We start from the raw sequence: 72,089 nt of genomic DNA on the forward strand, positions 1-72,089 counted from the left end.
TTGACCAAGTCAATAATCACATGACTAAGATCCACACCCGGTTGTCAAAAAAGAGACACGTGCTGTTTTCTTGTCTGCAGACAAGAAATGTGTGACTTAACACACCTACGGCATCATGTACGACATCATAGCCACTGCTGAAGGCTAATCTCCAACCACTGGGATCAGATTTCCAGCAGTATTGACAGTTCAAGAATCAATCTGGGCAAGCTTCCTGTACTGAACCTGATGTAGCTCTTATACTACGCCTGTGACTCTGAGCTGTACAACTCGCCAGTTTCCCTGTTCTGTGTGCCTGCTTCGGAGAGGGTGATAAAAAAACATATTTTATGGGTCACTGATGTCGCTGCGCTGATACTAATCTTTTCTTGCACAAAACTACAAGGCCGCCCATATTTTTACTGCAGTTTTGCATCTCCTCCCTCGTTTTCCTTCTACAAATAACAACTACAGCAGAACAAAAAGTATCAAACGAGTTGTTAATAAATATATAATTGTGTGGTCAAATAGTGTGTTTTCGCGCTGCATGAAACCTCCCGGTTTCTGCACCAAATAGAAGGCGCTGGAGGCAGTCTCTTGAGAGAAGGTCTCATTTTCAGCCTCCTGCCGTGCAATATTCAGTCCTGTCTGAAATAATATGGGACTCATTTCAGGGCTTAGGAATTCTCAAATATGCTGACAATAACTGACAGCATAGTTTCAAACAAAACACAGTTTTTCACGTGGAAGGTTTTAGTGGCAGGCTACATTCAGGGTGCAGAGATCCTGAATCCAAGATCAGGGGTGTCACATAACTCCACAGCTGGTTTATGGCTATGCTGTGATGCCATAGATTGCACCCAGTGCCCAGTAATACCATACTGAGATGCAATCTTATTCCAAACATCATTAAGTAAGTACCTTCTGAGTTAATACCGAAATGTATTGCCATGTTTTAGTGAATAAGATATCAATAGCATCTTTGTGTGGAGTATTCCAATTTTTTTTATTTGCTTTTACTTCTAAATACACTTTTTTTTTTACATCACCTCAGATTTGAAAATAATAAATAATTGTGATGAGTTGGGAGGTTGATATCAAATCTTAGTGATAACTTTTCAATTCGTATAATCAGTCTGAATGCATCTCAAGTTCAGCCGACGCTGATTTTTTTTTAAAACAAAATATATATATGTATATATATATATATATATATCAAGGATGCATCATCAATTGCATAGAGAAACAGAGAGACAAAGAATGTTACTACGAGAGGCTTTGGTGAAAGGATTCAAGGACTTAACAATTCCACATCCTCTCAGCCCATCCTTCATCTCTAATAATCAAGCTTGGCCACAGAATATCCCTCTAGATGGGCAAAAAGAATGTTGCCTGTCCTCCTCTCACTCATCTTAAAGATTGCCAGTCTTGTGTCTTCCCCTTGAAGTCCTCTGTCACTTTTATGACTTCAAATGCTAGGCAGAGGCTTTTTTAACAGACTGCCATGTCTTTAAAGGCAGATCATTTTCTGGGCTACATTAGCATGAGATAAAGGGCAGCCCGTCTAATGCAAAGGAAGTCTGGAGAAGCCTAGACCACCGACGCTGTGAACTTCTTTGTTGCTCGTATACAAAAGGGCACCAATACAGGCTTACCAGTTGTGGTAAACTGGAGGATATGGGACAATAAATCATGCAGCTTGCATGGAAATAGCTGTTTAATCTAAAGACAACTCAACTGCCAATGTGTGAGCTCACTGTGATAATTATATTACAGCAAAATTCCAGGAACTTCCAATAAATTCCCTGGTTTTCCAGAAACAATGGTTGGAAGATTCCAGATTTCCTGCTTATTCCCTCCTGATTCCGAGAACCTCCAACTAGGATTACGTAAAAAAATGGGAATTTATTGAGATTGCTCAGAATTTTGCAACCCTAATTATAGTAAACAATATCTTATATTAAATGGCAAATACCAATGAATTTACTAGCTCACAAATGTTTGAATGGGTAAAAAAGAGGGCTATGTTTAAATCCTAGAGTCAATGTCCGGGCCGCCGCTGAAATCGAATTAGCATAATAAAAATAAAAAATCAACATCAGTCAGTTTAAGGTAGCGATATCTGTTTTTTTGCATGGGCTGCATCTCAATCCACCGCATCCGCCAATGTTGCTCTTCTGCATCTGCGGTGAAAGGTGGCAGAGCTAGAGCGGTGTTTGTCAGACCATGAGACATCCTGAAAATCGGTCTTCTCACAAAAAAATCTATAGTGTCCAAATGGTTTGGCGTACAAACTATTATGAGACTCTCACAAACACGATGATGGTCTCTGTTCTGCTCTACGACCCCCACAAGCGTCACAGGACTCGTCTGAAGTTGGTAAAGCCGATCTGCCAACGTCTGTCTGTAGAGTGCCAACAGATTGGGCTACACACTAATGTGAACCCTCTGTGGAAAGGTGAGTCTCTCACAAATACGTACTGTATATGTCGGTTGTTTTGCTCTAGGATGCCCACAAGCCTCACAAGACTAGTCTTTTTTCTGAAAGTATATATGGAGACATGGAGATATATGGAGATAGGTTAGGGCTATAGGTTAGTGCTATAGTGATATAGGACAGACACTTCAGAATACACTTCCTTTAGATTTGATTATTTTTACTACCTGTTTATCCATATATGAAGCATTTCTATGAGCTAATTATAGAAGTAAGGCCAAATTCAATGTTTCATCAAATAATTTTCGTATATATTTTCTTGATACCTTAAAGTGTCCTAAAATTCCAAATCAAATAGCAAAATGATCCTTGGTATGACCATCTTAAAACAATTCCATAAGTTAGCTTAATAGAAGCCACGCTCCCCCGGCTTAGACTCTTCCAACCAATTGTTGAAATTATATTTGAGAAATAATATTATTTTCAGCACACAATGCCCTTTCAAGAAAAGCAGAATACATTTCACATGTACCTGTGCAGCATTATCTAATGAGATGGTTCCCTCACAATGCCATTCAATATATGGCGAGAGAAACCCTTCAGCGTGTGCAGTCTTTCTCTATTCTCTGTAGTTAGGTGTTATAACAATATAGCATGGGAAGGTGCTGGGCGAGCGTGTCGCAGCAGGCTGCTCCAGAGAGTCGGCGGCTGCAGGAGGCGGCTTCTCTCCCTCCCTCACAGTGCAGGAGGCCACCCAGCCACACACAATTACACCTAGAGCCAGGCATCAGCCTAACCCCCACTCTGCCATGGGCCAGGCCTCAGTTGGATCTCAGCATGCATGCTCAATGATCTGTTATTAATTAATCAATCAAAACTAATCAAGGTAAACCTTTCTTTTTAAACAGGTCAGAATACACTGTTCCACATGGGGGGTTTGAACTCATAAAATACAGCACTATGCTCACAGAAAAGGCTTTTCTGAAGACAATTGTGGATTCAAAGAAGGCTTTTGATACCATAAAAATAAGCCTGCTAATAAGGCTGCCGTGCTCATACTTTATATAACATTTATGCTATTTCAACACACACACACACACACACACACACACACACACACACACACACACACAAGAGCTATGTGAATAACAAAGGGTCAGGTGCAAAATTTGATAGATTATAATGTGAATATGGCCTAAACAGCAGACAGAAATATAACAGAAATATATGTCTGAATTTAAATATGAATGTGTGGACAAATAACATGCTAGGTTGAGACATAAGAAGCTTTGGCTTGCCTATAAACTATCATGCATAACTTCATCTATCTAAATTAGACATTGCAGAATTAGTTTATGTTAGTATAACTCTTTTTGGAATGTAGTACCCTGGTTAGTGTCCAGTTATGTAGCAATCCACTGTACATCAAATGTTCAAAAAACAATAAACAATAAAATACATGCCGGTATGCTTACATTGTTGCTTGCAATGCTGGGTAGAACTACCCTCGATCCTTGAACGTTTTCTGAAACTTCAATTTGGGCCTTCAAAAGTAAATCCACCGAACATTAAAAAAAAAACATGGACATAATAACCCAGTATTCTAATTGAGTAGCCAATGCTGCTTCGGTTTTTCGATTATAAATCAATTTGCAGATCATTAAAGTAATTATTACAACACGGGAAAATGTCCAGAATCATCAGGAGCGAACAGTGGGATATCATGTTGGAAGACCTGACTGTACAGATATGTCCACTGAGCGGCGCTGTGGCCCGCTTTTTGAAGGTAGACATGCGCGAGATGGAAGGCGGAAGCAGTTATCCTTCCTTCGGGAAGTGCACGGAACCGTTATGCGTTAGACAGTTGACAATGATGGGGGAGTGAACTACAGCTATTTAAAAGGAAACTGCAGGTAGGTGAAACCCTCAGACTATGCTTATCGCGAGTATGCAAATTAAGCATACAAGTCTTCATAATCTAGAAATGCATGGTTAATCATTCTCAGCGCATGGCGTCAGGGTGAGTTGTTGGCTATACTCATCTTGGAAAGTCACACCTTCCCCCGAAATAGTCAAACACTCAGTCAACGCACAGATAAACAAAACACATTACAAAATATATTTTTCAAATAGTGTCTAATTCATTTGTCCTCCTTTGTCTGTTCTGGGGTGGCCTTGTTTGTAAAAGCATGTGCACATGGAAGCTCTTGCATTGCAGGAAATGCCACGTAATGTTGACGTGTGATCAGATTCACTCAATTAATTTACAGCTTTTATATTTTATACAGTGTATTCAGTATCATCAATGTAGTTTCCATACAAATGTATTGTAATATAGTCTGTATTGATAGACTCTCACTGGACAATGGGATATGGGTTCAACAAAGCAAATGAAAAATAACAATAATATTCCAGAATCTATTTTAGGCTACTTGGGTCTATCTTTATTTCTGTAATTCTTGCTTCCTCTCTCTCTCTCACACATAGCCTTCCGTCTCTTTAATAATGGTAAATTAGACCTACCTGTAAATCAGTTAACAAATTTGACTCATCAGACAACTTGTAAAACAACAACAGTCCTTTCTACAAAGTACATAGCTGGTGAAGGAGTAGCATTGGATCATACAATCTGCCCCAGCCAGGTTAAAAACAGGTCAAGATTTCATACTCTGTAGTAGGGCTGGAAATTGCCAGGGACCTCACGATATGATATCACAATATTTAGGTGCCGATAAGATATGTATAGCGTTCTGTGTGTGTATATATATATATATATATATATATAATTTTATTGAACCTTTATTTAACTAGGCAAGTCAGTTAAGAACAAATTCTTATTTACAATGACGGCCTACCCCGGCCAAACCCAGACAGTGCTGGGCCAATTGTGCGCTGCCCTATGGGACTCCCAATCACGGCCGGAATGTAATACATCCTGGATTCGAACCAGGGACCATAGTGATGCCTTTTGCACTGCGATGCAGGGCCTTAGACCACTGCGCCACTTGTTATGGTTTGATACTGTGAATCTATTGTGATTCGATGTTCCAAATATATTGCTCGCCATATGTCTGCTGCAGAGGGACAAGAGAGAGCCTTGAGAAAATGAGTTTTCATCAGTCATGGGAAAACAAATGGTCTCCCTAAATAAAAAGAAGATGGAGTACAAGCTATTAAGGAAAATACTGGAGCTTTGGTGCAGGTACAGCCAACTAGCGTAAAAATGATATTGCGTTATTGTGGATACGATATATCGTCTAAAATAATATCCCGATATGCAACTGTATGGACCCCCTCCCATTATTACTCTGAAGAAGGTTCCAGACCGAAACGCCTTTGAACTTGAGGCACGTCATCCAGTACACTAATAAGATAGGCCCTACCAAGATTTGAGAGCTGAAAGAAAGCAAAAAGCAGGTTTAAAGCCCAAGCCCGTCGGGATGTATCCTGGGGTGGGACCCCAACAGATGGGAAGTACTGTAAGAGACGAGTCCAAGGTCAATCTGAGATTCAGTGATAAAGCTGTGGGCACCGCTCGTAGCAGTGTTTTTAAAGTTGACTTAAGAAAACAGATTGTATGGTCAGACAAAACTCAAGACCATATTGCAGCATTTGTTCATGCTTCTTTTGTGTAGATTGCTACAGGCAGTATTGCTGCCAGACACCAAATGGTAAAAAAAAAATTGTGATCATTATGTTTGTCTGGGAACGGGCCGGACGGGGGTGCTGATATCTAATGGACAGTTTTTCCTTTGTCCCTTTTTTATTGCTAACCTTGATTTTCATGTTTCACAGCTGATGCATTCAACAGCGGGCGACGTGGAGGGAAGGTTAAAGCTGTCTGAACATGTGCTACCATACTACAGTTAATTAATTGGTCAAGTCAATAAATGAACTTTATCTTTACATCTATTAGTGCACTTAACTGTGGAGTAGCTAATGTGTGTGCTTATCTAGAGCATAAATAGAGTGCATATTTGGCCATTAGTTAACACTTCATAGAGTCTGTTTTGATAGGGTGTTGTTAAGACTTGTGGGACTCCTCTCGGTCCTGTTTCAGTCATTTATTCCTGGATGCTGTAAAAACACTTGCTGTGGTTTGGTAGATTAACAGAAAGCCCCCTAATGGAGTAATTACACAGAGCCAAACATCTATTTTTCACCTGTGCTCTGCCATTACTCTCCGTCCCCCATCCACTCCATTGGAAGTCACTTACTCTCCTTACAATGAGTTATCATTGACTGCCATTTAGGCGTTCTGGAGCAATTTGTCTTACTGAGGCCGTGGGCTGGCCTCATTGCAGTGAACAATCATTCTCTTTCCAATATATAAAACATTCATGGGGAAAAAAGGAGAGAAAACACTGCACAAACAGATAGTGGAGAGTGGCTAATAGATACTCTGAAAGAGACATACAAGAAAATAATGGAGTAGATTAAAGAGGAAGGTACATGCCTGGACGTTGCAGTACAAATATGGAGACTCTGCCATAGGGCTGGGGTTCCAGAAGTCAGATTATATCTGTCAAATGTGGGTGCTACGATTATTAGTGCTTGAATTTACTGTAAATAAAAATTTGAGACTAGATACTTTTCAAATCATTAACTGTTATTTGTAAAACACTTATCAGAATGATTGAACTCTAAACACTAATTTAATCTCATGTAAATATCGTTTGACTGGAATTTGACATAAGTAACATAAGTAACCTTTTTGATGAGACCATAGTGAGGTGTGATAAGATATGGACAAATTACATTAGGTATCATTAATCCTGACTTCTTTTAAAATGGGCACTTGAGAGATATAGTCTCTTCTTTTCTCCTTGGCACTTAATTGATCAAATAAAGATATTGATTGGCTCAAGGATCCTCTCCTCTGGAGAAGACCCTGTGGAACCATGGCCCTGAGAGCACTGGAGATGTGTTCCTTTCTCACTTTGAATCAACCAGATAAGACATGTGTCAACCGTGCTGTACAGTACTAGTCACAATAGTACTAGGGGTGTTATACATAGCCTACCCACTATCTCTCACCTACCGGAGGTATGAATGGATTTTGCCTTACTTTTAAAACACAGCCCATTAAAGTGACATGCTGTTGATAGTTTATTTTTAATTGTCTATCACTCTAGTTTAGTAATGGAGCATTATTGCTAAAATCATAGACAGAAATTGTACTTTTTGTGGATTGCAAAATATATTGTATAAGTTATTAAATATATATTTTTTTAGTAAGTGTATTGTGACTTGTCTTTATTCAACATTCATTATTTGATATTAATGCATTATTTATTCAGAGCTCAACAAGACATTATCTTTCAGGGTTTTTATACAATAGGATAGGTTATGTGACAGTGTGTAGAATGTGGTTCTGATTGTATTTGGAGACCAGAACATTCAAAGACACATAAAAGGCATGCCAGTGTAAAGTGCATTTGGGTGGAGTTCAGGGTTGGTTTGCAGCATACTGTAATGGACTGTCTTTGTTGTGGAGGGGAGTCTCAAATCAACCCAGACCATCAATTGTACCTTGGACATGAAAGTTAAGAATTATTTTCTGCTTAAGAAATCAATAAACCCAAGACTTCCCATCATGTTACTTAGCTTCTTGACACATTTGAACTAACTATAACTAACAATCAGCCTCAACATACAACACTATGTTCTGTGAACATTTCCCAAAACATTATAGCCACAATTGCATAGGCCTGTCTGACTTGTGCATCCCATTCAAACTGTCTGCATTCCCCTGAATGGTTAATAGTGTGCTTAACTCAGTGTTTGTTAGATTACTCAACTTACTGCATAGCACAATGACAAATAACCATTATTTTTCTTGCACTGATAATCAGGACAATTTAAACATGTCTTACCAGCACAAGTGAAACCATTAATCCTGTGTGATTCTGCTGATAAGTGGTGACTGGGAAGTAATGGCCATGTCGCCCAGAAAAAGAAAAATATATGAACAATTAAAACAAGATGGCCATTATCTGGCAATTCCCTACTCCCTTTTTCATTAACGGTGTTGTAAGTGAGAAGTTCCTTTGTTACTGAACTGAATATTGAGTCATGGCTTTTTGGTGGATTTTAACATGGTGCAGATTAGTCATGTAATAAAGGAGCCTAGTGATTATTTACTTGATGAATACAAAAGCTATTCTGAATAAAAGTCTGTTCTCATGACATTTGCTGATGTTTTAAGGTTCTGGGTACAATATGTTGACTTTTCCAGGCACCTCTGACTTTTGCTGAGTTATTTGAAAGCTACTTTAACAAGCTACAGTGTATGATGGTTCTTATTCTGTAGTATGTGTGCGTTCTTTCAAGCAGTAGGATTATATTGTGTCTGGAGATAAGTCCATTCACGTTTCATGTTTTGCTTTGCCCTAGAAAAGCAATGTGACATGTTTGGGCTGGAGGGTTATAATCTGGTCCCCTGACCGTAGTGAACACACCCTCATTTCTGTGGCTTGACGAAGAGATTGGTGTGTATTATGGTAGAGATTGGTGTGTATTATGGTAGAGATTGGTGTTTATTATGGTAGAGATTGGTGTGTATTATGGTAGAGATTGGTGTGTATTATGGTAGAGATTGGTGTTTATTATGGTAGAGATTGGTGTGTATTATGGTAGAGATTGGTGTGTATTATGGTAGAGATTGGTGTGTATTATGGTAGAGATTGGTGTGTATTATGGTAGAGATTGGTGTGTATTATGGTAGAGATTGGTGTTTATTATGGTAGAGATTGGTGTGTATTATGGTAGAGATTGGTGTGTATTATGGTAGAGATTGGTGTGTATTATGGTAGAGATTGAATTATGGAAGTTTTGACAGTTTTACCCACATTTTTTGTGGGCAAAATGTGTCACAAGCTTTTTAGTTGATGTTTCTAAATGCAAAGCACATTATATGAATTTCCTCCTACATATAGCAATAGGAAAGGGGCATCACAATTATAAATTAAATTTATGCAGTCTTTCAAAACATCTGATATTATTTCACTCTGCTAAATGGAATTTAACACTAACCCAGTGTAGTCAAAATATCAAAAGCAATTGCAATTTGTTTTTAATAAATGTCATTTTCTTATTTGCTTATTTTCAGTTCATATTTTGGCACATGCTAATATGTGATAGAAAGAGCAGGAATGAATTTTCTTACCCTTAATGTATAGCATCTGAAAGGACACTTGTCATGTCTTCGAAATGAGAGAACAGTGAGAGGTTTCATTTCGAGATGGTCAAAACAAAAACTTTCACATGGGCCTCATCTCATTAGAATATTATTTCCAAAGAACCTCAAACAATCCAATTGAGATGAATTCCACATGTAGTTCATATTAACCGTTCCATATTAAACCTGGAACTTTGCATTCTACATGCCAAACAGACAGTATGTTGGCAGAACCACCGTGCCTGGCATGTGATATTCTGCATTATTTTGGCCGTAACTCTGTTTAGATCAAAGGGATTCGGGGGGGACTGAGTTTCAAATCCCCCAAAGCCTGTTTTGGCTACTCTTTATTTAGCTCATTGGCATTCTGACCCCATGCTTCTTAGACTTTGAACCCTCAAAGTTTGGAAAATCTGAAGCGCTTCTTTAAACACATCATCAGTGGGCCAGATTAAAGAATATCACTAAGCATCTTAAGGTTTTAGTGCAGTGTGGCGGCATGGTTTGGGCCTCTGGGGCCATTTACCACCATATACTGTATTAACAATGGCTGAGAAAACAGACCGAGGGGGGTGGAGAACTTCTCTCATGCTAAATTGAGTTTGGGTCACATTAAGTAGAGTTAGATGTTTCAATGTTTTAACTAAACACATCTTGATTTTAAGTTCATTTATAGGTCTTAAATTCATTGTAAACATGTACTGGCTTACTCTAACACACATTTGTATTAGAAAAAGAGGCATACATTCAATCAAATGGTAATGAAATTGCTTTTAATTGGCCACGGCCCTCTATTAGGTATTAGTCAATGCATTCACACATCTTAACACTTTGCCATATGTGTGGTCCGTCTGCTTTAGCCACATGGGTATTGTACCTTTTCAATCCAGAATGAAGTAAATGTTTTACCTAAACAGATATGCATGAACTTGTAGAAGTGTATGTTAAACAAAAGTAGTTTCTAATAAGTGTGAATCCCTACTTTGTTATTTTGGTCGTGCAAAAATGCACAGGATTGAATGCTGTCTGTTTGTTCCCCATCAGACTCTAACACCCCTTCAATCTCATCAGTCCTCATGATTAAGATTTGGCACCTTAGACCACATTGTCTTCATTTGGAAATATTTCAGCTGCATTTCTGGCACTCTGAAGGGAGATGAAGATAAAGGAGAAGAAGGGAAAAACACACCCTGTTGTGTGAATCCTAGAGAAGGCCTTGAAACCTGCCATTCATCCCTTTCACTTCATCAGCTGAGTCTAATTGCCAGAGAGGACAGGAGACCCCAGGCCCGATTGTTCCTTATCCTCTTTGGAGCCTTCGCAGGCATGAAAAGTGAAAGGGCCGCTTTTGATCTTTTTTCAGTTTTTTTCTTCTCTGTTCTGTCATCTCCTGCTATCCTTTCCCTCAGAGTGACACACTCTTTTCACACTGTGCCCCCTTCTCCATCCACACAAAATAATTATCAAGCTCTGCTTCATCAAATAATGGTAGAGATAGGAGGTCACGACGGGGAGGGCCAGAGGTCTGGAGGGGTGGCCTTAGGACTAGGTGGAGCTCCCAGCTCATCTTAGAGGCATGCTCCTTAGCTTGGGGTACCTTTATGTATCTTGACCCCGCTTTTCCTTTGCCAGTCCTAATGAGACCCACTCACGCGGCCGCTGCAATACTGGTCCTGTGCTGGCCGGGTTGGAAGGCCAAAGTACAATGAGACACAGGGCTATGCTGATACAAGGGTGCATCTGTGCTGTCTTATTAAGCCTTGGAAAGGAGCTCATGTTTCTCAATGTCCCATAGGAGCTGTGACCAGATCTATTGACACCTATTTGTCCTTTGCGGTCAACACCTTTCAGAGGAGCAGCCTACACTCACAAATTCTTATTAGGAGTAATTCTGGGCAGCTTATTTGGAGAGGCAAGTGCTTAACTTGGTTTAGGTGGCCATGTGAGAAATGGAAAAATTCTGATGACAAAGAATGTCTAAGGCCATTCCAGTCAGAAGAAAACTGCCCTTCAATATGGAATACACTCCAAGGATACCCTCTCTGTGGGTACTTACAAGCACCAACCACTTTTTGAGCCTCATTACTCCCTTGTTGAGATATAGAGAGCCTGGGTATTGTTAATCATTATACAATGGGTGGTTCTTATCCTGAATGCTGATTGGTTAAAACTGCATTCTAGCCAGTGTCTATTCCACAAGTTCCCACCGGCTAAATCTATGACGTTAAAATATCTATTTACTCTGTTCCATCTGACTGCACAATCCGGTGCCTCATCAGTCCAGCCAGACAACTAATAAACCTGATCTCCACTATACAAAGCATGTATGCATTATTTCACATTTATTTTAGACTAACATTTCGTTATCAACAGCGGAGATTTGTATAGACTTTGCCGTCTGTCTCCCCGACATTTGCAACATTGTTTCAATATTCAAATTCTATCTCCTGCTGTCCCATAGTAATAAAGGTGTCTGGACGAGACAGACAGAGACAAAAATCATGAATCAGTTGGCATCATTTTTATGGATATATACAAAAATATATATATATTCTATTAAAACAAAACACAGTTAATTTGCCATCTTTCCAGCTTTAGTTTGAAGTGATTATGTACTGTAGCTGTGTTGTTGGCTAGCTCCTCTGAACAACAGTGTCCTGACGAGTGAGCACATTTTCTATGCCAGGCGAAATGGCGCCTCATTAGCTCATTGTTATGGATGTCACTAGAAAAAAGCTTAAACAAATGCAGCTACTTTGCTGTTATTCTGGCTGCACTTTTTGATGTGACTGTAAGTTAGCCGTGGTTGGCTAGCTAGCAAGCAAGGGATAAGAACGTCGCCAGCCAGTATGGCAATGGAACATCTAGAACGAACGACTGGATACATAGATACAGTACAAAAAGACTGAACGATTGGTTCGCGTCCCTAGAAACTCTAGATTTGTGTTGGGACTATATCTTGTGGAAGGTTGAAATAGTATGAATAAATTTATCAAAATAATGATTTTAATGAAAATATGTCAATCATTATTTGAATAAGTTGGTAACCTGTTGTATCAAAGTGATAATACCCTCGAAGTCGTTGTTTGGAGGATATATTGGCACAGTTTCGTCTCGGGCCTAACAACACCTGTGCCAATATATCCTCCAAACACTGGCTTCTCGGGCATTAGCACTTACATATTTTGAACTTGAAGTTCTACAAACAGGCTAACTTGTGTTGAATAGTTGTAGAGAGAATGCAGAAGTCAGCTAATTGTGATGTAGTCTATTAATATGTTATATACCCTGAAACTAGCTTATATATTTTACATAGCAGATTGCGTTGCAGTTTATTATATGGAACCGACACTATTTAGTATAAAAAAGCGCAGACGGTCTATAATTTCTATAGTTTATTATAATGATCACAGTCTATACATTTATATCTTTGCGATTCATGTAAGTCATACTCTATGATAAATACAGTGACTTGGCCATGTCCTCTACCTTACTAACAAAATGGACAATGGGGGAATAGTTTAAATAGACTGAACCAAAAATGACAAACAAATACACAAGTAGGCAAACAAAAACCTTTAAGCAATCATGTAAAGCACTTCTAACACCTGAACAGTGAGAGAAAACAAAGCAGGGCTCCTGTCAGAGCATCGATCTACTCCTGAAGGCACACAGAAACACAGAGCTCTGATTGCTCCCTGCCTCTCCCGCTCCCTGACTGCTTCTCTCCCGTGCCTGCCTCCAACTCTTCTCTGGCTCCTCTCTGAGAATGTGCTTATTGATCTGGCCCACTTCTATAGAGTTAACTCACTGATATATCCTGACCAAGGGCTTTCTTGGGACTGAAATCGTTTGGAATGCTGGTAAGAAACTGCATTTAAAAAGACAATATTCAAAAGAATACAGCCTGTAACACAAACTTCCCCCTTGTGCCTAGTGAGAGACACTTTGACAGTTATGGAGAAAAATATCAGTCAGAATATGTAACGAAGTGTAATACAGTATACAGTAGGTCTGGAAGATGAGTTATGCCATCAGTGGCAGCTAATGGGGATCCTACTCAAATTCAAATATGGCTACTGGCTACTAGTAGCTAGTGGTGTTGCAGACAGTATTGTTATTTCAATATCAATATTGCCAACATTTACTAAAGGTCTCCTTCTAGTTTTCCTTTTCAAATGTTGTGCTCTTCAACATTTGTCAGCACATTTATGGTAGAATCATTGAGTCTGAAATCACTGTGTGGGGTTCTGGTGTTTACTTGTCTGTATGGCGTATGTGTAATCAGGTTCATAGTGAGTGGTTGGTTATATGTCGATTTGTGTGTATTTTAGCAAGTGTGTTCTGTTGTCATGTTTGTAGCGTTCCATGTGGGAGGGTCTGTTGAGAAGTAAGCCATCTGTAGTGTTTTGCCGGTCGACATGTTGTAAAGCGAGATTTGAGAGTGTGGGGAGACTTGACTTGTCAAATCTTGGCACATAATGAGACAGAAGGGAGTGAAGGCAGGAAAGTGTCCAGAGATAAACAATTAGATGAGTCCCAGTGGTAAAGGGCATGGGCAATGGGAGGATGCTCCCAAAAACAAAATCAATATGGCTTCCAGTAAGGACACACTGGGGTAAAGTGATGAAGGGGTTAACACTTATTTCTCAGATCAAGACACACAGAAGAACAAAGTCGCAGCTTGCTCAAAATCAATAGGGCTACTGGTGTGAGCATGGATTGAAGAAAGCTGTCTGTCATCCTATACACATTTTAATACTGTATTTAATACACAACAGTCACAGTATTACATTGTAGATCTAATAAGAGACAAAGACATAACACGCATACCAACAGAAAGCCGTGGTATATATCAGCAGGGATAATGAACTGAATTAGGCCAGCCAGTCTCACAGCAACAGCCAATTTTGAAATGAATTGAAAGGATCTTTAAGTAGGCGGCATTTGGGAATGGTGGATTCACACACCCTGATACAAACATAATAGAGCCTGGTCCACAGACAGCGTGGGCTGTCCCAAAGCGTCCTATCCCCTCTCAGGCCCTGCCCAGACTCGCAGGTCTTATCTCACATCTCACCACTGTTCCCAGCAGGCCTCACAGGGGTAGTGCTGCCAGGGCAGGAGGGTCGGACTGGAGGTGGGGCATCCCGCTATGTGCTTGTACTGGCATTAAAGGAGACAACAAAAAAGAGATGGTGAGGGGCTGAAAAAACAAGTTGTTCTGCGACTGCTGCTGTTAGGCTGGTCTGGTCTCCTCAGAGACTTGGAGGCGCTGACCAGAAAGGTGTGAGTGAGCTCTGGCCGGCCCGTCGCCTCGTCTCCACGGAGACAGGGACATGGCACCCCTATGGGCTTGTCTCCGTTGTGGCCTGGAGCAGGCGTGAGCGTTTGGGAAGCAGCCTGACCATTCCCTTGGCACCAGGGGGACCAGGAGCCACTGCTCAAATGACCTTCAACAACCTGCCAGCCTGTCATCTTTGCCTGGGGAATTAGGATATTTATTTATTTTTTTAACAACTGGGGATGTCTATAGAGACACTATTGACTGTGCCAGTGTATATTTATTTTGGAGAACAAAGGGGATCTATATTGTGGTATAGAAGGCACTATGTACAAAGGGATATAAGATCGGAGGGTGCCTTCAGAAAATATTCACACCCCTTAATATTTTCCACATTTTGTTGCATTTTGGCCTGAATTTAAAATGGATTCAATTGAGATTTTGTGTCACTTGCCTACACACAGTACCCTATAATGTCAAAGTGGAAAATGTTTTTAGAAATGTTTACAAATTAATTCAAAATGAAACGCTGAAATGTCTTGAGTCAATAAGTATTCAACCCCTTTGTTATGGCAAGGCTAAATGAGTTCAGGAGTAAAAATTTGCTTAACAAGTCACATAAATTGCATGGATTTTTGAGTGACTACTTCATCTCTGTACCTTACACATACAATTATCTGTAAGGTCCCTCTGTCGAGCAGTGCATTTCAAACACAGATTCAACCACAAAGACCAGGGAGGTTTTACAATTCATATCAAAGAAGGGCACCTATTGGTAGATGGGTAAAAAAAAACAGACATGAATATCCCTTTGAGCATGGTAAAGTTATTAATTGCACTTTGGATGATGTGTCAATACACCCAGTGACTACAAAGATACATGCATCCTTCCTAACTCAGTTGTCGGAGAGGAAGGAAACCACTCAGGGATTTCACCATGAGGCCAATGGTGACTTTAAAACATTTACTTAATGGCTGTGATAAGAGAACTGAGGATGGATCACCAACATTGTAGTTACTCTACAATACTAACCTAAATGACCAAGTGAAAAGATGGAACCCTGTAAAGAATAGATTAGTTATGTTTTTAGCAACAAAACCGACATGTGCGCAACTATGGGGCAAAACAGACTGGGATGGCTTAGGTTGTTGACCACATGTAAGCTGTATTTCATCTCCAATGTTTATTGAAAACATAAATACATTTCCACAATTAGCACTTGTTTCTCAAAGACATCATTACAGTTGTTGGTGAACTAGCTAGCATTTTTTTTGCCAGTTGACATGAAATCAGTCAAAACACCTCAAAACAAGACATGGTATCAAGAACAAGATGAAATTAGTCACTTTTGATTCCTCACATGGCCGTTCTCTTGTCATTCTTGGTAGCAATCTGGCCATACAGAATCACGATACGTTGATTTCTCACCATCGTTTTGGTTAAGTTGTCAGCTAACATATCTATAAGAAATATTCCAAAACATGCATCCTGTTTGCAATAAGGCACTAAAGTAAAACTGCAAAAAATGTGGCAAAGAAATGTACTTTATGTCCTGAATAGAAAGTGTTGCATTTGGGGTAAATCCGACACATCACCGAGTACCATTCTTGATATTTTCAAGCATGATGGTGGCTGCATCATGTTATGTGTATGCTTGTTATCGGCAAGGGAGGTTTTTTTTAGGATAAGAACAAACTAAATAGAGCTAAGCACAGGCAAAATCCTAGAGGAAAACCTGGTTGTCTACTTTCCAACAGACACTGGGAGACACATCTACTTTTCAGCAGGACAATAACCTAAAACACAAGGCCAAATATACACTGGAGTTGTTTACTAAGATGTCATTGAATGTTCGTGAGTGGGCTAGTTACAGTTTTGATTTAAATTGGCTTGTTGATCATTGCAAGACTTGCAATGATCCACAACCAACTTGACAGAGATTGAAGGATTTGAAAGATAATAATGTGAGTGTTGTACAGTCAAGGTGTGCAAAGCTCTTAGTGACCTACCCAAAAATACTCACAGCTGTAATCGCTGCCAAAGGTGATTCTAACATGCGATGACTCAGGGGTGGGAATACTTATGTAAATTAGATATCTGTATTCCATTTTCAATAAAATTGCAAACATTTCTAAAAACATGCTTTTACTTTGTCATTTTGGGGTATTGTGTGTAGATGGGTGAGAATAAAATATATTTCATCTGTTTTGAATGTAGGCTGCAACACAACAAAATGTGGAATAAGTCAAAAGATATGGATACTTTGTGTAGGCAAAAAATGATAGTCCCACTAAGCGCAACGCAGAAGGGATGGCATATTGCAGCATAATGCTGTGGTAGCCATTCTGATTAAGTGTACCTTAAATTCTAAAATAAATCACTGACAGTGTCACCTGCAAAGCACCATCACACCACCTCCATGCTTCACGGTGTGAACCACAAATGCGGAGATCATCTGTTCACCTACTCTGCGTCTCACAAAGACGAGGCGGTTGGAACTAGAAATCTCAAATTTGGACTCATCAAACCAAAGGATAGATTGCTTGTGTTTCTTGGCCCAAGCAAGTCTCTTATTGGTGTCCTTTAGTAGTGGTTTCTTTGCAGCAATTTGACCATGAAGGCCTGATTTCCCACAGTCTCCTCTGAACAGTTGATGTTGAAATGTCTGTTACTTGAACTCTGTGAAGCATTTTTTTGGGCTGCAATTTCTGAGGCTGGTAACTCTAATGAACTTATACTCTGCAGCAGAGGTAACTCTGGGTCTTCCTTCCCTGTGGCGTTCCTCATGAGAGCCAGTTTCATCATAGCGCTTGATGGTTTTTGCAGCATCAACATTGTCATAAGTACTTTGTCCAAACGTTTGACTGGTACTATATGCTAATTTGCTGGACTAAGGCGATCTACTTTCGGATTTTGGATTTGATTGCTCTATCAAAAATGAAACAGCTGGCAGAAGAGAAAAAGAAAAAACAAAATTAACATAATTAGACAGCAATAATAGCTATCATCCCAATTCCTGTATTCTACTCTGCCTTTACTTCTAAGAGCAGAACAATGGAGTGAAATTACTGTTTGGACAGGCCCCCAGGCAGCATTCTAGTTCGTAACATTAGATTTAAAAGAGAGAAATCAAAAAAATGTAATCAGTAGCACCTGCCATGATTACAGGCTATGTCAAATGAAAACATTTAACAATAAACATTACTTCAGACCCAACCACTGAAGCAGTCTAGATTGTACAATGTGCTGCAAGTAAGCATAGTAAGTACAGCCTTGTGTTCACCATCCCCTACTAACCTATCCTCAGGGTGAGTGCTTGTGGTTATCACAGATGCACTGAGAGTAGGCATAGTAAGTACAGCCTTGTGTTCACCATCCCCTACTAACCTATCCTCAGGGTGAGTGCTTGTGGTTATCACAGATGCACTGAGAGTAGACATATTCTCAGAGCAGTTACCCAAAACAGCAATCATCGGTTATGGGTCCAGTCTGTAAACCAGGATGTACGTACTGAGTCATACAGTACATGTCTCACCATCTGCATTATCTGCCCTTAATATTGCAAATACTGTGGCGTGGTGCTTCTAAAGATAACTTTTTATTTTTTGTGCTAGGGAGACTTTTTCTTGTGCCTCTACTGTCTTGATTCCCTCAGTTGCGTGGGGATAGTAAAAAATATAATGTAAATTGTCTTCCTCGTATGGGATTGGCTATTGGATGACAACATGACTATCACACAGGACAATGTTGATGCTGTAATAGTCATTGTAGATATTGCATAAAAGGAAAATGATTGTAATATTGGCAGTTCATGGATTATTGTAAATAGTACACTGAAAACAAACAGCAAGTAAATTGCATATCAACTAATTCTGATCTCTTTTAGATTTGAGGTAATCAACATGATTATATCAGGTAAGTCATGGATCCATTCAGTTTGTCGTTTTGGAAAATGCAAATGGGATATGTCTGTGATAATAACAAAACAGAATCTTTCGTCTCAGTTTGATATTGCACAGTGCCATCAAACCCATTCCCAGGAGACACTTTGGTGACACAATCTGACAAAACAACACAAGCAATTGTGTTGAAAAATCTGTGCCTTTTTTCTTTGAGCCAAAAAGAAAGAGGGTTTTGAATAGTGTGGCGGTGGTTCTTTATGCAGAGCTGAGACGTGACGCCTTCCAGACGGTGAGAGATGGCAAGCCCTAATAATACAGAGCTGTACAATGGTTCTGACAGGCGAGCAATAAAGCAATCAGGGTCCCAGGCATTCCAAATCTCTTTAACGCCCACCCTCTAACAGTCTGAGAGAAGGGCTGCTGACCTGTCGGCTGTCAATCATGGAGGATACCTGCTAGAGCCTGATCAGGGAGAGCTGAGGGCACAAGTCCATCAGATCTGTTTTCACACTACACACACTAACATTGGAAGCATAACCAAGAAGAAAAAAAGCCATACCGCCTCTCTTAATTAAGAGTGTAGAGAAAAGAGACTTGTTTGGTTTAAATGGGTAGGAGAGGGTCTTCGATGTAGGAGGGATAGAGTGTGGAATCCCAGTGAGACAGAGAATAACCTTTTCCCTTGATTTAGGAATTTAGGCATCGATCTGTCACACTGTTTTGTACAAGCAAGAGCTCTCACTGGTGCATTTCAGCTGGGGAAAAAAGAAAAGCATTAAAGCTAGTTCATTAGCTGTCTGTAGCTCATTCCAGCAAATGATAATACTGTGGTCAGTTAATGGTTTTCTAGTGTTTCCTACAGAGCCTCCCTGTCTGCTGAAAACCTTACACTTGTTTTTTTTTCATGTGGGGAGTCCGGTCTTCTCCTGCCTGGTTCAGACAGATGGCTTCAGCCAGTGGTCATGTCTGTGAGAAGTCTGGCTACATGGGCTCACTCTAGAGTCCTCTCACTGCAACACCACAGCAAGCCTTAAAGATGTTGATCCCACATCCTGCTGTACTGTAGACTGGAAATTATTTATCGTTTTTTGGTAACTTATATTACTGTCTTTTTTATACTTAAAATATACTCAAGTATAGATGCTGATGGGGTTACTTTTAAAGATATACATTTGTTATACATACAGACAGTGAGAATGGTGCTAAAATAATATCCACAATAACTCAATGTACTGAAATCAAGTATTGAAAGTTTTGAAATCAAGCAATACTCAAAATCCTAGTTGTCCTTAAAGGAAAATTCCACTCAAAAAGTCCATTGTCGATGTAGTACAAAAATGTTTTGCATGTCAGCATTCAAGTTTTCAAGATATATAACTTTCAAAATACAGAAATACAGTCGCTCTGATGCATTTTGCATCATGTGTGGGGTGGCAGGTAGCCTAGTGGTTAGAGCGTTGGACTTGTAACCGAAAGGTTGGAAGATCAAATCCCTGAGCTGACAAGGTAAAAATCTGACGTTTTGCCCCTGAACAAGGCAGTTCCTAGGCCATCATTGAAAATAAGAATTTGTTCTTAACTGACTTGCCTAGTTAAATAAAGGTAAAAAATAAATAAATGTGATGCTGTGTTTTGCATCATATGATGCAAATTTGTATTTTGAACGTTATATACAGTATCTTGAAAACTTGACTACTGACATGCAAACCATTTTGGGTCTATATCAACAACGATTAGTAGTTTTTTGGTGGCGTTTTCCTTTAAGGTGCTAGAATGAGAGATTAACAAGATTTGGCAGCAAGTGATGAGTTCTGCAGAAGTGTTCTTTATACGATCCCTATGAGACCTCCAGATTTCACGCCAGTGTTTTACTGACCAGAGCTCAACTGGAGCCTTGCTAGGGGCTCTGGATTGGCTGGTTCCTCCCTGGACTCTGGTGGCATCCCTTACACTGACTACATGTGATCCTGCAGCTGGAACTGGATGGAAGGTCCACATGTACCTCACCCTGAGGAGCTGAGGGTCACTGAGAGTCAAGGTTACATGAGAGGCAGAGTGCAGTGGACCATTCACCATGCCACGTCTTGCTCAGGTCTGCTTAGCGACTGGCTTTCTAGTTGTTGGACAGGAGGCTACGACATCACTGTCTGTAACTGAGGCCATCCAATGTATTTTTGATGTGAAGGTTTTCTTTCTATTTGACTAAACCCAGATGTCTAGATTTTTAAATATCTGGCTAACCAAAACTCTATACAGTTGCGTTTTTCCCTTTTTGTTGTACTAATAATATATATATATATATATATATATATATATATATATATATATATATATTTTTTTTTTTAAATTATTATGAATGTCATTTTGTCATAATTATTGAGGACCGAATAACTATCTTATGGATATTGTTGCACTCGCTTTGTCTAGGGGTCCTAGGCCTAGTTACATTAATGAATGTGTGCATTTCTGTGAGAAATCAGCATTTGAGGACCGTGTTGGATGCACATGTGCCCAGGAGACAGCTGCAGCTTACCAAATTAAGGGCCAAGTTAAGCGGATCGTTATGTTAAGATGGGAACGAAAACATAAAGTACATTCGGAAAGTATTCAGACCCCTTCCCTTTTTCAACATTTTGTTAAGTTACAACCTTAATTCTAAAATTGATTCAATAGATATATTTTTTCATCAATCTACACACAATACCCAATAATGATAAAGCAAAAACATTATTATTATTTTTTTTTTGTGCTAATTTATACAAATAAAAAAACAGAAATACCTTATTTACATAATTATTCAGGAACCTTTACTATGAGACTCGAAATTAAGCTCCGATGCATCCTGTTTCCATTGATCATCCTTGAAATGTTTCTACAACTTGATTGGAGTCCACCTGTGGTAAATTCTATTGATTGGACATGATTTGGAAAGGCACACACCTGTCTATTTAAGGTCCCAGGGTTGACTGTGCATGTCAGAGCAAAAACCCCAATCCATGATGTCGGTGGAATTGTCCGTAGAGCTCTGAGACGGGATTTTGTTGGGGCACAGATCTGGGGAAAGGTACCAAAACATTTCTGCAGCGTTGAAGGTCCCCAAGAACAGTGGCCTCCATCATTCTTAAATGGAAGAAGTTTGGAACCACCAAGACTCTTCCTAGAGCTGGCCGCACGGCCAAACTGAGAAATCGGAGGAGAAGGGCCTTGGTCAGGGAGGTGACCAATATCTGCAGCACTCCACCAACCAGGCTTTTATGGTAGAGTGGCCAGACGGAAGCCACTCCTCAGTAAAAGGGACATGACAGCCCGCTTGGAGTTTGCCAAAAGGCACCTAAAGATTCTCTGGTCTGATGAAACCAAGATTGAACTCTTTGGCCTTAGTCAGGACTGTGGGAAAGATGAATGGAGCAAAGTACAGAGAGATCCTTGATGAAAACCTGCTCCAGAGTGCTCATAACCTCAGGCTGGGACGAAGGTTCACCTTTCAAGAGGACCACGACGCTAATCCCACAGCCAAAATAACGCAGGAGTGGCTTTGGTATAAGTCTCTGAATGTCCTTGAGTGGCCCAGCCAGAGCCTGGACTTGAACCCGATCTAACATCTCTGGAGAGACCTGAAAACAGCTGTGCCGTGACGCTCCCCATCCAACCTGACAGAGCTTGAGAGGATCTGCAGAGATGAATGGGAGAAACTCCCCAAATACAGGTGTACCTAGCGTCATACCCAAGAAGACTGTAATCACTGCCAAAGGTGCTTCAACAAAGCACTGAGTAAATGGTCTGAATACTTATGTAAATGTTATATTTCTGTTTTTATTTTTTAATAAATTTGCATACATTTCTAAAAAACTGTTTTTGCTTTGTCGTTATAGGTAATTGTGTCCAGATTGATGAGGACCATTTTTTTATTTAATACATTTTAGAATAAGGCTGTAACGTAACACAATTTGGAAACTGAATACTTTCCGAACGCATTGTACATAGGGAAGCAGTCTCTAAGGTGCAGGGTAGAGTAACAGCTCGTAGCTAGCTAGTAACAGGGAGTAAGGTTTAGGGCAGGGTACTGGGAGGATGCCTGCCAGTGGTTACTGTTTAAACGTCTATATGTATGCAGGGCAAAGGTCTGACCTTGGTTTTTAGTGGACTGCTCTATAGAATCCAACTTCAGTTGACAAAAACATCACCTTACATAGAGATGTGGAAGGTTAAGTCTGTTTTTACATTCAGGCAAAGTTTGGCAGACAGTACCATGAACAAAAAATGTAGCCCAACAACTTCTTCCCTTAATTAGCAGCTGGTACATGCACAAGAGGTTGCCTTGGCTGAAAAAAAGGGATTGCTGAGGCGTTGTCGGACCTCTAAACCTTTGTTACCAATGACATGTCATCCCTCACTCTGTCATGTTTAACTAAAACCAATACCCATTCAAAGCAGAATCCATCAGTTGTAGGTAGTTCAGAAGAATGACAGATTGCCTTTCCTCTGCACTCAAAGCATCTGGATCCTTTCTCTACTGCTCCCCCTCTATTATGGTAAACAGCCTGAACAACAGCTGGGCGATGGGAATTTACAAGTTAATCAATTGTTAGTTAGGAGCCACACTGATGCCCTATACCCAACCATCTGCAAGTTAATATTAATTTACTCTGCTGATTTTCCCATAGGCAACAGTCCATTTATTGATTTATTCTTGGGGGATTCACCCACACTTAAAATTATTAAGTAATTTCAGCAGGATAAATATTTTAACCAAATTATAAGGTTGCCTTCAGTGTAATTGAATCTGTGTGGGATAGAAGTTTACAGTCCAAGCAAGTTAAAACACTTGGATGCTATTGAATTCTGTTGGTGTTAAGTTGTTTCTCTTCATGTTGCCAAAATAAATGACAGAGCAGAACCAATTGCCAGTGCATTATGTTGGTCTGCTATTGGTTCCAGTGGGACAACCTAGACAGAGACAGCAGTCTGATAACAAGTCAGATTGAGTTTCACTTATTTGTGGTGTATCCAGGTGAGCTCTGTTTACCCTGGAAACTGCTTCCTGTTAAAGTGTGTCTGTCTTGTGTCTTTGTGTCTCCTGTCAGGTGTTGGTGCCTGTGGCTGCTGTGACTATGGAATGCAGGGTCCTGGTCCTTTGTTCCAGATGAGACACGCAGAGGCCCATCCAAGCAGGCCAGTCATGATCACTCTTCAGCACACATTCTACATTCCAATAGGTTATCTCATGTGCAAGGTAAATGCTGGGTCCAATTCACACACAAACCGTGGGTAAGTTAAACATATTATTCCCTGCAAAATATTATGTTTACTTTCTTTAGTGTATGTTCACACAGTTTATGAAACCTTAATGTGGATTTTTGTAGTTCAATCATTTTTTTATTCTTTTTTTTATTTTTATAAACTTCCCCAGAAAATCCCTAACCTCTCATTTTGTCTGATGCTTAGTGTTGTATCTGTCAAAATATTTTTCAATCTGCCATGTTAAAATGTTACCATAGAGTAAGAATAAAAATACTTGTGAACATTTTTTTGATATTGTCATAGAAAGCATATTGTATATTTGGGGTTTGGCACAATTCTTTCAAAAATACATTTCGGCCATGGGATTTTGGCTGCCTTGAGACAGAGTTACAATAGAGGTCACCCTTTACAACTGTGCTGCGAGAGCTGGCATTCACCTTTACCCAACTTCCTATCTCTGTGAAGAAACCATGCTTTGCTTTATTTATAATATAGCCAACCTCGCTGTGTAGCCCCTGGCCCACTCCCTCTCAAACATCACACAGTGAGGTCACTTCCCTCCTCTGCACCTCCACTGCCGCTCTAGCATTCCAACATGGCTTTAGGACAGCAACTCAGCAAACCACCATACTCTTCAAATCACAAAAAAGCCCAGATCAGAGCAGTGCTGGACGGGAGCCAGGACCCAGGCCCTGACAGCCCAGGCAGCTGGGGGTGTGCTCTAATAAGGGAGAGACAATGAGAACTTGCTCACCTCCTACGCTTTGCATTTGGATGTCGAATCAGAGTTTGAATCAGGTTTCATAGGTTTTTCAAAAGGTCTTGTAAATGTTGCTATGGAAGCTGTGTGTAAGACACATAATGATGTGCACACTAGTATGGCATTTACATAAAGCATGTTGTTTGAAACATTACAGATAGTTAATATTAGCCCAATTGATTTTCATAATTTACAAATTAAACTGATTCTCAGGAGAGCACTGCTAAAAATACCTAAAATGTACTACAGTTTATCTGAAATGCACATGTACAAAGATACAGATAGTTGTAGACGTAACAGACCTTCTTTTCAAATTACGTCTCAAACCTTGTCAGAGTTAATACAGTTTGTGTGTTTCCCATTAACTTTTGAGTACAGTTCAGGTCGATTTTAAAGGGCTTAAAGCCTGCTGGCTCAGCCCTCAGAAATATCTGGTATTGGCAGGCTTACAAGCTCATTGGAGAGGACCAGTAACAAGCTATGGCAAAGATAGCTTCAACTGCTATGTTTTCTTTAGTTGAGTATCAAGCTAGCCAATTAGACATGCCAGAGATGGAAAATTAGGTTATTGAATACAATATTGATTGTTTCTGAATACAATTTATCAATGTGTGATGTTGTGATTGTTTTATAAATCCATGGTTATGGCTGGCTTGTTTCTGATGACCACCTTAACAACTGACGTAGCCAATCATGGTAATAGGCTACTAGATAGCTAGCTGGGACATCTGACAATACTTGAATGATTCAATTTGGTTCGATAGTCAAATGGAGATGGCATTTGTCTTTGAGTTGATTACGCAGTAAATCTATTCTTCCAGAGAGCAGTTGACACAGCTACTGTCATCTTTGAATTTTAAACTGGACTTGATAGAGTATATGCTTTTGCTCATGACTTTATTCAAGTGGGTTGACTATTAGTTATTGCATACTCATTATTTCTAGAACATATTCTGCTACATTGGATTGTGTCTACAGTAGTTGGCTCTTGACAATCAAAACTGTTTTAATTTAAGTTTCCCATGTAAAGCATCATATTGACTGCAGTAACATTCAGGTCCAAGTTAAACTAGACTGATTTAAGGTGTGCTGGTTTAATGAGTAATAATTTACAGATCATAGAGGGGTAGATGGCGTTTCTGCTTAAATGACCTCTTGTAGCCTCATAAGCCACCAGTGATAAATCTCAGCCAGACTTCCCCCGTATCACTAAAACCCAAACCTCATTCAACTTCACATTCATCAGTGTTTGGCTGAAAGTGATGACAGAGCACTTTCAATTATGCTGGTAACTGACTCTGGGAGCAGTTCACATCTGGGCCCAGACAGGGAGAGTGGAGGAAAGCAGATGGGAAAGGGCAGAATAGCTGGTAGGGTATCCATTTGACTCACCCCTGAATAATAAAAAGTACGGGGTCACTCAGGGACATAAGGGTGGTTCTAGGCCCTGGGAACAATGTACCTATTTTGTGTTCTGTCACCTCTGTAGTCGACTTTATGGTTGGGACATCCTCCATCAGCTGGGCACTAGGAACACTTTGGTGAATAAAGGCTGCAGTATCAAAGTGTCCTCAGTCAAGACCCTTGTCTAGTAGCAGAGGGCCTATCAGCTCTCAATAGGTATGGTGGGGCTGGGAGTAGGAGTGTCATTCTTAACCCGTAGCACCAGAGGCAGGAACAGATTTTTCATAATCCATCTGCTGTTAATGTTCATACCTCAATTTGAGTGTTCTCGTTTTCTGTTTTTTTTTTCTCTCCAAATTGTGTAATTACATTATGTGGAGTTGAGAGCTGAGTGTGTGTGCTCTCCAAAAGTTAACATAGTGATGTTTAATTGGAGTGATTTTATTCATAATTACATTATCCTCTCTGCCACTTTTGGCATCCACTTTTTTCATGATCTTCAAAATCAATCAATATTCACACTATTGGTATTCAGAAATGCAATATGTATAACTGTAATTGAGAGAGAATAACTGCAAGGTAAAACAAAAACAATAGTCCAGATTGAACACCTCAGTAGTAGAAACATATTGGTAGGAACAATAAATAAAACAGTATTTTTTCCACTTCTTTCAAAATGCTTTTATTACATAAACAACACACAGTAATATCCTCCAGAGAGACTGATCTTTTAAAGAAGGTCTGACTCCATACCCCTCATGAAAGAGCCACACTAACATCAGGAGTCCAGGGCCTTTGCTCACTCACTTCAGGCAATTATGACACAGAGGAGATCTTTGGCTGTTCAGAGTGCCCCAAAAGAGAAAAAAAAGAAAATTATTTCCTTTTCTTCTAGGACCAGTTGTAAAAATAAGCTTGCTTTCCTCAATTGCAGTAACCTCTTAACCTCTGCAACAGCAGCAAGGATGTATCTGAACAAGCCATGGGGTAAAACAAATCACTTGTGATTTACAGAATGATAAAGATTTTAATAGCAGCTATGTTTCTTTCTAAGATTGGACTTCATTTCCAAGAGTCAAAGTTTCCTGGGCGCCCCAGGCTTTTAAAAAACAGTAATTGGCCAGCAGAGAGAGTCTGCATCTCCCTGAGTGATTGAGGGCATTTGTTGCTGTGAACTTGAAGGCTTCCCTCAAAAGATCATGGTTCCAGGTTACGAGAGCCTGTAACATATCGAGCAGGATCCAATTCACATCCCCACAAGTAAGACTTCTTTTTCATATATAGTTTTGTTTAGGGAGATAACCTCTTGGTACAACTTGAGAGTTTGATTGGTAATTAGTTTTGTTGCCAAATAACACAGCATGAACTAAAAGGGTTTGGGTTGTTTAACCAAGCAGGAACTTACATTACTGCAGAATAATTGTCACGAAAAAGAGCAAGACATGGTCAGCTACCCTGGTACACAACTTTCAGAGAGTATTCCCAGTGAAATTACCTTTTTCTTTGACAAAGAGTTCTGTGTAATTCTAACTCCTCCTTTTCCCACCTGGCCTCCTCCTGGAAACTGCACATGATTAATTCTTTCTCTTTTTTTGGCATTCTTTTCCCTTACCGCCACAAGAAAATAACAAAGGTTTAGGAGATTCTGCCGTGAAATAACATTTCAAAGTTACCCTTCTGGTGTATAGTATGGCTCATTTAAGTTTAAAAAAAAAACTACTGGCAGAAGAATGTCAATTTATAGCATTGAATCAAAACGTCAAAGTCAAAATGTCATTCAAATAAATGGCTTTTTATTTTTTATTTTATTCATTTTTTTACTTCAAAGTCAGTCTTTGCCAGGGGTTTTCAGAGCATATGACCTCCTCAGTGCTTTTTCTGGGCATTAACATTACCCAGAGTGCAGCACAAAAGAAACCAGTAGAGCATTGCAGGACCTCTGTAAACCTCACTGACCAGTGGCTGTAAATCTTTCACTGTTCTGTGTTTTAACCAAATCCAATACCTTTTCAACAGCACATCCGTCACTGCCGCAACAGAGAGAACGAGAACAGAGTGGTTCCAATTGTGCCGTATAACAGCTTAATCAACGCCCATCAACTACTGCTAGAGTTTCCCGAAAGCCTTGAGACTTACTGCTTGAAGGACTCTCAATGAAAACCACCCCTGTAACAGCTGTCATATTTAAAATAAAATAAATGTGGTTTATGCCGTGTGGGCTGCTATCTATCCTAACATGTTCTTAAGTGGGCAATCAATGGGGCTGTCATCCAGTTCTCTTTCTCATAATTAGTAATCCATCAGCTATGGAGACTTTCAGTATAAGCAGGCAAGGATACATTACATGAAAACTGACTGCCAGTCTTTCAGCGAAGATCCTTTATCTGATACGATGGTATTGTCTAAGTCTCTTTTAACTTGACTTTGGAAATTGCTGAACACTTAATGAAAATTTTAACAACCTGGATAGTGACATCTTGGAAAGTATTGTAATGGCCTTGGTCTGGCCTGTAAACCAATGCAACATCTCCTTTAGACTGAACAGTATTCAGGGGGAGAGTCTAATTCTCTGTTCTGTCCTAAGGCTTTTGGTGGACACTTCGTCACCATTGTGGTGAAGGCTAAGACACATAAGGCGTAGTCAGGGACAGGGTGCATTAGCATTTAAACAGTTTGGCGGCTACAATTCTCTTTACCATCAAATTCAATATCAGTTGCATGCATCAGCGTGGATCTTGACAGGGAGACTCCGGTAGTTGTTGTTTTTAGTGAGAGGAATAATGAAGTTTGCCTCTGTACTGGTGGTCTCCTTGTTAGTGTTGGGAGTGTTAGAGCTGACAGTGCAGGTAGCTCAAATGCCACTTAAGGTTTTAGCTTCAGTGGCTTTTGGTGCAAAATGACCGTGACCTGTCACCTGTGCAGCCTGAGCCCACATCCCACACCCTTTCTGCCTGACAGACACTCAATGGCAAGTGTCTGCCAGCATGCCGAGGGAACGGAGATAAAGATGATTACCACACCCCTCCCTCTCAACGGCTGTCAACATGTTAGCAGAGCGTAGAGAGGGAGAGAAAGAAAGCAGGTGTAAAAGAGAGGTGCTCTTTAAGAGGGAGGAGAAGTCGAAGAAGGCAGTCAGGATTAATGATCGGGAGGCTAGTCTGTGCTGTTCAGTCACAGTTGTGGCAGGCACGCAGAGTGCAGTCAAGTGGAGAAGGAGCTGGCCTGGGTTGACAGGTGGCCTCCAACAGAGATCTGCTCACGTGATGAGTATTAGTGAAGGACATTTCTTAGCAGTTCTCTCCAAAAATGTGTCTTAATTTAGGTCATCCTGGCCCAGCCCTCACCTTGTGAAATACATACTGTATATTTATGTGTTAGCAGGCCTAAATATGTATGCTGCTTAATTAATATAGTGCATGTTTATTTTGCCAAGTTCTTTTAGTTGAACCTTTATTTAACTAGGCAAGTCCGTTAAGAACAAATTCTTATATACAATGCCTTAAACCGCTGCACCACTCGGGAGCCCTAGTAACTTTCCCCTAGTTTATGTGCATTCTTAAAAAAAATAACACCTATAATACTTATTTGTCAAACTACAGCAAGACAGCAAGATAACATGTGACAAGTTGTATCCCCTTTTGAGTGTGCAGATATGGAAATCTGTGCAGACCTCTTCTATCTATCACTTAAACCGTACGTGGTGAGCAGAAGACACATGTAATTCTCATGGAGGAGAATTATATTCTCATTGTTTTAAAATACATCTCCAACTGTGCCACTTTGGTGACTTACATTTAAGTGAAATGATTCGACAAAAATACAGCTGACATATATATTTTTCTAATTGTAGCAAGTGAGAGAGGAAGCAGCATGGAGTAGCTTAAATAATCAGTAATTAGAAAATTGTTGCACGTAATTACAAAATTTCTTCTGATTGTCTCATTTTTGCAGTGGCGGAAGGCCCATTCTAGCCGCTGTCTTAATACATATTTGTTTTAGAAGAGTGGGAAAGACAATTATGATAATCTGCATCACAGCATGAAACTTTTGTTGAAAACTAAGAACGAGATCTCCTAAGTTTACATAATACACATATGTAGATCCTTAAAACAACGAATTAAAGACATTGTAATGATCTATTTATCTTTTTATTTAGATAATAAAGATGAAACTCATGAAAACAGGTTTCACCAACCTTTCAATGTATATAATGTGTTAGTCAAATCTTTATTCTAATTAGACAGTGACTCCTTTTACCAATTGGCAAGAAATACAATTAATATTGCAGCATGTTTTTGTTATTGTATTACTACTCAAATGTTAATGTGTGTTAATTACAATAGGATTAATGTGGAATAATAATCTGTCCCACCAACCCCCTCTATATTATTATAAGTATTACCTTAAATTATATTTATGAGAAGAGGCAGTGGAAACAAACATGCTATAACATACTGTAAGTGCTAGTTTGAGCCAAACCCAAAAGGCTTGCAGTGAAACCACCGAGCCAAATAAGCACTTTATTAGCCAGCAGGGGGGGTCAGGAGGACCAGCCCCATCATTGATTGAGGTTGCAGGATGCATCCACAGCTGCACTTTCTCTAAATTTCTAAGAGTAAATATGCACCTTTGAAGTGAGGGGTGCCCTGGAGCACTCCTCTGCCCAGATTGTGTGGGTTTCTGTAGGGAGCTGTACTTACGGGAAAGATCAATGGACAGGACATTAGGGGGAAGAGTACACTACTCTGTTCAGCCCTCCAGCCTAGAACACAGCAGACCAGTGTGTACAGTAGACGGCTAGTCTTATTGAGCTCAAGGCAGGTTAGAGAGCATGAAAACATTCCCACAATTCCTGTTGCTGCTTGAGCATTCTGAAGATTCAAGAATTTTGATGCTTTTTCAGTTTCCAGACAATACTAAGCTCATGATTCGGCTTTTTGACTGTATTTCACTTACCTGAATGTGAAAGGCAACGATTGGCTTTTCTATTAGCCCATTATTGGTACATCTTGCTCTTGGAAATCAAAAATAGCTCCGGCCTTCCTAAGATCATGATTTCTACAATAACCACACTTTGCATGTTTGGAGTGCTCCGGTGCGCTTTGTGTCATTTGAATTTGGCATAATACTCCAACATGCAGTGTCACTCGAACAGTTGATGTGGCTTTATTTTGACTTGGTCTCCGGCAGTCCTTGGTGTTTGCATTTTTCCAAGGTAAGTGGGTCATCAGTTCACCTGTGATATAATTTAAAAAATGCCTCTACTGCACTTTAAAAATACATCTCATCTCTAGACATCAGGGCTCCGTTTCTGACTGGAAAAACTCCTGTCCACTTTGTCAAAGTGTGGAAAAACCCATATCCTGCTCATTGTGCTGCTGGATGTGTGCACTTGTGGGATCCTTTAAGTGTATTACATTTGTGCTGAATACACAGCTTTCATATTGTTTTTTTTGAGGACCTTGGAAAATCTTTTTGGGATAGGCACACCAAAGGATAATATTTTTCAGAGCAAAGATGGCACAACGGGATAAGTGGGCCTAGATTTAATGCCTCTCTGTCACGCCTTGACCATAGAGAACCCTTAGTTCTCTGTGGTGTAGTAGGTAAGGGCGTGACTAGGGGGTGATCTAGTATAGACATTTCTATGTGGGTGCTAATATGGTTCCCAATTAGAGGCAGCTGTTTATCGTTGCCTCTGATTGGGGATCATATTTGGGTAGGTTGTTTCCCCACCTGCATTTGTGGGATATTATTTTGTGTTTTGTGCATGTGCACCACGTAGTCACGTTTCGTTGTTAGTTTATTTGATTTATTGTTTTGCTAAGTTTCACTTCATAATAAATATGTGGAACTCAACATCCGCTGGGCCTTGGTCCGTCTCTCCTCACCTTCGTGACAGAAGATCCCACCATAACAGGACCAAGCAGCGTGCCCAGGAGGAGAAGGGATCCTGGACTTGGGAGGAAATCATGGCAGTACAGGATAGCCTTCCTTGGCAGCAGACGCAAGGAGAGAAGGGAGGACAGCAACGACGCCGGGGTTCGCAGCCACAAAGAAAGCCCAAAAAACTCCCCGAAAATATTTAGGGGTGGTCGGCGGAGCCGAGGAATGAACCAGAGCCAGTCTGGGTGAAGAGGGAGAAACTGGAGGAGAGAGTCAGAGACCGTCAGTGAGTGGATGGAGATATTGGAGGGGAGAGAACGGAGAGAGTTGTTGAGCTGGTGGAAGATGCACAACATTTGCCCTAAGGAGCGTGTTACCAGTTTAATGCCACCTGAGTCAGCACTCCGAACTCGTCCTGAGGAGCGTGCTATCAGTCTGGTAAAATCTGTGCCGGCTCCACGCACCAGGTCTCCAGTACGCCTTCCCAGCCCTGTACGTCCTGTGTTAGCTCTCCAAACTCGCCTTGAGGAGCATGTCATTTGTCCGGTACCATTTGTGCCGGCTCTATGCACCAGGTCTCCAGTGCGCCTCCACAGCCCAGTACGTCCTGTGCCAGCTCCTCTCACTCACCGTGCAAAGTGTGTCATCGTTCCAGTACAATTGGTGCCAGCTCCACGCACTAGGCCTCAAGTGTGCCTTCCCAGTCCGGTACGTCCTGTGCCTGCTACCCGCACTCGCATTGCAGTGCGTGTCACCAGTACGGTACCACCTGTGCCGGCTCCACGCATCAGGCCTCCAGTGCGCCTCTCCAGACCGGTAAGTCCTGTCCCAGCTCCACGCACTCGCCCTGAAGTGTGTCACCAGTCCGGTGCCAGTCCCACTCCATGGCAGGAGCTTCCCTCTGCACCGGTGCCCAGTCCAGGCACGGCGTCTTGTCCCGCTCCAAGGCCAGAGCCTTGCCCTGCGCCGGTGCCCAGTCCAGGCTCAGTGTCCAAACCAGCTCCATGGCCGGAGCCCTCCTTGGCGCTGATGCCCAGTCCAGGCACGGCGTTCAGCCCGGCGCCATGGCCGGATCCGGGGTCTGGGCGGGGGATACGAGCGGCCACCGACACTAATCACCCCCCTACCCTACCCATTTGGTTTCAGGTTTTGTGGCCGGAGTCCGCACCTTTTGGGGGGGATACTGTCACACCCTGACCATAGAGAGCCCTTAGTTCTCTATGGTGTAGTTGGTCAGGGCGTGACTAGGGGCTGGTCTAGTATAGATGTGGGTGCTAATATGGTTCCCAATTAGAGGCAGCTGTTTATCGTTGCCTCTGATTGGGGATCATATTTAGGTAGGTTGTTTCCCCACCTGCATTTGTGAGATATTATTTTGTGTTTTGTGCATGTGCACCACATAGTCACGTTTCGTTGTGAGTTTATTTGATTTATTGTTTTGTTTCACTTTATAATAAATATGTGGAACTCAACATCCGCTGCGCCTTGGTCCGTCTCTCCTCCCCTTCGTGAGACTCTCTTATCACTCATGTCATGGTCATGGAACATGCTTATTAAAAAATGCTAGCACGTGTTAGACAAATTCAGTCTCTGGTTTGGATATTAATTGTTATAATATCAAAATAATAATAATTTAGTTATATTTATTTAATCAACTATGTACTTTTATCAAAATACCAATGACCAAGACCCCCCCACATACCCACACTAATTCCAGTTATCTTTTTTTCATATTACCTTTTTAAAATCATACTTCTGTATAACGCCCGTGGTGCTATGTGGTTAAACGATAACAGCTGTCCATGTTCACTAAGAATTATGTCTTGTAGGCCTTGTACTCACAGGTGTTGCCAGGCTATGTGGCCGCCAGGCTGGGACAACCAGCCAGCGAGAGTTAACATTTACAACCCCCCGTCACTCTCCACAAAACCCTGTGTCATTCAAGCACTGCCTGTGTGGCAGGCCTGGCATTAATGGAGACATTGACATCTTCCGGCAGGGCGTTCATCTGATGCTTACGCTAAGCAACTGGAGCCAATGGCCCCCACGTGGAGCCATCACATTCTGCCCTAAACAAGAACGCCTGGCAACTGGTGAAAGCCATATTTTTGTCATGGAATTTATCATTCTTCACTCAGCAGTGAATACGGATTCACCAATCACAAGCTGTTTTTATCCAGCTTTGGTATTGTCAGTAGAATATGGTTGTTACATGGAATGCTGCATAGCCATTTCTCTTGGAGTAAATCATACCCAGGATGTTATTATCAATCATCAAGGAGACAATCTGACTGATAAATGATACAAGCATATTTCCCGGGTAGTTTAAAATCTAAGTGGAGCATGATAGTGACATACAGCGGGAAGCATGAGTACTCTCTGTTGGCATAAGTCTTCAGTAGAAGGCCTCCAACCAAGGCTGTTTACACATTTCTGCTGCAGTGTTTTGCTCACTAAACTGTCTGACATTTTTCATAGGATTCCAGAATCAACACAAAGACATGCCCCCACCCCCAAGTGAGATTCAAGCTTGTGTTTGATGAATAGAGATGTTGTCACTTTTGCTTATCACATTCCTTTCTCAGTGCTAACACTTTTTTACATTGCAATTCTCATATACATCTATACTTACATGTTTTATACTCTTCTATCTTTACTACCCTTAGAGAAGAAAACATTGATTGAACATCTTTGTTTGTGAATTGCAAGTACAGTGTTGGTATCATCAGTCAACAAATGTGCATATTTCTCAATAATTCACTCAAAGTTTACAATACATACTTTCAAATATATTCACCAACTATGCAGATTAATACAAACGAATACAAACTTGTTTTTCTTTCAAAACAGGGTGGCTTCTGACCTAGATGTATGGACAACAAACATTTCACAATAATACATCATCTCATGCACAATAACCATTTAGAGTATGCTATCACAAACTATTCCTATATGATACCGTATGTGATAGAGGATGATGATGGGTTCAGGAAGTGGATGGAGCTATCTTTAGAGGATTGATTTCCCATACTGCCACGCAGTTGGCTGCATTTATATTCCATGCCTGTGGCTCCATGACCCCTGGTTCTCCTTTGATGTGGCAAGCAGAAGCACAAACCAGGCTGAGGCAGAGAGAGAGGAGGCAGAGGGATAGCAAAAGGTGAAACATTCTGCAATGAAAAGGGGGGAGGAGATTATTCTGGTGGTGTGGGGGGTTCTGGGAGGGAATAAATGATGGGATGGGGGGAGTGCAAAAAGACTGGTGAGAGTTTGAAGGGAGCAATGTGAACCAATGAAGCCATCATCTGACAGATCTGTGAGAGTTTGTGGTGAGGGTAGGTGGTGGGTGAGGTGGGGGCTATGCTGGGGGTGTTGTGAGAGGGCACGGTGGTGGCGCTAGCTGATAGAGACGTCAGTGCTGCTTCAGTAATCTCACGACGTCTGGGCCCAGCGAGGGGCCATCTCGGGGCCCACGAGAGCAGCGGCATGATGTGGCAGACCACCCTGACCACACTAGTGGGGGGCCAGGCAGGACGGACAAATCAAAGTGGGAAGAAGTAATTTTTTTGAAATTACAGAAATCTCCATGGAAATTGGCATGAAACACTTTCTAATCTCCTGCTTTTCACCATGGACGATAGGGGTCAATGCTTCAAGTTCTCCAACCCTCGCTTTCTCTTTCTCTCTTGCCCCATCCCTAATTTCATTATTCCCTCTTGATTTTTTTTAACTTCATTTTACAGCCTGACTCTCTAAACAGGCCCCTCCCTTTGTCCATATTCTTCAACCCATCGTTTAGTTGAACCCTTTTTATTTGTCAAAATTAACCGTTTATATTTCAAAGGCAAATCAATGGAGAGCCATGCCCTTAGAGTGACACAGGATCAAGCTGTTGGGTGCCTTGGAGGCCAGGATGGGATGAATTCCCAAAGATGTGTCCTCTGCACCCTTCCTTTACCACAGCATCATCATCAATAGCCTTCGTTGTTCTGCTGTCTGTTTGTCAGACCTCGGGGTACAGCTGAAGTGAATGGAAGGGCTGAGGCACCCTTAGGTGTTATCAGACTGTTCTTGGTGAACAACAGCATTGACACCAATATAGCGGCACCTCAAACCATCCTTCTCATCCCTCTTTTCACGGCAGTCATTCTCATTTCACTGAGATATTTTCAATATTAAGATAGACAATAAAGAAATGTCAAAATGTGTCAGTGTCCTTTATCTGATTATGTATTCAGTGTTAGTATAGTGAGATGGATATGCATTGTTGAGAAGGAAAATGCATCAAAGGAACAAAGTAAACAACAGAAACAAAACATTTCCACTTTGAGCGCTGAACAGTTGTTGCTGTGAACAAAGTAACAACCTGCAAAAGTTAGACATCACATTCAACTTCTTTCTTTTGTTTTGGTGAACTCTTGATTTAATTGGGTTGTACGAATATAGTTTCAACAAGCTATTTCATTACTAAAAGCTGATGAATAATCTGTTTAGCCTGCCATCATTTTACAGCTCTTGATTGGAACTTGACCGATGTGACAAGTTTAAGTCATGGCTACATTAAGATGAAGTGGGTCATCAGCTTGCTAGAGGTGTCTTGACATCAAAGCGTTGACACTCAGCATGTATGGCACAGTGTTGTAGCTGTCAGTCAAAGTGTAGGGTCAATGATTTCTCCCACTTCAGCCCCATCTGAGTTTGCGACATAGTGGAGGTTAGCTACTGCCAAGGATTTATATCAGTGCTTCTCAACTAGTTTTGCCTTGGGACCCAAATTGAACTAGGTTGTCTCAGTCGCATCTTGAAAATACAATCTTGGGGAAAAAAATAAATGGTGTATTGATAGTTAATGTAGCAATTAAATGACAAGTAAACAACATTCCCAGCCACTCTTTCATTGTCAATTACATTCTGTCCATATTCGTGATGAAGAATGTTAATAAAGTCACCTCACTGGCTGGAGACCACAAAATCAACCAAAACTGTGATGCTAATAGCTCTAAATTTAAAATACTGTCACTTAAGAAAACGTGTTCAGGGATTACATTTTAAAAACATGTAAGTACATTGTCATTTTTACACACTTTCTACCTGGTTTAAATTCAGACTGGATACATATCTTTTACTCAGACACCCACGACCTATCAAAACCACCAGTTGCGACCCATCAGTTGAGAATCGCTGATTTCTATAAATCGTTGAGTACTATTGTGGGGTTCAAACTTTTGGAAAGAGGGAAATATGTTTTATTGCCACCTTGTCTACATGTTTACAACAAACAACAAAGCATTCACTATGTATTGGAAAGTTTTGTAAAAAGAAAGTTTGAGTGCATCCTATTGTGACGACCCAGTGAGACTCCCACTCACGGTCGACTTCATTGTCATATGAACACACACTATTCCTACAAGACAGGGCTGGTGTCTGTGTGAATTCAGAAACTAAGCAGGTAGTTTGTAATCATGCCAAATTGCTCAGATGCCTGTATTTCCCCTTCGGGTATAAGATGATGGTTTGTAGGAAGGAAAGAAAATTAAACAAAGGACTAAATTAAAGTCTTTATACTAGACAATTTCATGAATAACACATTGAATTGTTAGTATTTTTCAGAATTGATATAATACAAACAACAAACTAGTTATAGACATGTATTACAATATATTGCTTCTCATTTAATACTTGCAAACTTACTCTCACCATTCAAAAATATTGTTTAGTAGAATTTTGGCATGTAGAGTTACATAAAGAAAAACAAGATGAGATATGATATTTTGTTAGAAAGCTGACATATTTATAGCATAGCTAAAGAGCCAGCAAGTTCACAATTGTGAGTTTTAAATTGTAGTTTCCCTGCCAACTGTTTTACTTTTGGGAGATAGCTAGGCAACGCAAACCACAAGCCAGCAAATTCAATTCAGACAAACCCAAAGGGTTCAGGTTCTCTTGGAGCTGTACAACAAACAAGCCCCAGAGAGGTACTTTAATTGGGTCAGATTTCTTTACCTTTTCAAACAATGATTGTCATAGCCCATGACCACACTAGCACCAATGTAGATTGAACTTTGTATTCCAGTTCATCTTCTTTAAAAAAAAAACGTTTATTACTATTATTCATATTTTAAATTCAATGATTTTAGTGTAAAAAATATATCTGAAAATACATCTATGAATCAATTGTGAATTGTGTATCATCCATATTTTAAAAGAAATGTGTGAAAAGTTGCTTTATAAATTATAGATAATAAAGTAAAAAATTATGACATCATTAAGGTAAAACAGGGCAAATATATGAACACAGATCAACCCTACAGGGTAAGGAGTATAGATACCCCGAACGTGCATTACTAGTTATACAAGTTATAATTGAAGGACGTTGGTTTCGGGACTGTAAGAAGTGACATTTGATTAGCATGATGTTGAATGCTGATTCACATAGCTACAGAGTAATGTTAGTGGAGAGTTAATTAGAGGGGCTTGCAGACTCGGAACATTGCAGTGACAAGCAGCAGAAACGTGTGTCAGATTTAGCAACCTTTCTAATCCCTAGCAAAACCCTTTCTTCCATTCCAAGAATTTGTCCCCTAATTAAGGTCTATGCTGGAATTCTGTCTAATTTGTAAAAGCACTATAAGTAAGATTGTGCTAATTGCTTCTAGTAAAAAGTGATATTACTATCCTGAATCAAATACAGCAATTACAACTGTAGATAATGTTGTCAAATCGATCAATGGAAATCTCTTCTGTAATCTCTTATTAGTTTACTGAGAATTCTGTATCTATTAAAATCTAAAAGTGTGATGAGAAATGACAACCATGATAAAAAAAAGTAGCCTATTGCTATAACACAAACAAGCATGTAGACAGGATTCAAATCATGTGAATAGATTTTTTTAAAGAAAAAAACCCCTAAAAGATACAAAACTTGAACTTTTGCATCTGTCTGGAGATTGTGAATGTCTGGAGGTTGTGAATTTCTGGAGGTTGTGAATTTCTCCAATTTCTGTTCTCACTTTCACAGTCTAAACGGATAGGGTTCATTACAAACTTCATAAATAATAAAATGTATAGCTAATACTATTAGTTTAGTATAGCATACTGTCTGTTTTTGTATGGCCATGTGCACATTTTACTGCAGGACACAACGATTATATTCCTTACAGTGTTTAGCCCCCAAGTCTTTCATTGCACATTTTCTTTTAGCAGAAGATTTCCTTATTCTAATTTCATTGACTTCCCAACCATGCAATAAGGATCCAATTCAGTGGACCTCATACTCTCATGTATGTTGTCCTATATGGTTTTACAATTGATTGCGATGTAACTTGGTACAGCAGACACAAGTAACATAGCAGCTTAATACCCATGTATTTATTTTTTTACCCAAAAGGAATAGAGTTATGTGGTGATGATGATGATAATAGGAAATGGCCGAGAAAATGTGTAGCCTAGATAATGAAAACAATTGACCAGGGCTTGACATAGTGTATACCTGTTTCTGCTTGTGGTACTGGCAGCAATAGATAGATGGCACTGCATGCAAGGTAGAGCAAAGGGCCAGACACTTTCTCTACTGTCTTTCTGGCTCTTACTCTCATTATCCACATGAAAATTAACCTGTCAATTTATCAATCAACACCATCTTGAATTTCTGCCTCCTGTTCGGCGGCTAGCGTCGGCACCAACTCTGCCACACAGATAACCAGGAGGTGTGTAGTGAATGAGTGCGTTATCACTTAAATGACTGCTATGAATCACAATCACTGCCAGGCTGTTGATAAGAGGGAAATACACAAGCTAGTGGTTTTTAAAAGCATATGTCTATTTTTTTTCATTCTGTTATTTATTGAGGTCACCTTATTATAAAATAAGGTCAGAGTAGGACAAACAGCGTTTCTGTTTAGTTGTATGGAGTTACTTTAAAAGTAAAATAAATACATTATTCAATCATATGTTTTGTTTTTAAGAATGCTGTTTTTTAAACTCACCATCATCATTACTCCTATAAAGAAAGCACTGTGACATTATGTGGAAAGGTATGCATTTATTTACCACTACTAAAGTGTGAGTGTGATGTGGATTGTGGTCATATGTAGCAGTGTTTAATATCTGAATCCATCACAAAAGTGTCTTATAATAGTTAAATGTGAAAACTCCAAATAGAAATGTTCTGTAGAATGTAATAATACAATTGAATATAATAATAGTTTAGACTAGAGAAAATACAATAAAGGTACGAGACATAAATAGGGTGGATGTTCAAAATATTATTATTATTCTTTGTAGTAGTATTAGTGTGCTTATTGTATTATAATAATGGTTAACGTACATCATTAATAGTAGTGGTGGTGGTGGCTGTGGTACAATGTTGTCGTGCTTTTTTTGCTGTGCTTTGCAAAACAAAGAAATCTATGTCCTTTGCTGAGGGGGAAGTGGTCAAACTAATAATCAACGGAACTGAGCATGAGTCACACGGCACTGTTCAGCTCATAAGAAAATGTACTGCACAATCAGGAAATGACAACGGTGGAAATGAACATCCATTGACATAAACACACATCACAAATCCAGTCTTTTGAGGGACATACATCTTTATGGCCAGGATATGGTTGAGTTTGTTTAACTCTTCTACATGTGCTGTGGCACAGCAGCACTCAGAATTAGAAAGGAGGAGGATTGAAATATGTGTTTGCACACTCAGCATGCTACAGTGCCATAATAAGCACTGGGACACTTCTTTATCTCTAAATGGCTAATAATGTGATAAGCTAAACTCTCGAAAATTGTGCAAATGCGACTGGAGGACCTCAATTGCCTCGGTTCATTCTGCTTTCATTTTTTTCCAGGTATTTTCTTTTTCTCAGTTCAGGTTATTAGCCCATACACGACTGCATATTTTGGAAGAGTAGGGAGGTGAACAGCACAAGATAGGTCTTCTGAATAGCGGCAGGGAGCTTTCTTTTTCAATTGTTATTTGCAAATGGCTTTATTGTGTAGAGGTGCCACAGAAGGAGGGGGCGCTAGTGAGAGAAAATTATGGCGGGTATTTTAACACGCAGACAAAAAAGAGGAGAGAAAAAGGAACACAACATCTGGTAATTAGTTTCAGCAAGCTTAGCCTAATGATGTAAGCAGATTACTTTCCAACAGACTGGGAGAGGGGCAGAGAGGGTGGTTTTTAGGGCCTTTCAAGTCTGTCCCATTTATGGACTGGAGACATAGGCCACCCATATACTGTAGGTCTAGAGAAACAGCACATTAACTCTTTGTGAGGTGATAAATGCTACTTAAAAATGGAGGTGGTAGAAAAATGTCCTGCTGTTCTAAATTGAGCATTGTTGGACTAGTTTTTATGGAGAGAGAGAACATTGAGGGGCACCCCAGTGTTAGTTTCTGTCTATTGTTTTGTGCTCCCTGCCATGTGAGCCACGGTGTGAGCCATGAGAGGTTGTGGGTGCTGCCTGGCCCCTGGCCCACTGGCTCCCTCCCCTCAGAGAGCAGAGATCAGCCTTCTGCACAGAATGAAAGGAGAGGAGGGCAGGGACCCAGCGGGATGAAGGACACCAGCCTCCAGTCAATGTGTTGAGGAGATTCAGGATGAAACACAACATTAAGACCAATTTACAGACTTGCTCTTAATTTCAGCAGGACTGATTGATCCTGACAGGGAGGGCATCATGCCGCCTTCCAGATCACTTAAACCAGTGGCCCCTGTCTCATTGCTTAATGTCATGTCATTGGCTATCATTGCTGGATGAACAGTGAGCTGTTGGATTTAGGTTCAATTACTACTTGTAGGATTACTCTTATTTTACACTTCAATAAATCAATGTGGATTTTGATAATAATGTCATAATGCAATCTCGCCATTGCATTCTCCACTGCTTTTTTACACGCAGTACCTAATCTGTAGTGAAATCCATTGAGACTCACTGTCTTGTTGGTTTATTGATTTTTTTCTCCTTGCCCTGAGAACCTGGGACAGAAACTGGAGAGCTGAGGTGCCGAAGAGAGGGCAGACATTGGCCCCTATACCTTGCCCTAGGGGCTCTGATCATGCATCCAGCAAGCAGACCGTTTACATAATTTGGCCTATTTTGGCTTATGTTACACATCTTGCTATGTACAGTATTCTACACAATCAAAGTGAGTCTTTCAATGTCAAATACTGTAACTAGATGCTCAATTATAGCATACTGCAATATGAACCTGCTGCTGTAGTTTACAGTCACTGTCTTTGTATGTTGCCAGAGCATTACTGCTTTAGCATGCAGTGGTGACATTTTACCTGCCATCTATTTATTAAGCGGGATGTTCATTGAAGCAGCTCAGGTTAAGTACCTTGCTCAGTGTCTCACTGGAGAGATTGAACCTGCAGCCCTCTAGTCCCAAGTTCAGTTCCCTAACCACAACCAGCCTGCCCCTTTGAAGGATGAGGTCTGTGGAAGAGTGGTGCTATGTATACCTCACAGCCAGTGATCTATTTCATGACTGATATCATGTTGCTCCATGTCAATGACCGATGTTACCTGCATCCCTTCCATCACGATTAGATCCATGACTGTGCCTCCATTTCCCTTATAAAATCAGATCCATTCTTTTAACCCTTGAGATGCTGAGATTAAGTCTAGACAGAGAGAGCTGAGGTTGTTCTTAGGTGGGATGCTGTCAGACTGCAATGGTACCCTCGAACCGGTGACGTGTATCACTGGGTAAATGGATTATGTGCTAAAATATAAGTTATGCAAGTCACAAAGCATGGAGACATCTGCTAAATCCATTTGCATCTATTGAAACATAATGTAATATAAATAATGGCGAGGACGTTGAATATTTATCTCACATTATAATCATCCCTGCTAACCTTTTATTACAACATTACACTTGTCTATTAACAACAAAACATTTGGGCTAAATGGCGAAGCAGCATCTACCCCCACATAGATAGTCTTTTGTTCCAGGTTTGATTGCATATTGTATGCAGCTGCTTCAATTACATCCAAATAATAATTTGGAAAAAAGTTTAACCACATTATTTATGTGTACAGTCTACAACCTGTAATGTATTTTCATATCAATTATTTGATACAGTATGTAATCAGTTGGTGCAAATCATAACTCTGTTTCTCTACTGTATGTTGCATGTTCTTAAAAAGCCACAATTGTAGTTATATTATATGACTTAGGTATAAGAAAAACAAATACTTTGTGCATTAAACATTGATTCAGAAGAAATGTTTCTGTCAATTGTTATAACCATGTCTTCAAATTTGCTTTAAAACAGGAATAGCTTCCCAAACTTACAGTATACACTATTAAACAAAATATCTGAAATATAGCAGAGTAAATATCTTCAATAATCAAATACTTAATTCCTTAAAATATTTCAAATATAATTAATTTGAATACAAAAATACTCAGGTATATGTATTTAATTCAGGTCTGATGCTGGTTTTTGTTTTAAACTGTATTGTGCTCCATTATTGAGAAAGTGGACTGGTATTCTAGGTCTAATGGATTGCTTACCTTCAGGGGCCGTCTGTACCGCCAGCTGATGTGTTAATACAAATCAGGCAGAAAACCCTTTTTAAGCATCATTCCCCAGAAGTGTGACTGGCAGGTGGGGAAACAGAAATAATAGTTTTATATTTGCTGTCATGTATTCCTGATTTAGAGGAGCAGCTAGATAGTTTGGACATTTTAGGAGATGTGCCATGTGGCTTAGATTCGAGAATCTCAGCACAAATGTTGGGTTTATCTTTGAACATTGGAAATCCACAGATTTTAGTAGTTAAAACTGAAAAGACATATCAAATCATCTTCACAGAAGCAATTATTTTAATATAAAATGGGGTGTTCTTATAAAATAACCCTAATTTGAACCATTTTATTTTAAATAAAATTAATACATTTTAAGCTCTACCCATGCCCCCTCCCAATTTAGTAATCACAGGCAGTTTGGCAGCACAACATAATTAGTTTGCACGCCAGATTTCCCATGAGCCCCAACCCAGTTCACTGCCAATCCCCTCCTCATCAGCAGTCCAGAGTTAGCACCTACTTTCTCTGGTTCCCCCAAGGCTGTCTGTGGAGTCAGCGTGCCCTAAAAACACTGCCATCCAATGCTCCTGGCGCCTCAGGCGGGTATGGGTGAAACTTCAGAGGCAGATGGCACAGGAGAGGATAAAAGAGCATATCTTAAAGGTAGAGCATCTTAACAAAAGTGGAACATACATCCTGCAGCTAAGATTACAGGAGACAAGTGTCAAGAAAGACTAGTCGCAGACATAATTTTAAAAACATTTGATGTTATGTGGGTGGGCATTGTATCTTTAAACAGTTATCAGTCATACTGAAAACAATAAGTGAAAGCAATGTACGTTGCCAGTCAAAAGTTTGGACACACATACTCACTCATTCCAGAGTTTTTACAAATATTTGTTTATTTTTTTTAACTGTTTTCTGCATTGTAGAATAACAGTGAAGACAAAGTGCTAAACAAATAAAAATATATCTTACATTTGAGATTCTTCAAAGTAGCCACCCTTTGCCTTGATGACAGCTTTTCACACTCTTGGCATTCTCTCAACCAGCATCATGAGGTAGTCAGTCACCTGGAATGCAGTTCAATTAACCCGGTGTGCCATGTTCAAAGTTCATTTATGGAATTTCTTTCCTTTCTAATGCATTTGAGCCAATCAGTTGTGTTGTGACAAGGTAGGGCAGGTATACAGAAGATAAGCCTGTTTGGTAAAATACCAAGTCCATTTTATGGCAAGAACAGCTCAAATAAGCAAAGAGAAACAACATTCCATCATTACTTTAAAACATGAAAGACTGTCAATCTGGAAAATTTCAAGAACTTTGAAAATTTCTTCAAGTGCAGTCGCAAAAACAATCAAGCGCTACGATGAAACTGGCTCTCATGTTGAACGCCACAGGAAAGGAAGACCCAGTGTTACCGCTACTGCAGAGGATAAGGTAATTAGAGTTACCAGCCTCAGAAATTGGAGCCCAAATAAATGCTTCACAGAGTTCAAGTAAGAGAGACATCTCAACATCAACTGTTCAGAGGAAACTGTGTGAAACAGGCCTTCATGGTCAAATTGTTTGGGATGAGTTGGACCACAGGGTGAAGAAAAAGCATCCAACAAGTGCTCAGCAGATGTGGTAACTCTTTCAAGACTGTTGGAAAAAGCATTTCAGGTGAATCTGGTTGAGAGAATGCCAAGAGTGTGCAAAGCTGTCATCAAGGCAAAGGGTGGCTACTTTGAAGAATATAAAATATATTCTGATTTGTATAACACTTTTTTGCTTGCTACATGATTCCATATGTGTTATTTCATAGTTTTACAATGTAGAAAATAGTATAAATAAATAAAAACCCTTGAATGAGTAGGTGTGTCCACACTTCTGACTTGTATTGTATTTCAGTCAGCAGGGATGCAAGCATTCATAAACAAATGCATCTGTGTAACCGTGTCATCTGCTACACCTGTCACTGACCTCCATCAGTCTTATAGAGGATCTTATGTAGTGCATCATGTTAGCTGTCAGTACCTCCTATCTGTGATGGGGATACAGCAGTGTCTACATGTGCTGTCTTTAACACAGGTTTCACAACGGTGTGACAAATATACTGTACAACACACAAAACCTTTTGAAACCTTTTCATACAGGCATCACACTTCTCTCTCTCCCACATATTCCATCTTTCCTGTTTTAAATTGAGTATTAGGAGATGTTTTGTATGTGTGAGGTATGTCAACACCCACACGCTCCAGCAGGTATACTGTATCTCACTGATCATCCCCAAAGCCAACACCTGCTTTGGCCACCTTTCCTTCCTGTTCTCTGCTGCCAATGACTGGAACGAATTGCAAACATCGCTGAAGTTGGAGACTTATATCTCCCTCACTAACTTTAAACGTCAGCTATCTGAACAGCTAACCGATCGCCACAGTTGTACACAGCCCATCTGTAAATAGCCCATCCAATCTACCTACCTCATCCCCATATTGTTTTTATTTACTTTTTTGTTCATTTGCACACTAGTATTTATACTTGAACATCATCATCTGCACATCTATCACTCCAGTGTTAATTTTCTAAATTGTAATTACTTCGCTACTATGGCCTATTTATTGCTTTACCTCCTCACGCCATTTGCACACACTGTATATATTTTTTTCCTATTTTTTTTCTACTGTGTTATTGATTGTACCTTTGTTTATTCCATGTGTAACTCTGTATTGTTTGTGTTGCACTGCTTTGCTTTATCTTGGCCAGGTCGCAGTTGTAAATGAGAACTTGTTCTCAACTGGCCTACCTGGTTAAATAAAGGTGAAATAAAAATGTTAATGTCACCTGTGCAAGTAGAGATGAATAAACTCTAGATCACCTTTACTCCACACATAGAGATGCATACAAAGTTCTCCCTTGCCCTCCATTTCACCAATCTGACTTAACTCTGTCCTCCTGATTCCTGCTTAAAAGCAAAAACTCAAACAGGAAGAACCAGTGATATACTCAATACGGAAGTGCTCCAATGAAGCAAATGCTAAGCTACAGGACTATTTCAGAAGCACAGACTGGAATATGTTCCGGGATTCATCCAATGGCATTGAGGAGTTTACAACATCAAAGGCTTCATCAATAAGTGCATCGACGATGTCGTCCCCACAGTGAAGTCGGAGGTTTACATACACTTAGTTTTCAACCACTCCACAAATTTCTTGTTAAAAACCTCTTACAGCTACAGCTTTTTTCAATTTCCGCCTGAACACATACCCAAATCTAACTGCCTGTAGCTCAGGCCCAGAACCAAGGATATGCATATTCTTGGTTTAATTTGTAAGAAAACACTCTGAAGTTTGTGTAAATGGGAATTGAATGTATGAGAATATAACACAATAGATCTGGTTTAGATAATGCAATGAAAAAAACATATTTTTATTTTTTCATTTTTATTGTTGTATCATCATCTTTAAAATGAACAAGACAAAACAAACATTCAGGTAGGATGATGGGGACAATTTCACTAAAAAAACATAAGAGGGCAACAGTACTTGTGCAAAGTTTCAGAATGATAACTTCCAAAATGAGTGTGCTACATGACATTTATCATGAAGTCACCCAGGTGTCCCACACAAGTAGCCCAAATGTACCCAAATGGCCAAATTGGTAGATATACATTTTGAATGGAATGACTATATACAAAATACCAAAATGGTATTCTAACACAGCCCCCCCAAAAATGGAGAAAAAACCTGAAAATAAATATACGTTTACAAAATAACACTTTCAATATTTGGAAGACCCTCAGTCCTCTACATAACATTGTGCTGCGGATGCCAGGAGCCCTAGCAGTCTCTTTCTGCTGTAAAGCAGAGGGTCACCAAGCATGTGGTGTAGGTGATGGGGGACTTCATTTTACAAAGAACACAGCGACGCCTCCATGCTGTGCCCTTTTGGTCCTGAGGCACATCCATGCCTGCAGAAATAAATTTGGGCAGGTGAACACCACTTGTGGAAGGAGCTGGATGAACCAGCTTCAGTGGGGGATGGACACCTTGACCTTATATTATGACATTTCAGCTTGATCTACTGTCTCTATTATCTTATGACAGACCTGTCATGTTGTCTTGTCTCTGTCCTTTCCCTTCACCCTGTCTCCCTCTGCTGGTCGTGTTAGGTTACCTTTTCTCCCCCGCTTTCCCCCAGCTGTCCCTTGTCTCCTCTAACTACCCATTCACCCCGTTCCCCACCTGTTCCCTTTTTTCCCTCTGATTAGGTCCCTATATCTCTCTCTGTTTCTGCTCCTGTCCTTGTCGGATTCTTGTTTGTTTGTGTTTCATGCCTGAGCCAGACTATCGTCATGTTTGCTGTAACCTTGTCCTGTCCTGTCGGAATCTGCCGGTCTATCTGAGCCTACCTATGTTTGGTTATTAAAGAAGCTCTGTTTAAGTTAGTTCGCTTTTGGGTCCTCATTTACTCACCTTAACAGAAGAATCCGACCAAGAATGGACCCAGCGACTTCGGATCCTCTCCACTCAGCCGTCGAGATCCAGGGAGCGATGCTAGGCAGACACAAGCAGGAATTGTCTGCTGCTCGACATGCCGTTGAGACCCTGGCCACCCAAGTCTCCAACCTCACAGAACAGGTTCACCATCTCCGCCTCGATCCACCGGCCACTTCCAGGGCTTTCGAATCTCCGGAGCCCAGAATCAATAACCCGCCGTGTTACTCTGGGGAGCCCACTGAATGCCGCTCGTTCCTCACCCAGTGTGATATTGTGTTTTCTCTCCAGCCCAACACTTACTCCAGGAGCACTGCTCGTGTCGCCTACGTCATATCTCTCCTTATTGGACGGGCTCGTGAGTGGGGCACGGCAATCTGGGAGGCAAGGGCTGAGTGTACTAACCAGTATCAAGACTTTAAGGAGGAGATGATACGGGTTTTTGATCGATCTGTTTTTGGGGAGGAGGCTTCCAGGGCCCTGTCTTCCCTATGTCAAGGCAATCGATCCATAACAGACTACTCTATTGAGTTTCGCACTCTTGCTGTCTCCAGTGGCTGGAATGAGCCGGCCTTGCTCGCTCGTCTTCTGGAGGGTTTCCGCGCAGAGGTAAAGGATGAGATTCTCTCCCGGGAGGTTCCTTCCAGCGTGGATTCCTTGATTGAACTCGCTATTCGCATTGAGCGACGGGTTGATCTTCGTCACCGAGCTCGTGGAAAGGAGCTCGCGCTCTCCGTCGCCTCCCTCTCCGCATCACTACCATCTTCCTCTGCCGGCTCGGGTGCTGAGCCCATGCAGCTGGGAGGTATCCGCATCTCGACTGAGGAGAGGGAACGGAGAATCACCAACCGCCTCTGTCTCTATTGCGGTTCCGCTGGTCATTTTGTCACTTCATGTCCAGTAAAAGGCCAGAGCTCGTCAGTAAGCGGAGGGCTACTGGTGAGCGCTACTACTCCTGTCTCTCCTTCAAGATCCTGCACTACCTTGTCGGTCCATCTACGCTGGACCGGTTCGTCAGCTTCCTGCAGTGCCTTAATAGACTCTGGGGCGGAGGGCTGTTTTATGGACGAGACCTGGGCTCGGGAACATGACATTCCTCTCAGACAGTTAAAGGAGCCCACGGCCTTGTTCGCCCTGGATGGTAGTCCTCTCCCCAGGATTCAGCGTGAGACGCTACCTTTAACCCTCACTGTTTCTGGTAATCATAGTGAAACCATTTCTTTTTTAATTTTTCGTTCACCTTTTACACCTGTTGTTTTGGGCCATCCCTGGCTAGTTTGTCATAATCCTTCCATTAATTGGTCTAGTAATTCTATCCTCTCCTGGAACGTCTCTTGTCATGTGAAATGTTTAATGTCTGCTATCCCTCCTGTTTCCTCTGTCTCTTCTTCACAGGAGGAGCCTGGTGATTTGACAGGGGTGCCGGAGGAATATCACGATCTGCGCACGGTGTTCAGTCGGTCCAGGGCCACCTCTCTTCCTCCACACCGGTCGTATGATTGTAGTATTGATCTCCTTCCGGGAACCACCCCCCCCCGGGGTAGACTATACTCTCTGTCGGCTCCCGAACGTAAGGCTCTCGAAGATTATTTGTCTGTAGCTCTTGACGCCGGTACCATAGTCCCCTCCTCCTCTCCCGCCGGAGCGGGGTTTTTTTTTTGTCAAGAAGAAGGACGGGTCTCTGCGTCCCTGCATAGATTATCGAGGGCTGAATGACATAACAGTGAAGAATCGTTATCCGCTTCCTCTTATGTCTTCAGCCTTCGAGATCCTGCAGGGAGCCAGGTTTTTCACTAAGTTGGACCTTCGTAGCGCTTACCATCTCGTGCGCATCAGGGAGGGGGACGAGTGGAAGACGGCGTTTAACACTCCGTTAGGGCACTTTGAATACCGGGTTCTTCCTTTCGGCCTCGCTAACGCTCCAGCTGTCTTTCAGGCATTAGTCAATGATGTCCTGAGAGACATGCTGAACATCTTTGTTTTCGTTTACCTTGACGATATCCTGATTTTTTCACCGTCACTCCAGATTCATGTTCAGCACGTTCGACGTGTCCTCCAGCGCCTTTTAGAGAATTGTCTTTTTGTGAAGGCTGAGAAGTGCACTTTTCATGCCTCCTCCGTCACATTTCTCGGTTCTGTTATTTCCGCTGAAGGCATTAAGATGGATCCCGCTAAGGTCCAAGCTGTCATTGATTGGCCCGTCCCTAAGTCACGCGTCGAGCTGCAGCGCTTTCTCGGCTTCGCGAACTTCTATCGTCGTTTCATCCGTAATTTCGGTCAGGTGGCAGCTCCTCTCACAGCCCTTACTTCTGTCAAGACGTGCTTTAAGTGGTCCGTTTCCGCCCAGGGAGCTTTTGATCTCCTCAAGAATCGTTTTACATCCGCTCCTATCCTTGTTACACCTGACGTCTCTAGACAGTTCGTTGTCGAGGTTGACGCGTCAGAGGTGGGAGTGGGAGCCATCCTTTCTCAGCGCTCCCTCTCTGACGACAAGGTCCACCCATGCGCGTATTTTTCTCATCGCCTGTCGCCGTCGGAACGTAACTATGATGTGGGTAACCGCGAACTGCTCGCCATCCGGTTAGCCCTAGGCGAATGGCGACAGTGGTTGGAGGGGGCGACCGTTCCTTTTGTCGTTTGGACTGACCATAGGAACCTTGAGTACATCCGTTCTGCCAAACGACTTAATGCGCGTCAGGCGCGTTGGGCGCTGTTTTTCGCTCGTTTCGAGTTCGTGATTTCTTATCGTCCGGGCTCTAAGAACACCAAGCCTGATGCTTTGTCTCGTCTCTTCAGTTCTTCAGTAGCCTCCACTGACCCCGAGGGGATTCTCCCTGAGGGGCGTGTTGTCGGGTTGACTGTCTGGGGAATTGAGAGGCAGGTAAAGCAAGCACTCACTCAAACTCCGTCGCCGCGCGCTTGTCCTAGGAACCTTCTTTTCGTTCCCGTTCCTACTCGTCTGGCCGTTCTTCAGTGGGCTCACTCTGCCAAGTTAGCCGGCCACCCTGGCGTTCGGGGTACGCTTGCTTCCATTCGCCAGCGTTTCTGGTGGCCCACCCGGGAGCATGACACGCGTCGTTTCGTGGCTGCTTGTTCGGTCTGCGCGCAGACTAAGTCCGGTAACTCTCCTCCTGCCGGCCGTCTCAGGCCGCTTCCTATTCCCTCTCGACCGTGGTCTCACATCGCCTTAGATTTTGTCACCGGACTGCCTTCGTCAGCGGGGAAGACTGTTATTCTTACGGTTGTCGATAGGTTCTCTAAGGCGGCTCATTTCATTCCCCTTGCTAAGCTTCCTTCTGCTAAAGAGACGGCACAAATCATCATCGAGAATGTTTTCAGAATTCATGGCCTTCCGTCAGACGTCGTTTCGGACAGAGGTCCGCAATTCACGTCTCAATTTTGGAGGGAGTTTTGCCGTTTGATTGGGGCTTCCGTCAGTCTCTCTTCCGGCTTTCACCCCCAGTCTAACGGTCAAGCAGAACGGGCCAATCAGACTATTGGTCGCATCTTACGCAGTCTTTCTTTTCGCAACCCTGCGTCTTGGTCAGAACAGCTCCCCTGGGCAGAATACGCCCACAACTCGCTTCCTTCGTCTGCGACCGGGCTATCTCCTTTTCAGAGTAGCCTCGGGTACCAGCCTCCGTTGTTCTCATCTCAGTTCGCCGAGTCCAGCGTCCCCTCCGCTCAGGCTTTTGTCCAACGTTGCGAGCGCACCTGGAAGAGGGTCAGGTCTGCACTTTGCCGTTATAGGGCGCAGACTGTGAGAGCTGCTAATAAGCGTAGAACTAAGAGCCCTAGGTATTGTCGCGGTCAGAGAGTTTGGCTCTCCACTCAGAACCTTCCCCTTAAGACGGCTTCTCGCAAGTTGACCCCGCGGTTCATTGGTCCATTCCGTATCTCTCAGGTCATTAATCCTGTCGCAGTGCGACTTCTTCTTCCGCGATATCTTCGTCGCGTCCACCCGGTCTTCCATGTCTCCTGTGTTAAGCCCGTTCTTCGCGCCCCCGCTCGTCTTCCCCCCCCCCCCCCCCCCCCATCCTTGTCGAGGGCGCACCTATCTACAGGGTCCGTAAGATCTTGGACATGCGTCCTCGGGGCCGTGGTCATCAGTACCTAGTTGACTGGGAGGGGTACGGTCCTGAGGAGAGGAGTTGGGTTCCCTCTCGGGACGTGCTGGACCGTGCGCTGATTGATGATTTCCTCCGTTGCCGCCAGGTTTCCTCCTCGAGTGCGCCAGGAGGCGCTCGGTGAGTGGGGGGGTACTGTCATGTTGTCTTGTCTCTGTCCTTTCCCTTCACCCTGTCTCCCTCTGCTGGTCGTGTTAGGTTACCTTTTCTCCCCCGCTTTCCCCCAGCTGTCCCTTGTCTCCTCTAACTACCCATTCACCCCGTTCCCCACCTGTTCCCTTTTTTCCCTCTGATTAGGTCCCTATATCTCTCTCTGTTTCTGCTCCTGTCCTTGTCGGATTCTTGTTTGTTTGTGTTTCATGCCTGAGCCAGACTATCGTCATGTTTGCTGTAACCTTGTCCTGTCCTGTCGGAATCTGCCGGTCTATCTGAGCCTACCTATGTTTGGTTATTAAAGAAGCTCTGTTTAAGTTAGTTCGCTTTTGGGTCCTCATTTACTCACCTTAACAAGACCAGCTAGATCTACTGTCTTTATTATATTTCACCAGACCAGCTGTATCTACTGTCTCCATTTCACTTGGCCATTGTTGTGGGCCTGCCCTCCCATCAACAGCCTCAAATGAGCTATTTCTTGTGGGGGTGGGGTGGGGTGGAGCAGCAGACACGCATCTCAGCCATGCTCCCTCTAATCCACAATATGTATATATACACACTCAAACATAGGCTATGGATCACAAACATACATACAAACATACCCCACCCACAATGTATAGCCAACGTGTACTTTACACATTTCATTACATTTTTATATATTGCTACTAAAATTTTAAAAAATCACAAATAATATTTTATATTATTAATTTCAAACAACGGCATTAGCGTGAGAAGAACTTACCAGTCCAAAACGATGTCCTCTCCGTTCAAAAAATATTCCTCCATTTGGGAATCAAAGCTATCGTCCTCCAACAATCTCTGTCTCACTTTCCCGATCAATATCTTCTAAAATTGTGTGTACATCTGTATATCTAGACTTAGATTTAGCTTTCCCTGACTTAGTCGCCATACTGATTGATATATAAACAGCTGAAGATGCGCTTTACCAAAAAAGTGCGTAACATGCGCTCCTTCCAGTATGAATCTTCAATGGCGAATGACCCTCTTTACGTCGGAGTTTACTACATGGGTTGGTCTTCCAACACATAACCATTACATATTGCCATTTTCCTCAGCTCATTGGCTATCTACCCAGCTAGATTTAAAGACGATCAGTGGTCATTGGGTTAAAATACAGTCAATCAAAGAAACAGCTGTCATATCATTGGTGCACAATGATGTCATTACTTGTTGTCTTCAAATCGGTTTCTTTCAGTCAATACGTCCCGCGAAATGACCCATCAGGTTTGGTTGTGTTACAAACAAACCAGTGGATTGCAATGAAACCAAACATGACTGGAAAAGTCACGTTTAGTGTGTGTATTTACATTGAATGTGTTCGTAAAAAATTGAATGAGATGGAATTTACGATTCACAAAATGTTTTGTGTTAGGCTATAAAAATAGATTTTATCAAACAAAAGACCATTCATTGTGTAACAGTGAGCATTGGGATTGCAAACAGAGGAAGATCGTCAAAGGTAAACAATTTATTTTACGCCTGTGCTGGTTGAAATAGTTTTTTTATGGGCCTCTATGCTCAGATAATCGCATTGTATTATTTCGCAGTAAATCCTTTTTTAAATCTGACAACGCAGTTGGATTAGCAAGATTCTAGGTTTTCGATACATGTGAGACACTTGTATTTTCATGAATGTTTAATATGACTATTTATGTAGCGATCGGTGCGCAGAGGTTAACAAACTATAGTTTTGGCAAGTCGGTTAGGACATCTACTTTGTGCATGACATAAGTAATTTTTCCAACAATTGTTTACAGACAGATTATTTCACTTATAATTTGCTGTATAACAATTCCAGTGGGTCAGAAGTTTACATACACTAAGTTGACAGTGCCTTTAAACAGCTTGTAAAATTCCAGAAAATAATGTCATGGCTTTAGAGGCTTCTGATAGGCTAATTGACATTTGAGTCAATTGGAGGTGTACCTGTCGATGTATTTCAATGCCTACCTTCAAACTTAGTGCCTCTTTGTAGACCTCCACAAGTATGGTTCATCCTTGGGAGCAATTTCCAAACGCCTGAAGGTACCACGTTCATCTGTACAAACAATAGTATGCAAGTATAAACACCATGGGACCCAGCAGCTTCAACTGTACATATCCCAACCAGAAGCCATGGATTACAGGTAATGTCCGCACTGAGCTAAAGGCTAGCGCTGCCGCATTCAAGGAGCAGGACACTAATCTGGAGGTTTATAAGAAATCCCACTATGCCTTCCGATGAACCATCACACAGGCAAAGAGTCAATAAACGACATATATAGAATCCTACTACACCGGCGCTGACACACTTTGGATGTGTCAGGGCTAGCAAACTATCACGGATTAGAAAGAGAATCCCAGCCGCGAGTTGTCCAGTGCTGCAAGCCTACCAGACGAGCTAAATGCCTTCTATGCTCGCTTTGAGGCTAGCAACACTGAACCATGCATGAGAGCACCAGTTGTTCAGGACGACTGTGTGATCATGCTCTCCGTAGCCGATGTGAGTAAGGCCTTTAAACAGGTTAACATTCGCAAGGCCGCAGGGCCGGACGTATTACCAGGTCAAGTACTCAGAGCATGCTCAGACCAGCTGGCAAGTGTCTTCAGACATTTTCAACTTTCCCTGACCCAGTATGTAATACCTACATGTTTCAAGCAGACCACAGTAATTTGCAAATGACACGATGTTGGTAGGCCTGATCACCGACGATGATGAGACAGCCTACAGGGAGCAGGTCAGAGATCTGACAATGTGGTGCCAGATCTCAACGTCAGAAAAACAAAGTATCTGATCATGGACTACAGGAAACAGAGGGCCTTTTTTATTTTATTTATTTTACCTTTATTTAACCAGGCAAGTCAGTTAAGAAGAAATTCTTATTTTCAATGACGGCCTGGGAACAGTGGGTTAACTGCCTGTTCAGGGGCAGAACGACAGATTTGTACCTTGTCAGCTCGGGGGTTTGAACTCGCAACCTTCCGGTTACTAGTCCAACGCTCTAACCACTAGGCTACCCTGCCTTGAAAGCCCCCATCAACATTGACGGGGCTGTATTGGAGCAGGTTGAGACCTTCAAGTTCCTTGGTGTCCACATCACTAAGGAATTATCATGGTCCACCACACCAACACAGTCGTGAAGAGGGAGCGACAAAGCCTCTTCCCCCTCAGGAGGCTGAAAATATTTGCCATGGGCCCTCAGATCCTCAAAAAGTTCTACAGCTGCACCATTGAGAGCATATTGACTGCCTTCATCAACGCTTGGTATAGCAACTGCTTGGCATCCAACCGCAAAGTGCTACAGAGGTTAATGCGTACGGTACAGTACATGACTGGGACCGAGCTCCCTGCCATCCAGGACCTCTATACCAGGCGGTGTCAGAGGAAGGAGCTAAAAGTTGTCAAAGACTCCAGCCACCCAAGTCATACACTGTTCTCTTTGCTACCGCACAGCAAGCAGTACAAATGCACAAAGTCTGTAACCAACAGGACCCTGAACAGCTTCTAACCCAAAGCCATAAGACTGCTAGATACTTAGTCCAGGTAGCTATTGGTTAACTATTTAACTATGTGCATTGATCCTTTTTACACTAACTCTTTTGACTCATGACATACACTGTTACTGTTTATTATCTATCCTGTTGCAGAGTCACTTTATTCCTACCTACTGTACGTATATGTACATACAGTATCTTCCTCAATTACCTCGCACCCCTTCACATCGACACAGTAATGGTACCCTGTGTATATAGCCAAGTTATCATTACTCATTGTGTATTTATTCCTTTGTTTCTTTTTCTTCTATTTCAATTTTTTTCTCTCTGCATTTTTGAGAAGGGCTCGTATGTAAGCATTTCACTGTTAGTCTACACCCGTTGTTTACAAAGCATGTGACAAATAAAATATGATTTGATTTGTATGCATCTAACCTACTTCTACCCTCTGCCAGTCAACAGCAAGAAGTGGTCTGGCAGTTTTAAATGCCACCCAGCCCATCTGGGAAACTCAACTTACAGATGTCAGATCTTCATTTGATCACTCTTTTGTCGTGGAAAATGTTCCTGCACATCAGCATATTCAAATAAGCCTCGTGATTTAGATACTTTCACTGAAAACCTGTTCAACCAGTTATTTTGTTTCTTTCCATGCAGTCGAGTCATTCAGACCAGTGCCAGTTATCAAAAGCATCCTCTGTCTCTCACGCACTCAAACACTAAAAGCACCAATATTAATAAGTGTTCTACTGCAACATTCAAATATGCAAAAATGTGTCGGAAATTAATCCATTCACATAAACAACCTCTTAATAACACAAGATCGATATTGGTCTCCACTACGACATACAAGTGTATTTGAAATGCAGCCGTACAGTAGGCTACACCTAAACTATGGTGTCATGCTATTTCTTTAGGTGAAGGAACACCAAAAAATATGTAATTTATGTAATAATTTCCTTAAATTTGTACTGCCAATTCAACAGCCTATCATTATAGAATATGCATAAAATGCTTCCTCCAATTGCAACGTCTGCCTATGCCCACAAATATGGTCTAAAGAAAATGTTCTATTCTTAATACCCTCAAACACCAAGTTAGGCTAGGCTACCTAATTTCAAAATAGGCATTCATCCCTGTCAATGATAATTCTTCACGTTTAACCAATGAAATGTCAGAATTGCATCTCCATGCCAATCATTTGATTGATCTCAATCATTTGAATTACTGTTTTGTGGGCAAATTAGAGCAGATGGTGTTAACAAGCTATTAGCCTTTCTTGTATTTTGTTTCAATCGAAGCATACATCCTGCCTAGTGGTGCACGCTGTTGAGATTTGGTCACCTGAGAAAATAAATGTGACTATTCAGCTTCAGCTAACCATCATAAAATCTCACTAGAAATTAGGTGTTTTTGTTTTAACAGTAACATTATAGGCCTACTATGCTATGCTATTATATTCGGTTCTGTTATGCAAAATGAAAATTTCACTGTGACCTTGCGAGAAATTGATTCAGCTTTGATCTAACTTTACTAAACGAGCACCAGTGTGAGAAGCAATAATCTACTATTTGTTATAATAAATGATGAGTGACAATTAGGCATATGCAACAGATCTTGATGAAATGTAATTTTAAGCGATTGGATCACCCTTTGTGGTGCTGAAAGGACAGTGCCAGGATTCCACAAGGACGTTAAAGAAGTTGAACCAACTTGTGGTGCTGAAGGATAGCTCTGCCTTTCGGCAAGTTCAGGAACAAACAACAATAATTTGCAGTAGGCATACAGCCGAATAGGCCTATGACTACTTGGGTATAGCTATTTGTAAGCTATAGCCTAATGTACAGTAAATACAAATAGTATAGCTTAATATCATTGCACTGTTTGCGAGCAGAGCTTTATTGTGAGTAGGCATTGGGTAGCTTACGCGCTGTATCATAAATCAACTTTGATTTGATTAGCAGGAACAATATACCCTATTACAAAATATAAGAAATCTGAGAGGTTAACTATAAATTCATAGAATTTATTTGAATTTATTTGAATTTACATGCTATCAAATCAAACACCATTTCTCTTTGCTCCGGCAGTTGTGGGCCTAACGTAGGTCATATGCTATCTAGAATAATAAAAAAATGTATGATCCGATGGTGGATCTCCTCCACTCATTCAGAGCATGAATCCAGGACTGGCTCCAGACATAAGTGGTCACAAGGAGGCTCCCAACCTGCCAAAACGTTTTTTTTAAAAAAAAATTTAACTCCGTCGGGGTCTCAACTTACTATTGAGAGTAAGAATAGTTAAATACACCAGGTACAATTTCAAAATCTGGTTGCGCATCAACAGTTTTTCTCTAGTCACTCAATTAGTTGGCAATTAGCCATACCAATTTTTAGATTGGTAATTAGTCTAGCCAGCTATATAATCATGGCCGAATACCGACCAGACACGCAGGGCACGTGCCCAGGGGCCCCCATTGATTTTGTTAGTCATTCTCACTCAGATATCATATTAGCATGGCATATGTCATGATAAAAAAAATGGAATTGTAGGAATTAAGCTTTAAAGGGCAATGCCTCCAGAACGCAAAGCTTCCCCTATTTTGACAAATTCCTATAGCGGAAATTCTCGTTTAGGTTCCATCTCCGAAGAATGATGTAGGCTGGTAATACAGTGCCTTGCGAAAGTATTCGGCCCCCTTGAACTTTGCGACCTTTTGCCACATTTCAGGCTTCAAACATAAAGATATAAAACTGTATTTTTTTGTGAAGAATCAACAACAAGTGGGACACAATCATGAAGTGGAACGACATTTATTGGATATTTCAAACTTTTTTAACAAATCAAAAACTGAAAAATTGGGCGTGCAAAATTATTCAGCCCCCTTAAGTTAATACTTTGTAGCGCCACATTTTGCTGCGATTACAGCTGTAAGTCGCTTGGGGTATGTCTCTATCAGTTTTGCACATCGAGAGACTGAAATGTTTTCCCATTCCTCCTTGCAAAACAGCTCGAGCTCAGTGAGGTTGGATGGAGAGCATTTGTGAACAGCAGTTTTCAGTTCTTTCCACAGATTCAGGTCTGGACTTTGACTTGGTCATTCTAACACCTGGATATGTTTATTTTTGAACCATTCCATTGTAGATTTTGCTTTATGTTTTGGATCATTGTCTTGTTGGAAGACAAATCTCCGTCCCAGTCTCAGGTCTTTTGCAGACTCCATCAGGTTTTCTTCCAGAATGGTCCTGTATTTGGCTCCATCCATCTTCCCATCAATTTTAACCATCTTCCTTGTCCCTGCTGAAGAAAAGCAGGCCCAAACCATGATGCTGCCACCACCATGTTTGACAGTGGGGATGGTGTGTTCAGCTGTGTTGCTTTTACGCCAAACATAACGTTTTGCATTGTTGCCAAAAAGTTCAATTTTGGTTTCATCTGACCAGAGCACCTTCTTCCACATGTTTGGTGTGTCTCCCAGGTGGCTTGTGGCAAACTTTAAACGACACTTTTTATGGATATCTTTAAGAAATGGCTTTCTTCTTGCCACTCTTCCATAAAGGCCAGATTTGTGCAATATACGACTGAGTGTTGTCCTATGGACAGAGTCTCCCACCTCAGCTGTAGATCTCTGCAGTTCATCCAGAGTGATCATGGGCCTCTTGGCTGCATCTCTGATCAGTCTTCTCCTTGTATGAGCTGAAAGTTTAGAGGGACGGCCAGGTCTTGGTAGATTTGCAGTGGTCTGATACTCCTTCCATTTCAATATTATCGCTTGCACAGTGCTCCTTGGGATGTTTAAAGCTTGGGAAATCTTTTTGTATCCAAATCCGGCATTAAACTTCTTCACAACAGTATCTCGGACCTGCCTGGTGTGTTCCTTGTTCTTCATGATGCTCTCTGTGCTTTTAACGGAACTCTGAGACTATCACAGTGCAGGTGCATTTATACGGAGACTTGATTACACACAGGTGGATTGTATTTATCATCATTAGTCATTTAGGTCAACATTGGATCATTCAGAGATCCTCACTGAACTTCTGGAGAGAGTTTGCTGCACTGAAAGTAAAGGGGCTGAATAATTTTGCACGCCCAATTTTTCAGTTTTTGATTTGTTAAAAAAGTTTGAAATATCCAATAAATGTCTTTCCACTTCATGATTGTGTCCCACTTGTTGTTGATTCTTCACAAAAAAATACAGTTTTATATCTTTATGTTTGAAGCCTGAAATGTGGCAAAAGGTCGCAAAGTTCAAGGGGGCCGAAAACTTTCGCAAGGCACTGTACATATTCACAAATTGGGGGTGGAAAGGTTGTGGAGAAATAACAACAAGTATGGCACTCAGTTTGCCCCCAGTGATGCGTTGTGCAGACCGCACCACCCTCTGTAGAGCCCTGCGGTTGTGGGCGGTGCAGTTGCCGTACCAGGCGGTGATACAGCCTGACAGTTTGCTCTCTATTGTGCACCTGTAAAGGTTAGTGAGTGTTTTTGGTGACAAGCCACATTTTTTTCAGCCTCCTGAGTTTGAAGAGGCGCTGTTGCGCCTAATTCACCACGCTGTCTGTGTGCGTAGACCACTTCAATTTGTCGGTGATATGTACACAGAGGATGTTAAAACTTTCCACCTTCTCCACTGCTGTCCCGTCGATGTGGATAGAGGGGTGCTCCCTTTGCTGTTTCCTGAAGTCCTCTCTTTTGTTTAGCTGACATTGGGTGAGAGGTTATTTTCCTCACACCACACTCCGAGGGCCCTCACCTCTTCCCTGTAAGCTGTTTCGTCGTTGTTGGTAATCAATTCTTCCACTGTTGTGTCGTCTGCAAACTTGATGATTGAGTCGGAGGCGTGCATGGCCACGCAGTCATGGGTGAACAGGGAGTACAGGAGGGGCCTGAGAACACACCCTTGTGTGGCCCCAGTGTTGAGGATCAGCGGAGTGGAGATGTTGTTTCCTACCTTCACCACCTGGAGGTGGACCGTCAGGAAGTCCAGGACCTAGTTGCGCAGGGCGGGTCGAGACCCAGGGTCTCAAGCTTAATGATGAGTTTGGAGGGTACTATGGTGTTGAATGCTGACCATATCAATGCTGACCATATCAATGTGGTTTTTCATGTAACCTGGGGCACGATCATTTAAGATGTCAAACATATAATTAAGTTTAAATTGGTCCATTGGACTCCAAAGGCAACAAGCCCACCTCCTGGGAACTCCTGTACCCCTATGTGGGTCCTAAAGGGGACATTCAGCATATACCTGATATACAGTGCCTTGCGAAAGTATTCGGCCCCCTTGAACTTTGCGACCTTTTGCCACATTTCAGGCTTCAAACATAAAGATATAAAACTGTATTTAAAAATTATTCAGCCCCTTTACTTTCAGTGCAGCAAACTCTCTCCAGAAGTTCAGTGAGGATCTCTGAATGATCCAATGTTGGCCTAAATGACTAATGATGATAAATACAATCCACCTGTGTGTAATCAAGTCTCCGTATAAATGCACCTGCACTGTGATAGTCTCAGAGGTCCGTTAAAAGCGCAGAGAGCATCATGAAGAACAAGGAACACACCAGGCAGGTCTGAGATACTGTTGTGAAGAAGTTTAATGCCGGATTTGGATACAAAAAGATTTCCCAAGCTTTAAACATCCCAAGGAGCACTGTGCAAGCGATAATATTGAAATGGAAGGAGTATCAGACCACTGCAAATCTACCAAGACCTGGCCGTCCCTCTAAACGTTCAGCTCATACAAGGAGAAGACTGATCAGAGATGCAGCCAAGAGGCCCATGATCACTCTGGATGAACTGCAGAGATCTACAGCTGAGGTGGGAGACTCTGTCCATAGGACAACAATCAGTTGGATATTGCACAAATCTGGCCTTTATGGAAGAGTGGCAAGAAGAAAGCCATTTCTTAAAGATATCCATAAAAAGTGTCGTTTAAAGTTTGCCACAAGCCACCTGGGAAACACACCAAACATGTGGAAGAAGGTGCTCTGGTCAGATGAAACCAAAATTGAACTTTTTGGCAACAATGCAAAACGTTATGTTTGGCGTAAAATAAACACAGCTGAACACACCATCCCCACTGTCAAACATGGTGGTGGCAGCATCATGGTTTGGGCCTGCTTTTCTTCAGCAGGGACAAGGAAGATGGTTAAAATTGATGGGAAGATGGATGGAGCCAAATACAGGACCATTCTGGAAGAAAACCTGATGGAGTCTGCAAAAGACCTGAGACTGGGACGGAGATTTGTCTTCCAACAAGACAATGATCCAAAACATAAAGCAAAATCTACAATGGAATGGTTCAAAAATAAACATATCCAGGTGTTAGAATGGCCAAGTCAAAGTCCAGACCTGAATCTGTGGAAAGAACTGAAAACTGCTGTTCACAAATGCTCTCCATCCAACCTCACTGAGCTCGAGCTGTTTTGCAAGGAGGAATGGGAAAACATTTCAGTCTCTCGATGTGCAAAACTGATAGAGACATACCCCAAGCGACTTACAGCTGTAATCGCAGCAAAATGTGGCGCTACAAAGTATTAACTTAAGGGGGCTGAATAATTTTGCACGCCCAATTTTTCAGTTCCACTTCATGATTGTGTCCCACTTGTTGTTGATTCTTCACAAAAAATACAGTTTTATATCTTTATCTTTGAAGCCTGAAATGTGGCAAAAGGTCGCAAAGTTCAAGGGGGCCGAATACTTTCGCAAGGCACTGTACCTTATTTTTCATGACCTGTATTCTTTTTTTCAGCTTTTTTGATAGCCCACTATACCAAGCAGAGCAACATAATCAAAATGACACTGAATCAAGGTTGAGAAAAGCAGTTTCTTAACTTTAATGTTATAATATCTAGATAAAAAACATTTCAATTTGTTCACTATTTTAGAAATAATTTTAGCAGCATCGGGTCTCCAGAAAGGGATGGATCTAGGGACACACCAAGATACGGTAAACTGTGCATTGAATCAAAACAAGTGTATCTTGTCTTCACAGCCCTAACCAATCTATATTTTGTTCCAAACAAAAGCTATTCAGTGTTTCCCAAATGTAGTGACAATTTGTTGACAGTCAACCAATCTCTAACAAAATGCTAATCCTTACTCAGGGTCTACTTTATGTAAACTGTATCCTTCCCTGATACCAGTATGGCTGAATCATCAGCATAAAGCAGGAGTTGAACTTTACTGTATCTGGCACATCATTAATGTATATAAGAAATAAGAGAGGCCCTAAAATTTAACCCTGCGGTACTACACAGGATATTCATTTGGCCTTTGACAGGACATCCCCAACATTACATACTTGTTTTCTGTTGGTCAGATAAGACCTAAACCAATTCCCTTCTACATGATTTAAACCCATGCATTTCAGATTCATCAGGAGAATATCATGGTCCACAGTGTTAAAAGCTTTCTGCAAGTCTAACATGACCATACCTGTATATTTCCCCTTCTCACTTTCCTGCTTAATGTGGTCAAAAAGGTGGATAAGGAAAGTATCAGTAGAATGAGATGTTCCAAAGCCAGATTGTAGTTCATAAAGAAGTTTGTGCTCGAGAAGGTATCCCTTAAGTTGATTAAAAACTAATCTCTCAACGACTTGGGATAAGGTGCTGAGGATTGGCATAAGCCTGTAGTTTCCTACATTTGTTTTACTGCTCTTCTTGTGGAGTGGAACCACCCGGGCTGTTTTGAGATCCTTGGGAAATGTACCACTACAAATAGAAAGGTTTACAATATGCGTTATCATTTTAGCAGTGACACACAAGCACTATCCTTTATGAATCTTGCAGGACGGTTATCCAGCCCAGTTGCTTTCTTTGTGCTCATTAATAAGCATAGTAGATTGGAACCTTTGTCCTCTGTTACCATGCACAGCTCAAACAAATAATGTGTTGTACCTTTGCTATGCTAAAGGTTGTTCATGAAAGACTGGCCATAGTGTCCAGAGCAGGTGGGTAACTTCTTAACCAGAGATGTGGCTATAGTGGTAAAAAAAAGTGGTAAAATAATTTGCAACCTTTGCCTGGTCATAACATAAAATATCATCAATATCCAGGCCAAAACTACAGTATTTTACCTTATGGGGAATTTTTGAGCAAATGTCCTTTAAAATTTTCCACAGTTCACGAGGCTGATGTAAGTTGTCATTAACGGCATCTATATCATGTTGGGATTTGGCCTTATCCATTTTGTATCTTGCCTGGTTTCTACAGTTAATACAACCATCATAATCTTGTTTTAGATTTGTCCTACTGAATCTGGCCAGGTAGCGATCCCTTTTCCTTATGAGGTCTAAGTGATCCATTTCCCTGACTGCTGTTTGATTCAAATTTGTTTAATTAGAGCCAGAGTGTCGAGTGCAGAGAGAAACAGATCTTTAAAAAGATACCAAGCTTGATCAACATCATCACAGTTTAGTACATGAGACCAATCCAAAATTCCAAATACTTCTACAAAACGTTCTTTTGAGTTTCTTTTCATAGACCGTACCTTCGTGTATTTATTACCTGGCTCTAGTAGCATTTTGGATTTCTTACTGGTACAGTAGGTTACCATATGATCACTAAAATCAATATTTAAGACTCCTGACTGACATACATTCTCTTGATCTGATACAATAATCAAATCCAAAGTTGATTTACTGTCAATTCACACCCGGGTTGGCTCAACAATCAGTTGTTATAGTCCAGATAACTGATTAAGGTTATACAGGGCATTTACTTGTGTTCTTTTCTTGGGTGACAACTGCATATTTGTATTAAAATCGCCAAGAAGAATACATTCTCTATTAGCAAATACATTGTGATCACATCAATTCGATTCAAGTAAATCATAGAAGTTATTCTGCTTATGAGGCCGATAGCACACACACCAACAAGTATAGGATGACATTTAGGAAGAAGTATTTCTTCCCATGCAACCTCAAGACCATCCATTTTTACATAATTCCGAGTGGAAACCAGTATCTTTTTACTTTGCCATCTATTATTATCTCAAGTTTTGTTATGTTACATAAATTGCGGCCGTGAATGGCGCCGGAGAGGATGGCTGACGTTTTATGGGCTCTTAACCAACCGTGCTATTTTGTTAGTTTTTTCGCATTGTTTGTAACTTATTTTGTACATAATGTTGCTGCTACCGTCTCTTCTGGCCAAAATGAGCTTCTGGACATCAGAACAGCCATTCCTAACCTTGAGCTGGACAGAAAAATAAAAATAACGAGTTGGAAGATAGGGATTTACTCCATACACCTGAACAGGCTCTCATCCCCGTCATTCGCAGGAGAAGGAGACGGGAGTTATTGCGGAAGGAAATCGGGGTGCCTTGTGAGGATCTAGCAACGAGGGGCTAATCTGCCTTTGCCATCGGGACTATTGGCCAAAGTACAATCGCTGGATAATAAAGTGGCAAAACTACAATCGCATATATCCTACCAACTGCAATATCTTATGTTTCACCGAGTAGTGGCTGAATGACGACATGAATAACATACAGCTGGCGGGTTATACACTGTATCTGCAGGATAGAACAGCAGCCTCTGGTAAGACAAGGGGTGGCGACCAATTTATATTTGTAAACAACAGCTGGTGCACGATATCTAAGGAAGTCTCAAGGTTTTGCACGCCTGAGGTAGTGTGGTCTACAGCTTATCATGAGATACTCTATCTACCTAGATTTCATCTGTATTCTTCGTAGCTGTCTATTTACCACCACAAACCGATGCTGGCACTAAGACCGTACTCAATGAGCTGTATACAGCCATAAGCAAACAGGAAATCGCTCATCAAGAAGTGGCACTCCAAGTGGCCGGGGACTTTAATGCAGAGAAACTTAAATCCGGGTTACCTCATTTCTACCAGCATGTTAAATGTTCAACAAAGGGGAAAAAACTCTAGACCACCTTTACTCTACACACAGACACGTACAAAGTTCTCCCTCGCCCTCCATTTGCAAAATCTGACCATAAATCTATCATCCACATTCCTACTTACAAGCAAATAATAGAGCAGGAAGCAATAGTGACTAGGTCAATAAAAACGTGATCAGATGAAGCAGATGATAAGCTACAGGACTGTTTTGCTAGCTCAGACTGGAATATGTTACTGGAATTCTTCTGATGGCATTGAGGAGTACACCACATCAGTCTCTGGCTTCATCAATAAGTGCATCGATGACGTCTTCCCCACAGTAACTGTACGTACAGTTGAAGCCGGAAGTTTACATACACCTTAGCCAAATACATTTAAACTCAGTTTTTCACAATTCCTGACATTTAATTCTAGTAAAAATTCCCTGTCTTAGGTCAGTTAGGATCACCACTTTATTTTAAGAATGTGAAATGTCAAAATAATATTAGAGAGAATGATTTATTTCAGCTATTATTTCTTTCATCACATTCCCAGTGGGTCAGAAGTTTACATCCAATTAGTATTTAGTAGCATTGCCTTTAAATTGTTTAACCTGGGTCAAACGTTTCGGGTAGCCTTCCACAAGCTTCCCACAATAAGTTGGGTGAATTTTGACCGATTATTCCTCACTGAGCTGGTGTGACTGAGTCAGATTTGTAGGCCTCCTTGCTTGCACACGCTTTTTCGGTTCTGCCCACAAATTTTCTATAGGATGAGGTCAGGGCTTTGTGATAGCCACTCCAATACCTTGACCCTGTTGTTCTTAAGCCATTTTGCCACAACTTTGGAAGTATGCTTGGAGTCATTGTCCACTTGGAAGACTCATTTGTGACCAAGCTTTAACTTTGACTGATGTTTTTTTTCACCTTTATTTAACCAGGTAAACTAGTTGAGAACAAGTTCTCATTTACAACTGCGACCTGGCCAAGATAAAGCAGAGCAGAGCGACACAAACAACAACACAGAGTTACACATGGAATAAACAAGCATACAGTCAATAACACAATAGAAAGAAATGTCTATATACAGTGTGTGCAAATGGCGTGAGGAGGTAAGGCAGTGAATAGGCCATAGTAGCGAAGTTTAGCAAATTAACACTGGAGTGATAGATGAGCAGATGATGATGTGCAAGTAGAAAAACTGGTGTGGAAAATAGCAGAAAAGTGAATAAAAACAATATGGGGATGCGGTAGATAGATTGGATGGGCAATTTACAGATGGGCTATGTACAGCTGCAGCGATTGGTTAGCTTCTTAGATAACTGATGTTTAAAGTTAGTGAGGGAAATATAAATCTCCAGCTTCAGCGATTTTTGCAATTCATTCAAGTAATTGGCAGCAGAGAACTGGAAGGAAATGTGGCCAAAGCAGGTGTTGGCTTTAGGGATGATCAGTGAGATACACCTGCTGGAGCGTGTGCCATGGGTGGGTGTTGTTATCGTGACCAGTGAGCTGAGGTAAGGCGGAGCTTTTCCTAGCATAGACTTAAAGATGACCTGGAGCCAGTGAGTCTGGCGATGAATATTCGCAGTGGTGGGAGGTATAAGGGGCTTTGGTGACAACTGCTGGCACTGTGGTAGATAGCATCCAGTTTGCTGAGTAGAGTATTGGAAGCTATTTTGTAAATGACATCGTCGAGGATCGATAGGGTAGTCATTTTTAGTAGGTTATGTTTGGCCACGTGAGTGAAAGAGGCTTTGTTGCAAAAAAGGAAGCAGATTCTTTATTTAATTTTGGATTGGAGATGTTTAATATGAGTCTGGAAGGAGAGTTTACAGTCTAGCCAGACACCTAGGTATTTGTAGTTGTCCACATATTCTAAGTCTGAACTGTCCAGAGTACTGATGCTAGTCGGGTTTGCGGGTGCGGGCAGCGAACAGTTGAAAAGCATGCATTCGGTTTTACTAGCGTTTAAGAGCAGTTGGAGGCCACGGAATGAGAGTTGTATGGCATTGAAGCTCGTTTGGAGGTTAGTTAACACAGTGTCCAAAGAAGGGCCAGATGTATACAGAATGGTGTCGTCTGCGTAGAGGTGGATCAGGGAATCACCCGCAGAAAGAGCGACGTTGTTGATATATACAGAGAAAATAGTCGGCCCGAGAATTGAATTCTGTGGTACCCCCATAGAGACTGCCAGAGGTCCGGACAACAGGCCCTCCGATTTGACACACTGAACTCTATCAGAGTAGTTGGTGAACCAGGCGAGGCAGTCATTTGAGAAATCAAGGCTGTTGAGTCTCCTATAAGGATACGGTGATTGGCAGAGTCGAAAGCCTTGGCCAGGTCAATGAAGACGGCTGCACAGTACTGTCTTTTATTGATGGCAGATATGACATCGTTTAGTACCTTGAGCGTGGCTGAGGTGCACCCATGACCAGCTCAGAAACCGGATTGCACAGCGCAGAAGGTATGGTGGGATTCGAAATGGTCAGTGATCTGTTTGTTGACTTGGCTTTCGAAGACTTTAGAAAGGCAGGGCAGGATGGATATAGGTCTATAACAGTTTGGATCTAGAGTGTCACCCCCTTTGAATAGTGGGATGACCGCGGCAGCTTTCCAATCTTTAGGGTTCTCGGACGATACGAAAGAGAGGTTGAACAGACTGGTAATAGGGGTTGCAACAATGGCGGCGGATAATTTTATAAAGAGAGGTTCCAGATTGTCTAGCCCAGCTAATTTGTACGGGTCCAGGTTTTGCAGCTCTTATAGAACATCTGCTATTTGGATTTGGGTGAAGGAGAAGCTGGGGAGGCTTGGGCAAGTAGCTGCGGGGGGTGCGTAGCTGTTGGCCGGGGTTGGAGTAGCCAGGAGGAATGCATGGCCAGCCGTAGAGAAATGCTTCTTGAAATTCTCGATTATCGTGGATTTATCGGTGGTGACAGTGGTACCTAACCTCAGTGCAGTGGGCAGCTGGGAGGAGGTGCTCTTATTTTCCATGGACTTTACAGTGTCCCAAAACTTTTTGGAGTTAGAGCTACAGGATGCAACTTTCTGTTTTAATAAGCTAGCCTTGAGATATCTTGGATGTTGCTTCAATATATCCACATAATTTTCCCACCGCATGATGCCATCTATTTTGTGAAGTGCACCAGTCCCTCCTGCAGAAATGCACCCCCACAACATGATGCTGTCACCCCCATGTTTCAAGGTTGGGATGGTGTTCTTCGGCTTGCAAGCCTCCCCCTTTTTCCTCCATACATAACGATGGTCATTATGGCCAAACAGTTCTATTTCTGTTTTATCAGACCAGAGGACATTTCTCCAAAAAGTACAATCTTTGTCCCCATGTGCAGTTGCAAACCGGCAGTTTTGGAGCAGTGGATTATTCCTTGCTGAGTAGCCTTTCATGTTATGTCGATATAGGACTTGTTTTACTGTGGATATAGATACCTTTGTACTTGATTCCTCCAGCATCTTCACAAGGTCCTTTGCTGTTGTTCTGATTGATTGATTTGCACTTTTCGCACTAAAGTACATTCATTTCAAGGAAACAGAATGCGTCTCCTTTCTGAGCGGTATGACGGCTGCATGGTCCCATGGTGTTTATACTTGCATACTATTGTTTGTACAGATGAACGTGGTACCTTCAGGCGTTTGGAAATTGCTCCCAGGGATGAACCAGATCTACAATTTTTTTTCTTAGGTCTTGGCTGATTTCTTTTGATTTTCCCATCATGTCAAGCAAAGAGGACCTTAGTTTGAAGGTAGGCCTTGAAATACATCCACAGGTACACCTCCAATTGACTCAAATAATGTCAATTAGCCTATCAGAAGCTTCTAAAGCCATGACATAATTTTCTGCAATTCTCTAAGCTGTTTAAAGACACAGTCAACTTAGTGTATGTAAACTTCTGACCCACTGGAATTGTGATACAGTGAATTATAAGTGAAATAATATGTCTGTAAACAATTGTTGCAAAAATTACTTGTGTCATGCACAAAGTAAATGTCCTAACCGGCTTGCCAAAATTATAGTTTGTTAACAAGACATTTGTGGAGTGGTTGAAAAACGAGTTTTAATGACTCCAACCTAAGTGTATGTAAACTTCCAACTTCAACTGTATATACCCCATCCAAAGTCATGGATTACAGGCAACATCCGCAACGAGCTAAAGGGTAGAGCTGCCGCTTTCAAGGACTCTAAACTGGAAGCTTAGAAGATATCTCGCTATGCCCTCCGACAAACCAACAAACAGGCAAAGTATCAATACAGGACCAAGATCGAATTGCACTACACCGGCTCCGATGCTTGTCGGATGTGGCAGGGCTTGCAAACTATTACAGACTACAAGTGAAAGCACAGCCAAGAGCTGCCCAGTGACACAAGCCTACCAAACGAGCTAAATTACGTCTAGACTCGCTTCGAGGCAAGTAACACTGAAACATGCATGAGAGCACAACAGCTCTCCACAGCCGATGTGAGTAAGACCTTCAAACAGGTCAAAATTCACAATGCCGCAGGGCCAGACGGATTACCAGGACGTGGACTCTGAGCATGCACTGACGAACTGGCAAGTGTCTTAACTGACATTTTCAACCTCTTCCTTACTGGGTCTGTAATACCAACATGTTTCAAGGAGACCACCATAGTCCCTGTGCCCAAGAACACTAACGTAACCTGCCTAAATGAGTACCGACCCGTAGCACTCACGTCTGTAGCCATGAAGTGCTTTGAAAGGCTGGTCATTGCTCACATTAACACCATTATCCCAGAAATGCTAGACCCACTCCAATTTGCATACCGCCCCAACAGATCCACCAATGATGCAATGAACACCTATGTGAGAATGCTATTCATTGACTACAGTTCAACACCATAGTGCCCTCAAAGCTCATCACTATGCTAAGGACCCTGGGACTAAACACCTCCCTCTGCAACTGGATCCTGGACTTCCTGACCGGCCGCCCCCAGGTGGTAAGGGTAGGTAACAACACATCCACCACGCTGATCCTCAACACGGTGGCCCCTCAGCGGTGCGTCCTCAGTCCCCTCCTGTACTACCTGTTCACTCATGACTGTGTGGCCAAGCATGACTCCAACATAATCATTAAGTTTTCCAATGACACAACAGTGGTAGGCCAGATCACCAACAACGACGAGACAGCCTATAGGGAGGAGGTCAGAGACCTGGCCATGTGGTGCCTGGACAACAACCTCTCCCTCAACGTGATCAAGACAATAGAGATGATTGTGGACTACAGGAAAAGGAGGACCGAGCACGCCCCCATTCTCATCAACGCGGTTGTAGTGAAGAAGGTTGAGAGCTTCAAGTTCCTTGCTGTCCACATTACCAACAGACTAACATGGTCAAAGCACACCAAGACAGTCGTGAAGAGGACACGACAAAACCTATTCACCCTCAGGAGATTTGGCATGAGTCCTCAGATCCTCAAAATGTTCTACAGCTGCACCATCGAGAGCATCCTGATGGGTTGCATTACTGCCTGGTATGGCAACTGCTCGGCCTCCGACTGCAAGGCACTACAGAGGGTAGTGCGTTCGGCCCAGTACATCACTGGGGCAATGCTTCCTGCCATCCAGGACCTCTGTACCAGGCGGTGTCAGAGGAAGGCCCTAAATATTGTCAAAGACTCCAGCCACCCTCGCCATAGACTGTTCTCTCTGCTACCGCATGGCAAGTGGTACCGGAGTGCCAAGTTTAGGTCCAACAGGCTTCTAAACTGCTTCTACCCCCAAGCCATAAGACTCCTGAACATCTAATCAAATGGCTACCCAGACTATTTGCATTGCCCCCCCCCCCCCCCCCTTTTACGCTGTTGCTACTCTGTTATTATTTATGCATAGTCACTTTAATAACTCTACCTACATTTACATATTACCTCGACAAACCGGTACCCCCGCATACTGACTCTGTACCCATACCCCCTGTATATAGCCACGCTGTTGTTATTTTACTGATGCTCTTTTAATAATTTTTTACTTTTATTTATTTATTTTTATTTTTAACTGCATTGTTGGTTAAGGGCTTGTAAGTAAGCATTTCATTGTAAGGTCTACACCTGTTGTATTCGGCGCATGAAATAGAAATAATAATATGTATCTCCGGTTATATGGATAGCTTAACTATTGGTTTGGACTAGAGACACTCTTTTGTACATTGTAATGGACCTGTGCAACCTTTGGTAGGCTGTTGGCAAGATGCACTACAGCACTACAGCAGTGCCAAGTCAGCCCGTGCTCATGCCATGGTTCTCACAGCTAGGGGAAGTGAAATGATAGGCTACGATGCTCATAATGCACACTACAAATTATGTGTAACAACACCCTGAACACATTGGACATGAAACGAAAC

The 72,089-nt window shown here is 41.6% G+C and overlaps 1 long non-coding RNA gene across 1 annotated transcript; it reads left to right on the top strand.

The window, feature by feature from the left end:
* The first annotated feature begins 4,189 nt into the window (after positions 1 to 4,189).
* LOC110520750 lies at positions 4,190 to 28,386 on the top strand. The gene is made up of 4 exons (XR_002473025.2): positions 4,190 to 4,329; positions 23,868 to 24,051; positions 27,243 to 27,448; positions 28,205 to 28,386. It is a non-coding gene; the product is annotated as an uncharacterized LOC110520750 (long non-coding RNA).
* The last annotated feature ends 43,703 nt before the right edge of the window (positions 28,387 to 72,089 follow it).

This window comes from Oncorhynchus mykiss, chromosome 1 (genome assembly GCF_013265735.2).
Source record: "Oncorhynchus mykiss isolate Arlee chromosome 1, USDA_OmykA_1.1, whole genome shotgun sequence".
Taxonomy (NCBI): Eukaryota; Metazoa; Chordata; class Actinopteri; order Salmoniformes; family Salmonidae; genus Oncorhynchus; species Oncorhynchus mykiss.